The sequence below is a fragment of the Peromyscus californicus genome, unplaced genomic scaffold (assembly GCF_007827085.1).
Source record: "Peromyscus californicus insignis strain IS unplaced genomic scaffold, ASM782708v3 Scaffold_8__1_contigs__length_139910024, whole genome shotgun sequence".
Lineage (NCBI taxonomy): Eukaryota > Metazoa > Chordata > Mammalia > Rodentia > Cricetidae > Peromyscus > Peromyscus californicus.
Window position 1 is genome coordinate 90,078,690 of NW_026294606.1, and position 68,936 is coordinate 90,147,625.

General features: G+C 51.9%; 4 protein-coding genes and 1 long non-coding RNA gene across 6 annotated transcripts in view; 2 read left to right on the forward strand and 3 right to left on the reverse strand.

Annotated features, from left to right (window-relative positions):
- The first annotated feature begins 2,797 nt into the window (after positions 1-2,797).
- On the forward strand, positions 2,798-31,815 carry CUNH16orf74 (chromosome unknown C16orf74 homolog). Of its 2 annotated transcripts, none has more exons than XM_052727095.1 (4): positions 2,798-2,986; positions 6,652-6,697; positions 29,024-29,176; positions 31,367-31,815. In XM_052727095.1, the coding sequence occupies exons 1-4, from the start codon at positions 2,813-2,815 to the stop codon at positions 31,423-31,425; spliced, it is 432 nt and encodes a 143-aa protein (XP_052583055.1). In that variant the 5' UTR covers positions 2,798-2,812; the 3' UTR covers positions 31,426-31,815. The 2 variants fall into 2 exon arrangements, with proteins under 2 accessions (XP_052583055.1, XP_052583056.1); XM_052727096.1 differs by lacking the exon at positions 2,798-2,986 and adding an exon at positions 3,083-3,241.
- Positions 12,597-20,545, reverse strand: LOC128103037 (uncharacterized). The gene is made up of 2 exons (XR_008215620.1): positions 20,010-20,545; positions 12,597-13,514 (listed from the first exon to the last, which is right to left on the reverse strand). It is a non-coding gene; the product is annotated as an uncharacterized LOC128103037 (long non-coding RNA).
- An 8,477-nt stretch (positions 31,816-40,292) lies between the features above and the next one.
- Positions 40,293-43,242, reverse strand: LOC128103032 (cofilin-1-like). The gene has a single exon (XM_052727094.1). It carries the CDS (start codon positions 41,965-41,967, stop codon positions 41,524-41,526), a length of 444 nt encoding a protein of 147 aa, XP_052583054.1. The 5' UTR covers positions 41,968-43,242; the 3' UTR covers positions 40,293-41,523.
- A 3,159-nt stretch (positions 43,243-46,401) lies between these two features.
- Gins2 (GINS complex subunit 2) lies at positions 46,402-55,894 on the forward strand. The gene is made up of 5 exons (XM_052727090.1): positions 46,402-46,865; positions 46,952-47,066; positions 51,104-51,203; positions 54,985-55,111; positions 55,405-55,894. Exons 1-5 carry the CDS (start codon positions 46,776-46,778, stop codon positions 55,528-55,530), a joined length of 558 nt encoding a protein of 185 aa, XP_052583050.1. The 5' UTR covers positions 46,402-46,775; the 3' UTR covers positions 55,531-55,894.
- Position 55,895: 1 nt separating this feature from the next.
- Gse1 (Gse1 coiled-coil protein) overlaps positions 55,896-68,936 on the reverse strand; it is a 380,520-nt gene continuing 367,479 nt past the window's right edge. The window contains 8 exon segments of the mRNA XM_052727088.1: positions 55,896-58,882; positions 59,324-59,427; positions 61,243-61,521; positions 62,517-62,888; positions 63,573-63,686; positions 65,008-65,278; positions 65,500-65,612; positions 66,559-67,169. Of these exon segments, the coding sequence (XP_052583048.1) occupies positions 58,748-58,882; positions 59,324-59,427; positions 61,243-61,521; positions 62,517-62,888; positions 63,573-63,686; positions 65,008-65,278; positions 65,500-65,612; positions 66,559-67,169 (1,999 nt within the window). The 3' untranslated portion in view covers positions 55,896-58,747.

Consider the following 68,936-nt stretch of genomic DNA (forward strand, 5'->3'; position numbering starts at 1 on the left):
CAGGGAACCAAACAGGGAGGAGCAGAGGGATGAAGAGGAGCAGCCAGGGAGGCAGGCATGCCTCCACTCCCATCTGCATCTTTCCTGGCCACACCCAGAACTTTCTCAGCCTTTTTCTAGTCTGCCTCCCCTACCAGGCCAGCCCCACCCCAGTCTGTAGAGCTTCCTGATGCCTGTTTCTGGCTCTCCTTGGTCCTCAGAGTCTAATGCCAAGAAGGGCAGATGCACCCGACGCAGGAAGTACTTGGATTGTGTAGAATGGCACACAGAAACTGCTCCTGAGGCTGATAATCCCTGGGGCTGAGAAGGGAGTGGGGAACCAACTGTCCCACTGCCCACACAGATAGAAGGGGTCCCAGAGCTCAAAGGGGACCTGACTTCACAGTCACCCACCCAGGCCAATACCTAGGATGCCCAACCTGGCCACTGCCCTGCCCTAAAGCTCCAGATGATTCAGAGAGGGCTTCCCAGGTATGACCTGGTCATCAATGTCTCTGCAGCTGTTTACCACTGGAGGTTAAGGTGACCCTCCTCCTCCAGAACTCAGTGTCCCAGAAGCTTCCAACAGCATCCTGCCAAAAAATCAGCCATGTACCTCAGCACAAGGCCCAGCCTGCCTGCCAGATGGGCTCTTGACACTAAATTTTCAGGTCTCTATTGTGGCCAGCTGTCACTGGGTGATGATTACTCCTTCCCAGCCTTGCTTGGTCCAGCTAAGTCAGACTCCAAGCTGGACAAAGGTGGGGACAATGACCACATCTGTTTTCACTTACTTTTTCTGAGACTTTTCTTGTAGCCTAGGCTGGTCTTGAACTTGTTATGTGGCCGAGGATGGCCTTGATGATCCCCTTGCCTCCACCTCCGGAGTGCTGGAGTCTCGGTTGTATTGGGTTCTGGTGCCTGCCATGCTAGGCAAGCACTACCAGATGAGCCACACCCACTTTTTCTCATTTTGAGCTCCCTAGGTGACTCCTGCAGGTTGTTGGCTCAGAGAGCAACTGGGAAATACTCCAGGGCTCTCATCTCCGAGCTGTGGCGCCCTAGGGACAGGGGTAGTTTTGGTACTCCTAACATCAGAGGACAGTGCTACTGGTGGAGGTTCGGGGAGCAGCTCAGCCACACCTGGGGGAGGGGGTGGGTGGTGGAGAGAGAAGCCGTAGTCCAGAGGACTCAGACCCAAGTTCTCAGAGGCCATGTGGAGGAGCCCCCATCTCCATCACCCTGTATCCTCTCTGTCACCGCCTCCCCCCCTACACACACACACACACACACACACACACACACACACACACCAGAATGACTGGTTTTCCCTCCCTAAGGACAACTCAGATGTTCAGTCCAGAAGCTCTATTTGCTGGGTGGCCTGTGACTTCCCTAAGCCAAGGTTCCCACATTGAGGATAAGTGACATCTACCCTGGAGGGGTGTCACAGGCATGTGGTGATATCAAGGCCTCTTGACTTGTTGGCACCGGATCAGTACCAGTAGGAAAGAACAAACCCAAATTCTGGGGAAATTTGGAAGCTGGGAGACAGGCTGACCTCCACCAGAACCTGAATTTGGCCAACCCAGGTCCTTTACCATCCAGAACAGGAATTCAAGGACTCTTGCTGCTATCCCCAGGGGGCTCCCATATGTCCTTTGCTACCATGAGAGGAGATAGTTTGGAGTAACCCTGCCACATTGCTGCAGAGGGCAAAACCTGAACATAGAGCCATTGGCAGCTCAGGAAGTAGCCTGTTGGGAGGGGACATAACCTTGGCTCTTGGGAGGTACCAGGGATCCCTTGAGAAAGTTGGGGATGGAGGAGGCAAATGTTCATCAAATACTCGCACACATGTGAAAGCATCCCCTCCCTGCCCTGGGTGAAGGAACAGGGTCGGGGGACTGATGTGAGATGCTGTGCTTTGAAGTTGGGGACCAGAGCAAATGCCCTGCCCCAGGTGCTAAGCACTTTCTGCTCGTCCTGGTTCATGCCTGCAGACGGGCATGGCAGGCAGGAGCATAATGCTTGCCCAGGAATGCCCAGCTCACACCAAGACCTCCTGGGGGTTCAAGCTGGGGCAGCTCCCATCTTGTCCGAGGAAGGTGGGCGGTGACTATCCTGCCCACCCGCCCACTTCTGTTGGAATTCTGAAGAATGTATGATCCATTTCCTATCACTTTGGCTCGAACAAAGCCAGGGCCTGAAACTTCACTACATTCTTTTTTAGTGATATATCAAAGTAGGAAGATGAATACTTGTGTAGCCACCACAGGGATTCCACTCTCCTGTCCTGGACTCAGTCTCCCCTTGTAATCCCTGGGAAAATAGCACCGGGTGTTGGAGACCTGGAGCTTGTAGAGTGGGCATGGCACGCGACAGGCTTGTGACAAAGAATTGAGCTAGGCAGCTGAGTGGGGCTTTGAGGAGGGCCTCCTGAGAAAGCCATTAAGAGACAGGCCTGGAAGCCACGCCTGGGGTTGGAAGTGTGTGGGTGTGTGACTCAGTAGTGCACATTTGCTGGGCTTGTGGAGGAGGGGAAATGGGGAAGCCATGTCGTATCTCTGGCACCGAAAACATAAAAACAAAGAAGACTGGGCATTGGCCCATGTTTGTGATCCCAACACTTGGGAGACAGAGGCCAGAGGGTCAGGGGTTCAAGGGCAGACTGGGTGGGCTGCCAGAGACCCTATCTCAAAGCATACAAAGAAAACATGATGCTAGCTAGCCTTAGGGGTAGGGAGTCGGGAGGCGGCAGCCCGAGTCCTCTTAGCCTGCACCTTCAGGTCCTCTGCCAGCTGTGGCGGACGGAGGCACGTGGCCAGTCAAAATGCCAGAACCCAGCAGCGGGGAAGCCCGCGGGTCACCATGCCACCTGAACCTCCCAACCGCAGCGACGAGCTGGGGGGCGTTACTTCTACGTCTCTGCAAGAGAGGAGGAGCCCGGTGCCCCTTTCCCTCTACAGCACCGGGGACAGCCAGCCGGGTGCCCAAACTTTCCCGGGTACAGGGAGCGCGGCGGGGGTGGGGGAGGCGGGCTGGGAGGCGCGGCGGCCGGGGTTGTGACAGCTCCCAGGGCGGGCTGCGGGGCGGAGCGGCCTGGGCGGCGCCGCCCTCCAGGTGCCGGGCGGGGGCCGAGGCCAGCGCCGCTGCGGGGAGAGCAGGCCGGGCCATGACCCCCGCGGCCCGCGGCTGCAGGCGTGTCGCCTGGTGTCCCGCAAGGCCGCCAGCGTCCGCGCCCAGCGCGCCCCAGAAAGAGGTGAGTGCGCGCGCGCCGTGCGCGCCACGGCGGACGCACCGGGACATGGGAGGGACCCAGGACAGGGGACCCCAGGGCCGTGGAGACCAGGACCGTGGGGATCCCGAGGTGGGGTGGGAAGCCGGGACGGTGGAGAGATTAGGGTTGCAGAACCCGGGAGGGTAGGTATCCCAGGGTGGGGTGGAGACGCCGGGGGAGGGGCTGTGGAGACCCCCAGGTGGTGGGGACTCGAGAGTGATTGGGGGACCCTTTGGCCCCAGGCGTCCCACAACTTCCCGCAGACTTCGCTGCCCAGCTCGGCTCCTTTTGGCCGCGTGCCTGGCATTGGGCGGGGGCGTGTCCCGCGCGTGGCAGCCTCAGGCCCCTCTATGCACCGGGCTTGGCTGTCAAGTTGCCAAGCAGTCGGGCGAGGTGGGGGCAGGAGGCCTCGGGAGGAACCGCTTCCCTCCACCAAGTGTTTCGAATGCATTATTGATGAGCTGCCTCGCTTAGGGGCGCCCAGCACATCAAAGCAGCTCCGTGAGACCGCAAAGGGCGACCCGCGCAAAGCAGGCACTTCTCCTGGCAGGGCTGGCCTGGGCAGATCTGGGGAGGTGCTTATTTAAAAGAGGACCCGCAGCTTCCCTGGGGGACCCTGAAGGCAGGAGGGACTTCTGGCCTTTGCCAAGAGAACAGTGTAGCAGCATTGTAGAAGTCATTCCCGAGAGAGTATAGAAATGCCAGAACACACCCTGTTTTACAGATGAGGAAACTGAGTCCCAGGGGGCTTCTCCCGAGTGGCAAACTCTGATGTCTCTCTCCAGCCTGAGACACTTCCAGGAGGCCCTGTCTTGGGTTGTGTTACCAGCTAAGAGAACCCCTTACCTGTCCAGACCCCTTTCCTACCCAGGCCACAATGTAGACTGGTGCTGCCTAGGCCATACCCACCTCCGGTCCTGTCCTGGTCCCCTCCCCTGGGTCCAGGTCCTCTGCACAGGAGAGAGGCGGTGTATTTATGGAAAGACTTAATCCCTCCACCAGCCCCAAGGCCTGGAAAGCTGTGTCTAATCTGTCCCTGGAAGGCCTCAGCTGGTGGGCACGCACCAGGCAGGAGTGTGCGTCCCTTAGGGAGGTGTAGGTCACTCGGGAGACTCCTCGTCCTCCTCCTGGGCGGAGGACGCTGAGATGTCAGTGCTTAGCCAGCAGTCGGCCTGTGCCAGATCTGTGCTGGCTGTTTTCACCCTCACACCAGCCCTCTAACCAAAGCCTCTTCTTGTCCCCATTTTAAAGGCAGGAAACTGAGGCAAGGAGGTAGATAAGACCAAGTGTTAGCCCTGAGGCAGCAGGGAACGGCTCTCATCCTGGGGTGGGAAAGCTAGGCCAGACCTGTAGAATCATGGGAAATAAACCCACCATAGAGACTGATGGAGGATAGCCCACTCAAAAGAAACCCATCATTCTCCAGGCCCCACACAGCCTTGGTTTCCTGATAGTAGCCACTAAGGTCATAGTACCCATCTCTCCTATGTCCCTGTGTTCAATCTTTCAGAAAAAAAAATTTTTTTTTCAATTTATTTTCATGTGTACGAATGTTTTGCTTGCACGTCTGTCTGCCCCATATACATGCCTAGTGCCCTTGGAGGGCACTGGATCCCGTAGAGCTGGAGTTACAGATGGTTGTGAGCTACCATGGGATGCTGGGAACAGAATCCAGGTCCTTTGCAAGAAAAATAAATGCTCCTAACCACACCCCATCCCACCCTCCATGTTCAATCTTGACTGCTACAGAAACCGTGAGGACACTCTCTTGCACTGTAGGCTTTATTGTTTAGCAGATGTTTTTAATGGTATGAAGAGAGAGTAGGGCATTAAGTACCACAAAGTGGCCCAGAGCAGGCAGCAGGCTGGTGAGAAGCTGGGGCTAGCCCTAGGTGGGGTCTTGGTGGCTTTTGGCCTCTCTAGTTTCCTTGAGACTTTCAGGTTGGCAGGCTGGCCTTGGCGGGGAGGTACCTCAGCCAGCATCTGTTCTCAGCATGGTGCCTGGGCTGGAATTGAAAGAATTCTAATCCTGTCACACAAAGTGACCTTCCTAAGCAAGGAAGAAACCCAGATGTGAGTGTGCCCATGGTGCTTGAAGCAGGAAACTGCTCTGCTGTGTGTGGGAGCTTGGGAAACAGCTGAGGGACCAGGTTGCCCTGCCCAGCCTCCTCCAGCCTCTCAGGTAGCCAATGGTCTGACTGCTCCTGCACAGCCTGGTCCTTAAAGGAGGGCTTTGTTAAGGAGGTGAGGCACAGTGCCACTCAGGCTGTCTTGGCAGGGTAATTCTCATCTCATGTGGGAGGTGACTGGGCAGAGACCATGGCCAGGGGGGCTCCCAGTCCGACTGCCCACTTACTATTCATTCTTCCACTCAAGACAGCTGATGTCGGAATCAGGGCTATGGCTAAAGTAGCCAAGGTTCCAAAGGAGAAAGTGAAGAGGCCCAGCTCCGGCCAGTTGCTGGTCCCCACTGAACCACATGGGGGACCCAGGCATCCTGCCTTCAGCCTGGGGCCTGTCACTCCATCCCTCAGCAGCTCTAGGTTTGTGTTGCCCCGGCGGAGCCCAGTCCCCCCAGACGCAGGCTGGAGCCTGCCTTCTGGGAGCAGGTGCACACCACAATGACTTCTTTTTCCTGGGTTGCAAGCCTGTGAAAGCCAGGTGGCGAAGTCACTCCTGATGGACACTGGTCCACGGAAGACCTCATTGCCCACTTTGTGTCTCTTCCCCCGCCTCCTGCTTGTATTGATCAATTGAGTTCTAAGGAAGGAGTGGCAGGAAGGTCAGGAGAACATGGGTGGGAGCTGTTCTGATTCTTCACGGACTAGGGACACACGGACTAGCCTGTTAGAGTTCAATCCATTCCAGTAATCTGTACTGAGAAGACAGGGGGCTGGACTGTGGCTCAGTGGTACAGTGGACATGCCTGCTGTGCACGAGGTCCTGGGTTCTATCCCCAGCACCACAATGAATGAATGAAGTAGACAATGAAGTAGAATGTGGGCACTGACTAGAACACTTGAGAAGTCAGCAGAGAAGGTTACAGATGGGAGATTATGTGCCGTGGTGGGTTTCATCTGCCCCACAGCCTGCGGGTCCTCTATCCCTGAGGCCGACCACTGTCCTGTGGCCCCTGAAAGGAGAGACTGGAGTGTTGCTTCCACACCCTCAATCCTGACCAACCTCACCTGAACTTTCCTGGACAGCAACCCTCTGCCCCTGGCACACACTGTGCCCAGATGTGGTCAGCAGGCACTGTGACCTCGTAGCTGGCTTGTTCCATCACTGCTTCCTGTTGTGTGCCCGCCCAGCTGGCCAAGTGGGGGCCTGGCTACATATGGCCGGGACAGTGACATCCTCGTCCTTCTCTGAGTGTTCCCCTCTCTTCACAGGCCTGCGGAGGCGACGCCATGGGGCTGAAGCCCTCCTGTCTGAAAGGTAAGACAGAGTGGGGGTGCTGGGGCAAGGGGACTGGGGGAGCAGGGAAGGAGGAGCTGGGCTGGAGATAGTGTGGGATGACCCAGAGGCCTGGGATGCTGGTCCAGACTGATGGGTCCCCGTCTGTAAAGGCAAACCATATATACAGTAGGTACTCTATAAATGTTTACTCTGCCTCTGTGAGCCCCCTCCAGACCTTCCTTCACCAGAGGTTGGTACCCAAAGGCTTCAACTTTCTCCTCAGAGGGGAAGTCCCAGAAAAAGAGGGTATCTGGGAAAGGGGAAGGAAGCCTGAGTAAGAAGCCAGGCATAGCTTGGGGAATTGCTTCCCAGGACACCCTGGATACCTGCCCTCACCCAGGCAAGAGGTCAGCTTGGCTAGTACTGAGAGAGAGAAAAAGGCCATCAAAAAGTTCTAGAAGGTGGGGGGCTGGAGAGATGGCTCAGCAGTTAAGAGCACAGACTGCTCTTCCAGAGGACCCGGGTTCAATTCCCAGCACCCACGTGGCAGCTAAAAACTGTCTCTAACTCCAAGATCTGACACCCTCACGTAGATATATCTGGAGGCAAAACACAAATGCAAATAAAATAAAAATAAATAATTTTTTTTTAAAAAAGTTCTAGAAGGGTGCAGAATTAGTGAGTGGTATTGGTGGAGGCAGCACAGACCTCTTCTGATATCCAGAGGGAACCTGAGGCATTATGGCCCCTGTGGGAGACACCTGAAACCTTCTGATGTCCCCCTGTGACACAGGCGTGGTCCCCACCCTCATCTTCCAGCCTTGAGGTCCAGACCTGCCCTGGACAGCCCTGCAAGGTAACAGAGGCCCACCCCCAACTGCTTGTCGGCATCCAGCTTGCTGTGACTCCATCCGTCTCCACAGCTCTCCCAGGCTGCAGGAGCCATTCCAGTCTTAGTTCTCACTGCCTAGGGTGTTTCCTTTCCTTTTCTTTTCTTCTTTGTTGCTGTTGTTTTTTTGAGACAGGGTTTTCTGTGTAACAGTCCTGGCTGTCCTGGAACTCACTCTGTAGACCAGGCTGGCCTCGAACTCACAGAGATCCACCTGCCTCTGCCTTCCAAGTGCTGGGATTAAAGGCGTGCACCACAACACCCAGCCCAGTGTGTTTTTCTTGATGGCCACTGCCAAACACGTACTCACTACCCCACATGCTGAACCACTAGCCTGAACTCTGCTCCCTGCCCACCCCAGGCTCCCCTCCTCAGCCTTCTCATGCACTTCTGCCCTCCAAGATCAGCCTGCTCAGAGTCTCGTGTTCCCCAACCTGCTCAAAGCTCTGGAGACCTGAACAACGGCCTTGATTTCCTTGTTCATAAAGTGGGGTCATGACATGGCATGGCTGTGGTGGTCAGGAGTGCCAGGCTCCCAGGGCTCAGGCTGCCCCTGGAGTGCTACTCCTGTGATTATCTCATCCCCATACCCTTCTGTTTCCTGGGCTTTCCAGCCCCTACTCCGAGGTCTTAGGAGACTTGAGGTCTCTGGGTACAGCTAAGGCATTGATTGCAGTTCACATGAACAAGATGAACTTCCAGGAAGACAGATAGAACCTTCCCCCCAGGAGAAATGGAAAGGCTGGGAAGGAGTGGGTGGATGTCTCCTGAGCTGCTTCTTACTTTTTGTGGGGGATGGAGGGGGAGCAGATATAGGACAGCATCTGATTGGCCCAACTGAGGTCTTGCACCTTGGCCTGGGAGGGTGGGGCATCTTGACTGTCGGCTCCACCAGAACTTCTAGCAAGGGGGGCACTGTGCAGCTTGCAGGATGGCCCAGATGTTGGAGGAGCAGAGTCAGCCCTCACCACACTCCAGAGCTGGCTCTCTCTAAGACCCCAGGCTCCCAGGAGCAGGTGAATGAGTGCCCATGTGTGGGAGTGGCTGAACGTGGGGCAGCTGGTGGCAGGGTGGTTAAAGCCTGAGTGGGCCCTTCTCTTGCTGTGGCCATGAGTCTTAGCCTCATCGTGGCTGTGGCTCCTCTGTCTCTGTAGCTGTGAATTCACGTGTCTCTACTGTGTCTGTGGGTCCTCCTAGTGGCCCGCACAAAGCATCTCTGTGATGTCACTTTTCTGTAACCATGTAGAATGGACAGTTTACCTGGTGAGTAGTGAGTGCACAGTTTGGGGATATACCAGTGAGTGCACAGTTTATGGATATACCAGTGAGTGCACAGTTTGGGGATATGCCAGTGAGTGCACAGTTTGGGGATATACCAGTGAGTGCACAGTTTGGGGATATACCAGTGAGTGCACAGTTTATGGATATACCAGTGAGTGCACAGTTTGGGAATATACCAGTGAGTGCACAGTTTATGGATATACCAGTGAGTGCACAGTTTGGGGATATACCAGTGAGTGCACAGTTTGGGGATATACCAGTGAGTGCACAGTTTGGGGATATACCAGTGAGTGCACAGTTTATGGATATACCAGTGAGTGCACAGTTTATGGATATACCAGTGAGTGCACAGTTTGGGGATATACCAGTGAGTGCACAGTTTATGGATATACCAGTGAGTGCACAGTTTGGGGATATACCAGTGAGTGCACAGTTTGGGGATATACCAGTGAGTGCACAGTTTGGGAATATACCAGTGAGTGCACAGTTTATGGATATACCAGTGAGTGCACAGTTTATGGATATACCAGTGAGTTCACAGTTTGGGGATATGCCAGTGAGTGCACAGTTTATGGATATACCAGTGAGTGCACAGTTTGGGGATATACCAGTGAGTGCACAGTTTGGGGATATACCAGTGAGTGCACAGTTTATGGATATACCAGTGAGTGCACAGTTTGGGAATATACCAGTGAGTGCACAGTTTATGGATATACCAGTGAGTGCACAGTTTGGGGATATACCAGTGAGTGCACAGTTTGGGGATATACCAGTGAGTGCACAGTTTGGGGATATACCAGTGAGTGCACAGTTTGGGGATATACCAGTGAGTGCACAGTTTATGGATATACCAGTGAGTGCACAGTTTGGGGATATACCAGTGAGTGCACAGTTTGGGGATATACCAGTGAGTGCACAGTTTGGGGATATACCAGTGAGTGCACAGTTTGGGGATATACCAGTGAGTGCACAGTTTGGGGATATACCAGTGAGTGCACAGTTTATGGATATACCAGTGAGTGCACAGTTTGGGGATATACCAGTGAGTGCACAGTTTGGGGATATACCAGTGAGTGCACAGTTTGGGGATATACCAGTGAGTGCACAGTTTGGGGATATACCAGTGAGTGCACAGTTTGGGGATATACCAGTGAGTGCACAGTTTATGGATATACCAGTGAGTGCACAGTTTATGGATATACCAGTGAGTGCACAGTTTGGGGATATACCAGTGAGTGCACAGTTTATGGATATACCAGTGAGTGCACAGTTTGGGGATATACCAGTGAGTGCACAGTTTGGGGATATACCAGTGAGTGCACAGTTTGGGAATATACCAGTGAGTGCACAGTTTATGGATATACCAGTGAGTGCACAGTTTATGGATATACCAGTGAGTGCACAGTTTGGGGATATGCCAGTGAGTGCACAGTTTATGGATATACCAGTGAGTGCACAGTTTGGGGATATACCAGTGAGTGCACAGTTTGGGGATATACCAGTGAGTGCACAGTTTATGGATATACTAGTGAGTGCACAGTTTGGGAATATACCAGTGAGTGCACAGTTTATGGATATACCAGTGAGTGCACAGTTTGGGGATATACCAGTGAGTGCACAGTTTGGGGATATACCAGTGAGTGCACAGTTTGGGGATATACCAGTGAGTGCACAGTTTGGGGATATACCAGTGAGTGCACAGTTTGGGGATATACCAGTGAGTGCACACTTTGGGGATATACCAGTGAGTGCACACTTTGGGGATATGCCAGTGAGTGCACAGTTTAGTGCCACTGTGGGGTCAGTGCCCCTGACATCCTGTACTTACTTCTCTACAGTATCAACAGCTCTAAGGTCTTGTATATGTGGGCCCCAGGGTTCTTAGAGATTCCAGTGCTCAAATGCAGGGTATAGTCGGACTTTTCTTTGGGCCTCCAGTTCACAAATAACAACATGAAGACTTATTATTAATTATGAAAGCTTGGCCTTAGCTCAGGCTTTTTCCCAACCAGCTCTTATAACTTAACCTGTTTTTATTGATCTATGTTCTGCCACATGGCTCGGTTACCTCTCCTCTGTCTGACTTCTTCAGTGTCTTGCTGGTGCCTCTTGCACACTAGATTGATCCTGAGTTCCTCTTCCTCCCCGGAAGTCCCACCTATTCTATCCTGCCTAGCTATTGACCATTCAGCTCTTTATTAAACCAATCACAGTAACACATCTTTACACAGTGTAAACAAAAATTCCACAACAGCATGGACCAGGGTTTTTTTTCTGGCTTTATTCACTGAGCATCGTATTTTCCAGGCTCTGTTGTGGCAAGTGTCTGTATGTCATAGGACTGAGGAGTGTTGAGAATGAGGTGCCGGGGCTGGAGAGATGGCTCAGTGGTTAAGAGCACTGTCTGTTCCTCCAGAGGACCTGGGTTCAATTCCCAGCACCTACATGGCAGCTCACAACTATCCCTAACTCCAATTCCAGGATACCCAGCACCCTCATACATCCATATAGGCAAAACACCAATGCACATAACTTAAAAAAAAAAAAGAAAGAAAGAATGAGATGCCAATCTATGACAGCTAGGAAGATAGAAAGGGTTGGGACAGAGGCCAGGGTCCTAATATACACCTCAAAGACATGTCCCCAATGATCTAACTTCCTATTGGGCTTGTTTTTTACAACTATTCCCATGGTCTAGGGACCAGGACTATGACACATGGGCCTTTTAGGGACATTTAAGATCAAACTAGGTGGGGCTGGAGAGATGGCTCAGAGGTTAAGAGTACTGACTGCTCTTCCAGAGGTCCTGAGTTCAATTCCCAGCACCCACATGGTGGCTCACAACCATCTGTAATAAGATCTGGTGCCCTCTTCTGACCTATAGTCATACATGCTGTATACATAATAAATAAATCTTTATTTAAAAAAAAGAGATCAAACTAGGCATGTACCTGTAATCTCATCATTCATGAGGCTTAGGCAGGAGGATTTCTGCAAGTTTGAAGCCAGCCTGGGCAACATAGTGAGTCCCAGACCAGTCTGGGCTACACTGTCACCCTATCTCAACAAAAAAGCAGTAGACCTGTGGTCCAGCAGGATGGGACATGTTTTCTTTTTCTCCCAGCCATCAGTGGAGTCTTGCCTAGTTAGATCAGGATGTCCAAGATGGTTCAACCTGGGACATGGACTAATTCCCCCAACAGGATACACCTCTATCCTGCCCCCACCACAAGCCAAAAAGCCACACTGGTTGCCAAGGGCCCCTTCAAAGCATTACCTCTTGCAGTTTTTCTTGTATGCTTTGGGTGTGTCGGACCTTGGTCTGCCTCAGCCACCCAGCCTTGGTCCCTGGAGGTAATGAAGCCAAGAATGACCCACCAGCTCAGACCTTCCTCCACAGTAGAGCCTAGTTACACACACACACACACACACACACACACACACACACACACACACACACACACACACACAATGAGTGATGTTGTCCCATTGGCCTAGTCATGACTCAGTTTCCTGTGTGGCCTGCTCCAGCACAGCCACAGGATTGGCTCTTTGTGGTACTGTATGTTGTCTGTTTTGTTTCCATGAGATACTGTCTCATGCAGCCCAGGCTAGCCTCAAGCTCTATGTAGCCAAGGATGACTTTGAGTTCTATACTGTTGCTTTAATAGGTAAGCCATTGGATATTTGGGCATTATGGTGATGATGTGATGATGATGATGATGATGATGATGATGATTTGTTTGGAATAAATCTCAGGAATCAGAATGATCAAATGGCTGTTTTATTTGGGGGCTTAGCCTGGGAAAGGCTCTTTTCTGTGAATTCTACATGGACTAAATCATTTGTCTCCAAGACAAGGAGACTGAAGCCCAGAGAGGACGTCCGGCTTCCCTGGGGTCACACAGCTTTGGCCCAGGCAGTGTTTGCATTCTTCCAGAAGCCTTGCTCTAGCCACTCCATCATCCGCCTCCATCCTCACGCAGTCCTCTTCTGTCTCCTATGTGCTCAGGCAGCTCCCCTCTCATCGTCTGTTCCTCTTCGCTTCTGAGTGCGCAGTTGCTGGGCTCAGTCACCCGGTTCCAGGATGCTGTCTCTGTGAGGTTCTCAGCCTGATTAAACCTTCAAACACCTCGTTCTAACAAGGCTGGATTCACCCTGGAGCCAGTTCACCCCTGGAGGTGGGGGAGTGCTGCTGTCACTCATGGGGCAACAGGCAAGGGACCCAGCCGGGACCTCCCTAGATCCTCTGTCCCTCCATCCCCAAGACTGCCCCTGGGACTCAGCTGTTTCTAGTTTATCTTCCTTGTAACATTCCCAGCTCCAGGCTATGTCGGGGCTCCAGATCAGCTCTGCTCCTTATCCAGAGCGTGCACACAGCACAGAGCAGCTAACTCTCCAGTGCATAGCACAACATCCGGCCACCCCAGAGCCTGGCTCAGCTTAGCACTCCAAACTCATTTCCCATGAATCCCCATGACAGGACGCCCCTGTGTGTGTCTCTGGGCTTAGAATTTTCAGGGAAAAGTGAGACATCCTCCACCCAGCCACACCATGGCTTGAGAATCATCTAGAGAATTCTACTGAGTTGCACATGTGGATTCTCCTGAGGGTTCACCAGCTGAGAGCACCGTCCCCTTAGAGGCCAGGACACTCAGAAATGTGTAGCTGTCATGGTGGCAGATCCTGGAGGCAGAAGGATGGTGAGCTAGAGGTTAGCCTGGCCTACACAGTGAACCCTTGTTTTTAAAAATATAAATTTTGGGGCCTGAAAAGATGGCTCAGTGGTTAAGGGCACTGACTGCTCTCCCAAAGGACGCAGGTTCAAATCCCAGCACCCACATGGCAGCTCACAACTATCTGTAACTCAAAGATCTGACCTGTAGGCAAAACACCAATGCACATAAAATAAAAAAGTAAACAAATTAAAAAAATTTTTAAAGAAAAAAAGTATTAATTTTGGGCTGGCAAGATGGCTCAGCAGTTAAGAGCACCTGTTCTTGCCAAGGGCTCGGGTTTGATTCCCAGTACTCCCACGGTGGCTCACAATTGTCCATAACTTCAGTCCCGGGGGTCCAACATTGTCTTCTGCTGTGTGTCAACACAGACCTATGTGCAAGCAAAACACTCACACACATAAAATATATAAATATTCTTTGAAAAGATAATATATTTCTTTTTTTTTTTTTTTTTTTTTGCTTTTTCGAGACAGGGTTTCTCTGTGTAGCTTTGCGCCTTTCCTGGAACTCACTTGGTAGTCCAGGCTGGCCTCGAACTCACAGAGATCCGCCTGGCTCTGCCTCCCGAGTGCTGGGATTAAAGGCGTGCGCCACCACCGCCCGGCAATATATTTCTTTTTTAAAGACTTTTGTTTGTTTGTTTGTCCAGACAGGGTTTCTCTATGGAACAGCTGTGGCTGTCCTGGAACTGGCTTTATAGACCAGGCTGACCTTGAACTTAAAGAGATCCACCTGTCTCTGCCTCCCCAGTGCTGAGACTCAAGGTGTACGCTACCACCTCCTGGCTAAGACTCATTCATTTTTAAGTATGTGTATGTGTGTGAGTATGCACACGTGAGTTCAGGTGAGGCTGGAAGAGGATGTCAGAGTCCCCAGAACTAGAACTACAGGTGGTTGTGAGCTGCCTGATGTGGGTGCCGGGAACCACACTCAGGTCTCAGGCCCTCTGCAAGAGCAGCAAATGCTTCTGACCACTGTGCTATCTCCCCAGCCTCCATCCCCAAATATTAATTTCTCAGTGGCACAGTTTGGACCGTACAGTGCTGCCTGCCTCAGTGACCCCTGCTTCCCACACCTGTTCTTCCCCACGGTCTGATTCCCGCCACTTTGTCTCCTTCTGCCTCAGGGCCGTTGCACCGGCTGCTCCCTCTGCCTGAGATACAACTCTCCATACTCAGGGTGGCTCCAGTCCAGTCCAAACGAATGTTGGGGTCACTCATGGCTCCTCAGCTTCTTTCCTGTACCCCCTTACTGTGCCAGCCTAGGCTGTATGTTCACATAGCTGTCCATGGTTGTCTCCGCTCAGGGTCCCCGCACAGTGATGGTACATAGTGGATACTCAGTATGCTTGTTGGTAAAAGAAACCCTGCCCCTTTACCACCCTGGTCTGGTCTCTACTCCCAGAGCAGGCATTCAGCCTCCTGGAGTCCCATGTGTATCTAGCTTCTTTGGGGACTCAGATACACCCGATCCCTACCCCATGGTAGTGGCATTGCCAGGCATTGAGGTTGGGGACTCCCCTTGAAAGCTGGAGCCCATTTTATAGATGGGGAGATTAAAAGCCAGGAGATGAAGGACATAGTACAGCAGAGATGGGAGGTGACTTAGGAGGGCTGAACAGGGTCCCCCTCAGGTAAGCATCACAGACTGTAGGGTCCTTGCTTTTTTGGACGAGGTCTGTGTATTAGCTGAGGATCTTTGATGAGCTCACACTTGATTTGAGGGACTCTATCTAAACTCTAAACCCATTGATTGGCGTCTTCATGGGCAGAGAGACATGGGCAGATGGCCATGAGAAGCGTCAGCAGAGCCTGTGGACATGGGAGCTACTTGGAACCAGGAGAGGCAGGAAAGAGTCACTCTTGGGGCCTCCCTAGGGCTCCTGGCCCCAAACACCACCTCCATGGCAGGCTACTGATCTCCAGAGCTGTGGGGCATAAAGTCCCACTGTCTCAAGTCACACAGTTTGTGGTCATTTGTTAAGCAAGCCCCAGGACACTTGCCCATGCTGGAGGAGATAGACAGAGGTTGGCCCAAGTGGCTGATGGAGCCCAATCCATCAACACAAAGTTGGTCGGCCAGTCTCTGTGTCCTCCTGGGAGCTTAGAAAGAAGGGGGCGAGGAGGGCTGTACCTCCATTGTCACAACTCCTAAGGTAGTGGTTCTCAACCTGTGGGTCACAGGGGTCCCCAAAGATAGTCAGAAAATACAGATATTTATATTATGATGCATAACAGTAGCAAAAATACAGTTAGGAAGTAACAACAAAAAGAATTTTATGGGGGCAGTCACCGCAACATGAATAGGTGTATTAAAGGATCACAGCATTAGGAAGGTTGAGAATCACTGTCCTAAGGGAGCAGGAGAGTAGAATGGTCTCCAGAGAGAGTCAGATTCAGCTTTTGGAAATGCGTGCCTTTTAGCTCTGAAAGCCAACTCTAAGACTCCAAAAGAGGAAGGGAAGAGGGAGGGCCAACACCAGCCCCACTATCACCCACCCCTAACTCTGGCCTGCTCATTAAAGTCCCCTCTAGACCACCAGCTAACAGGAGCCCCCTAGGCTAGCAATTAGACCCCAAGACCTGACAACTAGGCCAGCATACTGACCTGTGGGTCAGTAGAATAAATAAAGTACCTTCATTTCTTCTAGCCCCCCCTTTTTTTTTGCTCAAGGGATCCCCAGATGGTTGGGTACCCCACTCAGAACTTTCTAGCCCAGGGATGCAAAGTTTTGACACATATGAGAGCCATCCAGAGTGTCTCAGGGGGTCTGCGGCAATATGGCCTCCAGGATGGGTCAGGTGTTGTGTGCTGGGTCCCAACTATCCCCATTATAAACAATAATTTATTAGTTTCCATAATCAGATCTATGTAGATTTGACCTTACAGGCTTAGTACAGTGTGCTACTCTGTACAAACAGGAAAAATATTCAGTGGTCCAAAAAGCCTATTGATTTTTCCACAGTGGTAAACTGGGGTACTTGTTTTCCAAAGCTGACAGCATAGCCAAAGTCTTCAAAATACAAATTACATGTGTATGTATGTCTTTATATGTATATGGCCAGGCATGGGGGCACACACCTTTAAGCCCAGAACTCGGGAGGCAGAGGCAGGCAGATCTCTGTGAGTTTGAGGCCAGCCTGGTGTGTGTATATATGTACTTACATGTATATATATATTTCTATAAAAAGGCTGGTACCGGGCCTGTAGTTCAGTTGGCAATCACAGCATTCAGCAGGTGGAGGCAGGAGGATCAGAAGTTCAAGATCATCTTCAGCTATATAGAAAGTTCTAGGCCACCCAGGGCGGTCAACACAGGGACCTAAAGACTGATCCAGATCTCCTTCTGGAACCTTCTGTACAGAGCCTGCCTGGGCAGCTCCAGGCTGAGCTCTGAGTGTGCTGATCTTGAAAGCCTGTTTGAAATTCGGGGGTGTGTGATGATTGATCCAGCCCCATTCTGTGCCCCAGGCATGTCCAGCTCCCTGCCACACTCTAGGACTTAGCCCTCTTGTGTCCCTTGTCACTAGTGCTTAGGCTAAGCCTCAGCGGCACCTGATGTCCTCAGGAATTAGGGCAGCAGCCCCAGTAGGTGGGATCAGATGCCCTCCCTAATCGCCTGTGCCACCCCCCGCCCCTGCGCTGCCGGAGCCACTTAATGAGGACCCCCGACTTGAAGCCACGCACTCAGGACTCAGAAGTCAGCACTCCACTGCCTGCTTACCTGCTCAGACACAACCAGGGTCAGGAGGCTGGCCAGCCTGCTCCTCCCATTTTTAAAGAATATGTTTGGCCAAGCGTGGTGGCACAGGCCTTTAATGCCAGCACTCTGAGGCAGAGCTGGTAGTTGGACAGGGGTAGTTTGAGACCAGCGGGAGCCACACAGAGAAACACTGTCTCGAAAAGAATATTCTCTCTGTATCCCTTAACAGTTCGATGCGTGTACACATTGTGTCACGGATCTATCCAGGGCTCTGCGCTGCCACTCCCCCAGCATGCCCCTAACACCTTAGCGTTCTGTTAAAGCACACTGGGTCCTTGATATTTTCAGGGCTTTGACAAGGGACCCCTGGCAGTGGTCCCTGGTGCCCCCTGCCCCCATCCACCACACGGCATATGGAAGTGCCGACAGGCACATTTTTTTGTCCCTCATTTTGCCGATCTGCTGGTGGAGAAAGCCTTCTTCCGGGAAACTCGGCTTCATTTTCTTTTTTGATGAGAGTTGAGTCCAGGCAGGCCTCCAGCTCACAATCCTCCTGCCTCAGTTTCTTGAGTGCTCTGAGTCTGTTCCCTGCTCAAAGAGGGAAGCAGGACGCTTCCTCAAAACACAGAGCCAGTGGAGGGCACTCTGGGGGAATGGGGCCCCCTGTGTGGGAGGTGCTGTGCCCCTCGTGTGGCCCCATCCTTCCAGGTGTGTGATAGGCTGTGGGGGAAGGGACTAGCAGGAAACCAGCAACCACCAGGTTCCAGGCCATGAACACATTCTGGGCCATTACCAAGAACAACACACACACACACACATGAAATTTTCTTGAGACATAGCTGAATATACAACTTATTTTGTAGCCCAGGATAGCCTCAAATTCAACAGTCATCCCCCTGCCTCAGCCTCCCAAATACTGGGATTATACAGATCACACCTGTGATCCTCAACTAACGTTGATTGTGTGTGCCTGTGCCTCTGTGTGTGCGTGTGCCCAGGTTCAGAGACAAACCCCACAGAATGGAGTATGGTGATTCATGCTGTCTTCTCAGCATGCAGGAGGCAGAGGCAGGAAATTCAAGAGTTCAAGGTCTGCACGACAGAGCAAGACCTTACCTCAAGAAATAAACAAGCTGGGCGATGGTAGTGCACGCCTTTAATCCCAGCACTCAGGAGGCAGAGGCAGGTGGATCTCAGTGAGTTCAAGGCCATCCTGGGCTACAGAGTGAGTTCCAGGACAGCCAGGGCTACACAGAGAGAGACCCTGTCTCAAAAAAAAAAAAAAAAAAAGAAAAGAAAGACAAACAAATGAAATGAAACAGAACAATTCTCCTGCCTCACCCTCCCAAGTACTAGGAAGACAAGTGCTGTTCATCTAGGAATAACAGATGTGTGCCATGAGTCTGGCTTTGTTTGTTTCCTGTGGCTTCTTATGGTCACCCCCAGAGGGCGGCTTCCTATGTTCATTTTAGGGTTGGCAGGCTGAGGGCCAGCGCTGACCAGTGACCAGTCCAGGCTGGACCCTGTTTTCTGCACTGAACCCTTGCTCTCCACAGCTGAGACCCCAGCAGCCTTCCGTGGGGGCCTGCAAGGTGGCAGGGACTGGCTGCTGGATGTGCAGGGTGCCCTCAGCCTGAACTGCCTGGCAGCCTCTTCACAGGCTCCTCTCAGTGCGAGCTCCAGCTGCAAGTCCCTGACGCAAGCAGGAGCTTTTCCCTTAATTGAAAAGAGATTTAAAACCATCTCTGTTGGGCCCAGGCTGCCGTGAAAAAGGTAAAAACCACGAGCGCCATCGGCCATCACCGACTCTGCAGTAACACTAGGCTTTCCCTATGGCTGGAATTATAAACAGAGGGCGAAGGGAAATGAAGACAACATGTCTGGATCCCTGGCAGGCCTTTGCCCTTGTGTTGTGAACGATTCTCAGCATTCCCTGCCCCTGCTCAGCCCCTGCACCCTGCCCCAGTGCCCTCTTCTCTGTCCCCCGTGAAGCTTTGATTGTCTTCCCCCCAACCCCCCCACCCCGCCGCCCCAGCAGCCTCCTGAGCTCTCACCATCCCCCCCCCCCCTCCAGCCACTAATGGCCTGTTGTTTGTCCTTGTCCCTCTGTGACCAGACTCTGAGTTTCTGTGCCTTCTGTGTCTTCAGGACCCAACATCAGATCCGTGTCACTTCCCTGTATCTTAGCATGGTGGACCCCACCTAGTGAAGTATTCAACTACCCGGGTCAGGCCCTTCTCTCCCCAAGCAGACCCTGTAATCCTTGAGGCCCACTGGCTGGGAAGAGAGGTCCCTTGGCAGTGGCGTTTTTTTTTTTTTTTTTTTTTTTTTTTGTTGTTGTTGTTGTTTTTGTTTTTTTGTTTTTCGAGGCAGGGTTTCTCTGTAGCTTTGCGCCTTTCCTGGGACTCACTTGGTAGCCCAGGCTGGCCTCGAACTCACAGAGATCCGCCTGGCTCTGCCTCCCGAGTGCTGGGATTAAAGGCTTGCGCCACCACCGCCCGGCTGGCAGTGGCGTTTTGTAAAAAGGGGGTGAAGTGAGCACATAGATCAGGAGGCTCGCTGGCTTTTATTCTGACGTAGGCAGGGGCTGTGGCTCACCCCATCCGTGGGAGCTCTCCTCATACTCGGACTAATTGGCACAAAGGGGAAGCATGTGATGGAGAGCTTCAGGAATGGCCAGGGTTTGGGAAACAAGCATAAGGTGGGGGAGGGGGGGTTATGGAAATATTGGCTAGCTACCTTTGATAGAAAAACATTTCCCACTCCGTTTCTGTTGCTGGAACCTGGCATCGGAGGCAGGGAAGGCTCTGTGGGCAAGCAGAGCAACATCTGCGGGGTCATTTTGATCCCAGTTGTGTGCCCAGCACGTGGAGCACTACCTGGTACACACACACACACAGTGGGTGCACAGACAGTGCCTGCTGTCAGGGCCTGAGCTCCTCCAGGGCCAGGGCTGGGCTCGGCCCTTTATTCAGAAGTGGGTCACAGAAGCCTGGCGCAACAAGTGGCCAGCCCTGGCCAAGAGAGGCCTCTTTCCCAAGTCCATGGCTATCCAACGAGAGAGGAAAAGGTGACCCCTGGGTGCCATGCGGAGACTGAGCCCCGTTCCTCCTGCCTCCACCTCCTGAGTACTGGACTGCAGGTGTGCACCACACCACGTGGTGCTGGGGCTAGGCTCAGGCTTTGTGCATGCTGGGCGAGCCCGCTACCTGCTAGGCCACATTGCCAGCTCCTAGAACCAGGAACATCCTGTCTAGCACCCACCCCAGCTGTATCCAGAGAATGGCAGAGCCCCTACACGTCGGTGGCGCTGCATACCAAGTGTCTGATATTGGTTGGTTTGGATTGAGTGCTAAGGAATAAACTGCCTGGCGTGAGTAACAGCTGGTGTTCCTGGAAGGTGCATTAGGAGGCCAGCTCTGGGGCTACTCACTTGAGTGGCCTGGGATAGTGTTAATGGCTGACAGTCTAGCTCAGTGGTTTCTCAGCGTCCCTGATGCTGTGGCCCTTTAATACAGTTCCTCATGTTGCAGTGACCCCCGACCAGAAAACTGTTTTCGTTGCTACTTCATGACTGTAATTTTCCTACATATTGTTATGAATTGTAATATAAATATCTGTTTTTCGATGGTTTTAGGCAACTCCTGTGAAAGGGTCATTTGACCTGGGGTCTCTACCTACAAGTTGAGAACCGCTGGTCTAGCCTGTCTGTGGGGTCATTATGTACTCCCAGCAGGGGAGAGGACAGAGGCTGAAACAGGTGGGGCCTTTGCCCGGTAGACTGAGGCCCAGCTGTCAGTCTGGCTCGCTGTACTGGGTTCAGCAGATTGGTTGGGGCTCCTTGTGTGTGAAAGTTGCTTTTTCGGTGGAAAGGCTATTTGGCAGGCTCCTAACAGAGGCAGATTGCTGTTTTACAATGAGCCAGTAGAGGGCACCTGTGAGCCATAATGCCTGCTCAGGGCCAGAACTTGCCTTTGGCGGCAGCCTGAGTCTGTTAAGGCCTTGGGAGGACTGGGGAATACTGAGGGTGAGTAGGGAACCTTGCCCTGCACCTAGGATCCTGGGGTGTCCTAGGTAGAGGCTAGATGTGGGGTCATGGGCATGAGCTCACCTGACCCCGAGCTTTAAAAGAACGAGAAATGGGGGCTGAGGCAGGAATGGTTAGAGCCACAAGAGGCCATGGCCTCTCTAGACAGGCTATGACCCTAGCTCCCTCTGTGGTGTGAGGATGGAGACGGTGGGAATTCAGGCTCTGCTCACCTCGGCTGGGGAGGCTGCACCAGGAGGCTGGCCAGCTTGGTGGGGAGATAGCTTAGTGTCCCCCAGGTCCTTGCCAGGGGGATTGCTGCAGGCCATGTCATCCGCGTGTGTATGAGTTCTATGAGCTCCATTTTACAGCCAGGGAGATCAAGGCTCAGAGAGCCAAGCCATGCATTTCCACAGTCACTCTAGTTCAAGGGTTCCCAACCCTGACTGTGAATCTCCAGGAAGCTTTATAAACAGTCAGTGCCCAGCTCAGAGCAGAGATGCAGCCCCTTTGTGTGTGGGTGGGCAGGGGGGGGGGGCTTGGGGGTGGGGAGACATGAGGAAGAAAGCTGGGTGTGGTGGACACCTGCAATCCTAGCACTTGAGAGCTGGAGGCAGTAGAATCAGGAGTTCAAGGCCAGCCTTGGCTATGGGAAGCCCTGGCTCAAAATCAAAAGAAACCTCTCAGAGAATCCCCACAGGCCGCCCTGGGTGTCGGCACAGCCACAGCCAGCAGAGGGCAGGGCTAGCGCTCAGCCCATCCTTGCCGGGCTGTGTGTCACCGTGTCTGAGTTCTGCTTCTCTGAAGGCGGCTTAGGCTGGGTCTGTGGAGACTGAGGTGGTGCACAGAAGGATGCTCAGGATGGGGGACCCCAACACTTGGCACAGCCCATGAAGGCCTCCTTCCCAGACGCCAGGCCTAGGCCACGCCTGGATCCCTGGTCGGTGCCCTGCCTCACCTGTTCCTCTGGAAACAGGCTTCTAATCGCCCGCCCGAGGCAGTCACGGAACTGACAGATGACAGCTCTGGCCCCCAGGGTGGCTGGCATTTGTTTAATCTTCACCGCTGCCTAATCCTCCTGAGAGCTTTTGCGCCTGCCCAGAGGCCGCAAGGCGGCACCAGAGCTGAGGGGCCAGGGACCTGCCGCTCCCCTCTCCCTTCTTCCTTCCCTCCTCCCTCTCCTCCCTCCTCCCAGGCTCCCTCCCTCTTCCCCCGTTTACTCCCCCTCTTCTCCTCCTCCCTCCTCCCTGCCTCCAGCATCTCTCCTGGGCTCACTGAACCCCAGATACTTCCCGCTTAAGCTGTGGGCTCTGCCCTCACGTTCCAGACCCTGCTGGCCGAGTGTGACCCGACACTTCTGTGGGGGTGAGAAAGGGGTTCCAGTGTGAGTGGGAGGCTCCTCCATCACTGTGGGGTGACCAGCACCTCCTTTGGTTGAGGTTTCTGGGAGCAGCAGGGTCAGGACTGACAGGACAGAGCCCGACCCCCCAGCCCCTGGCTGTTCCAAGTCCCTCCCTTCAGTCACATGCAAATGGCCCCGGTGCACACGCTGCCCGCATGGCCAGGCTGTGTTTTCAGATTTGAGGTTGGTATGAACATGCCCAGGCTGGGAGACTCTGTTGGCCCACTGGGACATCAGACTCATCCTAGACCCACTTCCCGGGGATTATCCTGGGTGTGAGGCTGCAGGGACTGGCCAGCCACAAGCACCCATCCGGGACCTGTTGGCTGCCTATAAATAGAACTGTATCAGGATGGGCTCACGCCCTGTCATCCCTGTAGGTTCTTGGCGGCCAACATACCACAGGGCCAGAGAGCCGTAGGTGGCGGCTTGCTGCAGAGGTAGTTCTGCAGGGCTCTGCAGGGAGCTGTGTGCTCCATAATTCATGATCGCCAGGACAGAAAGCATCGGCGCTGGGAGTCATCCTGTCTCTGGCTTAGTGACCCTGGCTGCCTCTTACCAACTGGTCCACCATTGCTCTCTCTGGTCCTTAGCTTCCACATCTGTGTAATGGGCAAGTAGCGCTTGGCAGAGAGAGCTGTGAACTGAGGGGAAAGACCATGTCAGCCCCAGGAACAGGGTTTGGACCCTAGAACACCCCTCCCACCCCACCCCACCCCTGTCCTTAGCTGTTTTCCATGCTGGCTTCTGTGTGACACCACTGTGCTAGAATGTCTCCACAGGGAAGTCGACAGGTCAGGGGAAGGGCCTGAGGCACTGCCTCAGGTCCTAGGATGAGATGGGGTGAAAGTAGGGGTGTGTGCAAGGAGAGGGAGGTGCTGGTCATGCACCAGTCACCATGGTGACTGTTTTCCAACAGACACGGTTGGGTTTGGCTTCTGATTTTGTCAGTATAAAAAGAATGCTGTGAGGAGTCAAAGCTAAAACCAAGGGTTACATAGAGTGAGGCCTCACTCCGCCTCCTGCAGAGAGAAAGCGTCACCGAGCAGGCAGAGGAAGCCTGGAGCACCAGCTGGGAGGTCGTCTGCCCCTGGGCTTCTGCTTGGAGGCCAGTGGGGAAGAGCGACCTGAATTTGGATCACGTGAGAGGCAGAGCTTCTCCACAGGGGTTTGTATCCTGCGGGGATTTGGAGCTGTGACTTCACTGGTGGTGGCTTCTGTTCACTGCCTTCCACACTGTCAGAATCCTCAGACAATGTTCTGAAGGCTTCTCCTGGGACTTAAGAAGTTGTTACTTAAGGTACCGGTGGCTCCGTGTCCAGCAGGCTGTGCCCTCCTGTGTGACGAGGCCAGGTGCTAATTCCAGCCCTGCCCCCATGTATGAGGCCACACACCCTGCCGTGCCAGCTGCTCCCATCCCCATCCCCACCCCACCCCTACCCACCATGTGACTGAGTTGCTAGAGGGACCAATGGGCCTCACCAAGACATGTCACCTTGGTCACAGGCATGCACATCTGACCATCCCATCTGTGGAGTCACAGATGGTGCTGACCCCTCCCTGACCCTGCCATGTGACGACACTCAGTGTCCTTACCAGGGAAGCACCTTGAGTCTCTTGTGTCCTGTTCCGTTGTGGGTTGGATTGTATCACCTCAAGATTCGTATGTTGAGAGGCTGTGGGAGCTCATGCCTGAAACCCCAGCACTGAGGAGGCTGAGGCAGGATGATTGAGTGTTTGGAAATAGCCTGGGATACACAGGAAGACCCTGTCTTAAACCAAAAGGAGAAGACAGGGCAGGGTTTTTTTGTTTTGTTTTGTTTTTCAAGACAGGGTTTCTCTGTGTAGCTTTGGAGCCTGTCCTGGAACTCGCTCTGTAGACCAGGCTGGCCTCAAACTCACAGAGATCCACTTGCCTCCGCCTCCCGAGTGCTGGGATTAAAGAAAGGCATGTGCCACCATTGCCCAGCCAGGACAGGGTTTTAATCAAAATAGCCCTTTGGGGTTATGGTTCATCAGCCAGGGTCAAGGTGACTCTTGACTGATTATTATCTTGTTCAGTTCTCTAGCGTGACTTGGACAAGTACTTACTGCCAAGGTGACAGGTCGGTACCCATGAGACAACTGTTGGGCTTGGGCCTGGCCTTACCATGCAGTGGCATGTTTACAGACTCTGCCCTTCCTGAAGTCCTGGACCACTGTAGGTTGAGGGCGGTGATATGGAGACTGCCTGGTGCCTTTTCCGGGGACCAGAACACTGTGGAGGCCAACAGGTGTCTCAGGGACTCTTTGCTTTCGGCCTTGAAGGGAGGTGTACATCTGGGCTTGTCAGTCACCAGGTTAGACAGACATTGGGGTGTTCCCAGGTCTGCAGGCAGAGCTCGCTGAGAGACAGAGCCAGACAAGGCCGGTTGCCTGCTTCCAGCCTGCCACACACCCCGGTGCCCCTGACCTGCTGGGGTCAGAGCTTCCAACAACAATTTTTTTTAGTTTTCGTTTGTTTGGTTTTTTGTTTTGTTTTTGGGTTTTTTTTTTTTTTTTTTTTTTTTTTTTTTTTTTTTTTGGTTTTTCGAGACAGGGTTTCTCTGTGTAGCTTTGCGACTTTTCCTGGAACTCACTTGGTAGCCCAGGCTGGCCTCGAACTCACAGAGATCCGCCTGGCTCTGCCTCCCGAGTGCTGGGATTAAAGGCGTGCGCCACCACCGCCCGGCTTGTTTTGTTTTTTAAGACAGGGCTAAAATTGTGTGTGTATGTTGTTCTTTTTTTTTTTTTGGTTTTTCGAGACAGGGTTTCTCTGTGTAGCTTTGCGCCTTTCCTGGAACTCACTTGGTAGTCCAGGCTGGCCTCGAACTCACAGAGATCCGCCTGGCTCTGCCTCCCGAGTGCTGGGATTAAAGGCGTGCGCCACCACCGCCCGGCGTTCTTTTTTTTTAAATTATTTATTTATTATATGTACATTGGTGTTTTGTCTGCATGTATATCTGTGTGAGGGTATCAGATCCCTTGGAACTAGAGTTACAAACAATTGTGAGCTGCCATGTGAGTCCTGGGAATTGAACCCAGGTCCTCTGGAAAAGCAGCCAGCCAGTGTTCAACCCCTTATCCATCTCTCTTGCCCTCTTTTTTTTTTTTTTTTTTTCAAGACAGAGTCTTAGCTGTAGCCCTGGCTGTCCTAGAACTCACAGAGATCCATCTGCCTTTGCCTCCTGATTGCTGAGATTAAAGGCGTGTACCACCACCACCACCACCACCACCACCCAGCTAGCTTTTGTTTTCTTTCTTTCTTTTTCTTTACTTTTTTTGTTTTGTTTTGTTTTTGTTTTTTCGAGACAGGGTTTCTTAGTGTAGTTTTGATGTCTGTCCTGGATCTCGCTCAATAGACCAGGCTGGCCTTGAACTCACAGAGATCTGCCTCCCAAGTGTTGGGATTAAAGGTATGCGCCACCACCGCCCAGCTTAGCTTTTGTTTTTTGAAGCAGTCTTACTGTGCCTCCTGGCTAGCCTCGGACTCCTGATCCTCCTGCCTCAGCCTCTGAGTGCTGGGATCATAGGTGTGCTCCACCACATCTGGCTATAGGAAACATGGTCTCCAGGCTCTGGTGCACTTGGTGTCTTCCTGGGCCAGTGTCTGACCTCCCATACAGCCAGTGGCCCAAGGCAGGACAAGGACTGTCACTTCTGTCCATTCTGTTCTTTAGAACGAGTCCCTGGGTCCCCTTCCCGCTAGGACTGAAGCACCACAGCTTGGGGTCCTGATAGTGGCCAGGGCACTGGAATGTGGTAGAGACAGTCACTCAGGACTCGGTGATTTTTTTTTTAAACTAATTATTCCCTGTCTCATCCTACATGGCCTGGTACTTCAAAGCTGCCTGGGGCTAAGTGGGAATGAGGAGAGGACAGACACACAGACAGAAAAGCTAGAATCAGGTGGGCCGGGCTTGCTCTGATGGGGGGCAGCTACTCTAACTGCGGCAGGGAAACTGGGTGTGTTTATTAGGTACATCTCAAGGAAGAGGGATCAGCTAGTCTCTGTGTGAGGTCTCTGTAGGAGAGCAACATCTGAACTGCAAACATCTGGGAGAAGGAAGCTGACATCAACATTCCTCCTCAGACCCAGGAAGGCTTTGCCATTCCTGTGGACCTGAGGTACTGGGGTCCTTGATGTGGCTGTGCCCATATCAACAATACACATTCACTCAGGGCTTCCTTCATTCCCTGCAGCCCCCAAGTCTGGTGTTCTCTGGAGTAAGACAGGACCCCACGTCCAAAGGTTTCTGAAGGTCTTGATTATTTAATGTAAATTTTAAAACTCTGTCACTTACTCTGCTCCAGACTCTGCTAGGCTCAGGGGACCAATAAGGAAATGGTGGCTACTCCAGGTGCCCTCAGCCAAAGCAGAGGTAAGAACTGTTCTCTCAGTGCCCATGAATAAGTGAGCACAGACAGGTCAAAGAGGTCGTGAGGGCACAGCCTGAGCCACCTTCCCCAAAGAAGAGCATGCTATGCTAGACTGAGGGATGGACAGAAGCTCACTCCCCTGGCAAAGGAAGAGAGTGCATTTCAGGCAGGGGGACCAGCATATGAAAAGGTGTGAAGGGGCTGAAGGACTTCCTGACTCTTAGTTCTAGATGGGAACAGGTGTCCCTCTAGATGGGACTGTAAGGTCATCGTAAGTTTGGGAAGCCTTGGGTTAGGTCAAATTAAAACCCTTTCCACTAGGGCTGGAGAGATGGCTCAGGGGTTAAGAGCATTTGTGGCTCTTTCAGAGGACCCGGGTTTGGTGCCCAGCACTCACATGGCAGCTCACAACCATCTGTACCTCCAGTTTCAAGGGATCCAGTACCTTCTTCTGGTCTCCATAGGCACCAGGCACTTGGTTTACAGACACTTATTTCAAACATATAAAATAGAATAAATAAGCCTAAAACCTAAAAGAAGAAAGCCTTTTCGTGCGGTCTGTGATGGCTTGTGCCTGCAGTCCCAGCACCGGGAAGGCTGGGGGAAAGGATCACCTAGCAATTGTGCACAGCCTGACTGCTGAGAGAGCTCCTGGTTAGCCTTAACCTGGGCTATCATGTGGTTTGTTTTAGCTGTTTTTGGGGGCCCTCCACCCAGCTCCCAGATAAATCTCACATGGAGGCCTATTCTTAATTATAAATGCCCGGCCTTAGTTTGGCTTGTTTTTTTGCTAGCTTTTCCTAACTTTAAATTATCCCTTCTACCTTTTGCCTCTGGGCTTTTACCTTTTTCTAAGATTTATTTATTTATTTTATGTATATTAGTGCTCTATCTGCTTATACAACTTTATGCCAGAAGAGGGTATCAGATCCCACTATAGATGGTTGTGAGCCACCATGTGGTTGCTGGGAATTGAACTCGTGACCTCTGGAAGAGCAGCTCTCCACCCTTACCTTTCTCTTACTTCTGTAACCTTACCTTCACCCTTACTCCATGGCTGGCAGTGTGGCTGTGTGGCTGTGTGGCTGTGTGGCTGTGTGGCTGTGTGGCTGTGTGGCTGTGTGGCAGTGTGGCTGTGTGGCTGTGTGGCTGTGTGGCTGTGTGGCTGTGTGGCTGGCCCCTGATGACCTCCTCTGGCTACTTCTTTCCTTTCTTTCCCCCAGATTTCTCCTTCTATATATTCTCTCTGCCTGCCAGCCCTGCCTAGCCTTTCCCCTGCCTTGCTCGCTATTGGCCGTTCAGTTCTTTATTAGACCATCAGGTGTTTTAGACAGACACAGGAACACAGCTTCACAGAGTTAAACAAATGCAGCATAAACAAAAGTAACACACCTTAAAATCGTATTCTACAACAGGCCTAGAATGAGATCTTGCCTCAAAAATGAAAAACAAAACAACAAAAAAAAAAAAAACCCACAACCTAAATCTTTTCCTCATGCAGGACTTCTCAAAGCCTTTGACTGGCAGAGTTGGGAGTGCCCAGCAGGAGGATAAAGTAGATGGGATTCAGTCACAAATATGTCCGATTCCCAAACTCATTATGAGGTCCCTTCCTGGAGTATCACAGAAGGCCAGGGGACAGACCTTGGGAAACGCTGCTCATACCCCAGAAGATGCCACTCAAAGGCCACCACGCCCATGCATATCTCTGGGGACAGACCGAGCTCAGCCCTTGTGGAACTGTGCAAGGTTGGGGATGCATTTCCTTTTCCTGAGTCTCAGCTTCCCCATCTGTGCACTGAGACTGGCAGTGTCCCTTTGTGGAGCATGGGCACGCTGAGAGTGTGGCCAAGGGACTGAGTGACTTCGGCAGGCACTGCCTAGAGGGCCTGATGCTCTCTTTCTGTCATGTCCTGTATCCCTCAGGCTTTAAGATGTGTGTCAGCAGCAGCAGCAGCAGCAACAACAACCATGACGAGGCCCCTGTGCTGAACGACAAACACCTGAGTGTCCCCAACATCATCATTACACCCCCAACCCCGACGGGCACGGGGCTTTCCAGAGACTCCAAGCAGCCAGGTGAGGTGACACCACTATGCAGGAGGCTCCCAGGACCCCTTCTGTGCCATGCATGGCCTGACCTGGTTCCCATCTCCCCCGAGCTTGTTAATGTATGGGCAACTCTGTGGCCACTCCACTCTGGGCCCTTTGTGACGATGCCAGCCCTAGCTAGATGTAGCTGGATGAGCAATTGTCTGAGCGGTCCTGGCTGGCAGCAGGGAGGATGATGGATTGGTCTGGGCTGGCCCCCATGCCATGTCTTAACCACTCACTAGAATTGAAAGATGCTCCATCCCTGCCAACATCAGGGCCTACCACCTTCCATGGTGCTGGCTGCAGCAGCTTGGACAACAGGATAGACTGGGAAACAGCCCCACGACAGGCTGCAGCTGTCCTTGGGTTTTCCAGATGTGAGGCAAGGGCAGATATGAAATGTTCCTGGTCAGACAGCGTGCAGGGTGGGGTGCAGATTGGTGTCTCCTGCAGACGCCCTCAGAGCTGGCAGGAGAGACTGCTCTCTTGTGCACTGAATGGAGATGCACTGAGCTAGGCCTGTGGGGCGGGTTCACAGTCCTAGTTATTCGGGGAAGCTACGGCAGAAGGATCACAAGTTCAAGGCCGCCTGAGCTCCAAAGAAAGCTCAAGGCCAGCCTGGGCAGCTTAGCCAGACCCTGTCTCAAAATAAATATTGAAAAAAGGGTTGCCTCTGCTCAGTGGTGGAGCTCTTGAGGCCCTGGGTTCTGTCCGTCTCCAACACCAAAAGGGGTAAAGAAGGCTGGGGGGGGGGGGGTGGTTGTGGCTGGTAGCCCATACTGAGAAAATAGGTCATTTTCTCACAGGTGCTCAGGAATGGACTTAGTATAGATCTCACCCCCTCAGCTATAGACAGACAAACTGAGGCTCACAGAGGCTGATGGACAAGTGATGGAGAAACTCCATTGAGTCCCATAGGGGTGGGTGGCATCATGGCTGAGCAGGCCGGAAAGGAGTCGGTGCCCGGTAGGAATCAGCAGGAGGGCAGAACCACCTTTGTTCCCTTCAACTCTCAAGAGAACCAGCTCAGATCCCAGAGGACCACCCTGGATTCCTGCAGAGGGCAGCCGCACCCGGTACCTCATCGGTTACCTCATCAGTCCATCGGGCTGCTCTCTTACACAAACTGCCAGCTCTCAGCATCACCGTACTGAGGGCCAAGCTTCCGGCGCGTAAGGCCCAGCCAAACCACAGTCCTCATCCTCTTTTGTGGCTATTCCCAGAGCCCCTCACCAGGCTACATGAAGGATGCACACCTCATTTACTCCTCACTCCAACACTGTGGGCTGTAGGTACTATGTGTAGCTCTGTTTTAGAGAAGGGGAAAGGAAAGGGTCCAGGGAAGGACAGTGACTCACCTGAGGGCCTACAGCAAGGTGGAAGAGAGCCAGGCTCCCGCCCATTGCTTCTCTGCCTCCCAGCTAGTGTCCAGGCAGACCCAGAGGACATCAGAGATGCAAGTCCTCAGCTTTGCCCCGAGGACACTTCTCTCTCTAGACACAGCATCCTCTTCGGAAAGTTCCCAAGGTCGGTGGTTACCCCACAAAATTGTGAGGTGACATTTCAGGCTAAAGCTGAGTGCTTAGGAGGCTCCTGAACCTTGGAAGAAGTTCATTTTTAAGTTTGGACAACTGTAGAGTACATGGGGCCGGAGGGGTGGCCCACAAAGTCTCTCAAACCCACACTTTGGTTCCACCATGCTTCCAGAATTCCACCTGCCCCTTAGATGTGCTGCTGGGAATCTCCTAAGCCTCAGTGTCGTCCTCTGTGCAGGGAAGACAAGAAGAGAGAGACAGAGGTCTCTTGAGGACCTCGGGCCCTGCACATGACTGTGCTGTTGATGTTACTAAGAGAAATGTCACTAGACTGGACCAGGCCCCTGCATGCTGGGAGCACTTGTTACATACTCCAGGGGTCCTGAGGAAGCACCCCAGCTCTGACACATCCCCCAGATCTATAAACCCAAGGAGATTCTGATCTCCCTAGTTCCCAGGAGGGCCTAGGTGGTGGGGGATCTGAGGCACTGGGGATCCTTCTCAGCTTTTAGTGACTCATGCCAGGTTGTGGGGTCCTGGGGTGGTGGCCTGAGGTGAAGAATGTTAGGCCTAGGGAGGAAGCTGACAGAAGACCTGCTAAGGTGAGCCCTTCCTGATGCTGATCCCCTCTTTCTCCTAGTCTGGATGGATGAGTTGGGGTGTTATCAAGATGATGGAGAGTTGGACCCTGAAGCCTGAGAAGTCACCAAGTGGTGGGACCTGTGTGGCAGCTTCTTGCCTCACTGCCCCTTGCCCCAGGTGTTGGGGACATGGCTACCTGAGCAGCTGGATGAGGACTGAGAATTGGGCCCTGGATCAAGACAGGAGTGGCCAACGGAACACAGCAGGGCTCTGGCCCCGGCAGAGCAGACATCTGTCACCTCCATGTCCTTGCCAAGCCAGACCCCAGCTTGGTGAGGAGGAAGTGACCCTGCCCTATGGCCACTGTGGCCACAGACCCTGGCCCTCAAGGTCACAGCACACAAGGACTTCTTGCCAGAGCAGGGCCTCTGTTTTTTATAAGTTGTTTTACAGGTACAGAACCCACGTCCTGAGTGAGATTTATAAATAAAGCACCTTTGTGACTTGTGGGGTTCTGCTTCTTGGGCTTGGTGGGGGGTGTCTGCCTTGCCAGGGTGAGAGACAGGACATGACAGGCAGTCAAGGCTGGGAGTGCAGTGTGTCCACACTCTTGGCCTTTTCTCAAGGAGGGGAAATAAAAAGCCCACAGAGACGGCAAAGCAGCCGGGAATGTCATTTAAAGGAAGTGATAGATAAGACAAGGACACACTGTAAGGCCTGCCCACCGTCGATGAAGATACCCACAAGGGACTCAGGTACTGTTTGGGGGCTTCCTTTCTCAGAGCGTGACAGAATGAGCTTCAGGGTTACTTGATGAGGGCCATTATGAGGATGGTTTCTGTTTTCATTTTAATACTTATTTTATGGGTATGTGTGTATGTCTGAGTGTGTGTCTCAGCACCACATGCAGGTAGTACCCACAGAGGCCAGAAGGGGGCGCTGGATCCCCTGGAACTGGAGTTACCGGTGGTTGTGAGCCACTGTGTGGGTCCTGAACCTAACCAGAGTCCTCTGCAAGAGCAGTCAGGGCTCTTAATCATTGAGCCGTCTCCCCAGCCCTAGATTTCTGTTTTGTTTGGCAGTTTAGGTCATATAATCATTTTTCTACTATGCAATGTTCATTTCTCATAATGCATCTGATTTTAATCATGTGCATGCTTAATTATGTATAAACATAAAATGGCAAGCAGAGATTTTCTCTCAAAGCTCACTTTTTTTTTTTTTTTTTTGCACATGTACTCAAAACTAGTTCAGGCTGGATTGGCCCTCTACCCTAGGACCAAGATGTATTGGGAATGAGTCTGAATAGGAAATGTCTAAGCTTGGTGATCACTGAGGGAAAGGTAAACCCATTGTTCAGAGAGGGGTATAGGTGTAGCCTGATGCAGTGGGGTCTGAGGTTGGTAGGTGTATTGTTTGAAGAGGGGTGTGTGCCTAGGACATGCAGGTAAGGGAGCAAGGCTTCCTAGGTATTACTACAAGAGGGTGTACATGTAGCTCAACCTGAGTGAGTCCCAGGTCACTCGGAGACCGAGCCAACCTTCCCTTAACTTGTGTCAGGTACTGGGCATAGCCATGCAATAGTGATGACTACTGCTGAGTCCCGCCATGCTGAATATTTAGGCTCCAACATGGTTTTGAAGGGACTCCAACATTCAGACTACAGAAATAACACCAATGGCCTGAGTTAAAATTGCTTGTGGGCTGATGAAATGCTCAGCTGGTGAAGGCATTTGCCACCCCACCCATCCCAGTGTCCTGAGTTAGATTTCCAGGACCCATAGTAGAAGGAGAGAACTGATGCTAGCCTGCACAGGCGTGCACATGCTCACACACACACACACACACACACACACACACACACACACACACAAAATAAGTAAATGAGCTGAGGGTGGTGGCACATGCCTTTTAATCCCAGCACTTGGGGGAATGGGGCAGAGGCTAGTTTGGTCTACATAGCAAGTTCCAGGCTAGCCAAGGATACACAGTAAGACTGTCTCAAAATAAAGTAGTAAAGTAATAAAAAATAAAATAAAAATTGTACGTTTAGCCGGGCGGTGGTGGCGCACGCCTTTAATCCCAGCACTCGGGAGGCAGAGCCAGGCGGATCTTGTGAGTTCGAGGCCAGCCTGGGCTACCAAGTGAGTTCCAGGAAAAGGCGCAAAGCTACACAGAGAAACCCTGTCTCGAAAAATCCAAAAAAAAAAAAAAAAAAAAAAAAAAAAAAATTGTACGTTTGTTTACTAATTTTGAAAAGTCCAGAAAATAAAGTCTGACTTAATGCTTGATGGCAATAACGTTGGTTTTAACAAAACACCAAGTATTGTTATCCAGAAATTATCCAAGATTGTTATCCAGAAAGATCATACATTTGCAAGCACGTGTAGACTGGGGGATGATGAGCCAGAGCCACACTGCACTCTGGACATGCATCCTCCAGCAGGGACGACCTTACCACCACACTGTCTCCCTTCCGGCCCCAGCTCAAACTCCAGTGCCTCTGTCATGGATGCCTGTGCGGTGTATCGATTTGTGTTGATTTCTTCTCTCGTCATGCCTTGCCCCTTTTCACCAGGCTCCAGGCCAGCCTGGTCTGCCCAGGCTCTGCTCAGTCTGCCATGATGGCAAGAGGCTAGGATGCTGGGTCTGGCTTCCCTGTGGCCCTGCCCTTCATTCTGCTGCCAGTTTACTCTCTGATCGGCCTCCACCCTGCTTAGCAAGCTCCACAGGCTTCCTGCTTCCCCCAGAGAGCAGAGCTCAGCCTCCCTCCATCCCAACCTAGCCCCGTGGCCAGCTTTCCCCTTCCTGTGTGCCTTCTGTTCCGATTATTGCTGCTGCTATGGAATAGCCCCAGTTTTGTGACAGAACAACATCTGTTGTGGTCACCATTCACAACCTGGGCAGAGCTCAAAGAGACAGCTCATCCCTGCTTCATGAGACTACAACTGAGATGTCACATGAGGCTGAAAGGTTGACATCCAAGGTGGCCCACCCAGGTGACCCATCTACCCACCGCAAGGCTGGTGAGTTGGTCCCTGGCTCTTGGTTTCTCTCCACAGATGGCTTGGGCTTCCTCACAGTATGGTGGCCTGGTTTCTGGTGCTCTGCAAGGACCTTGTCTCCAAAGCCACGTGCTGTCACTTTAGCAGTGACATGGGGCTATGGGGTATTCCTGACCTGAAGGGAGGGAACAGCAACCCTGGTTTCTCATGGGAACCACGTCAAAGGTTCAGTGGCAGAAGCACATGGGGAGAGAGGAGAGGTGTGGCCATGCTATCTGTGAGGCAGGACTCTCAGAGGAGCAGGGCCAATAGAATATATATATATATATGTATATATATATATATATGAATGTGAATATGAATATAATATGTATTCATCTATTCTAGGAGGGGTTTATTAGATTGCCTTATAGGATCCCAGCTGCGTGCTAATGTAGGTGCTAAGGACCAGGACTCCTCAGCAATCCCACTCTGGACCGCAGGCATGGGAGTCCCTAGAACAAAGAAGTGGGTCCTGATGTCACGGTGTGTGTGTGTGTGTGTGTGTGTGTGTGTGTGTGTGTGTGTGTGTGTGTGTGTGTGTGGTGGAGGGGATGGGCTCCTTCAGGGAAAACAGGAAGTGAAGGGAGGCACAGGTTTCCTCTTGACTTCTTCAGATCTGGGTTGCCCTTTGGAGGGGGAAACCCACATTAAGGGTGGTTCTGTACCGCCTCTGCCCACAGCATCCTCTGTGGAAACACCTCACAAACAGGTACCATTTATGGGTACTAGATGGCTCTTTAAAAACAAACAAAGTTTTTTTTTTTATTACTATACCTTTATGTGTTTGTTTGGGGGTAGGGTGTGTGCACGCGTGCCATGGTGCCCATGTGGAGGCAGGGACAACTTGAGGGAGCTGGGAGCTGGTTCCCTGGGGATGAAGGATGGCCAGAGCACAGCAAACAGGGCAGGGGAGCCTCCCACCACGTGTATCCCCAGGATCAAAGTCCTCATTAGCCTTGGTGACAAGCACCCTTACCTACTGACTCTCTCTCCTTTTCCAAATCTGTTTTTTGGTTGTTTTTTTTTTTTTTTTTTGGTTTTTCGAGACAAGGTTTCTCTGTGTAGCTTTTTGCGACTTTCCTGGGACTCACTTGGTAGCCCAGGCTGGCCTCGAACTCACAGAGATCCGCCTGGCTCTGCCTCCCGAGTGCTGGGATTAAAGGCGTGCGCCACCACCGCCCGGCTGGTTTTGGTTTTTTTTTTTTTTTTTTTTTTTTAATACATGATATCTTTGGCTTCCCTGAAACTCACTCTGTAGACCAGGCTGGCCTTGAACTCAGAGATTTATCTGCCTTTGCCTCCTGAGTGCTGAGATTAAAGGTATGCACCATCATACCTGGCTCTTTAAAAAAAATATTGGACATTTATTAATATCATTCTCTTATGTGTATGAGTGTTTTGCCTGCATGTGTGGCTGTGTGTCATGTGCATGCCTGGGGCCCAAGGAGGCTATTAAAGGACATCAGATCCCTTGAAACTGGAGTTACAGATGGTTGTGAGTCACCGTGTGGGTCCTGGGGATTGAACCTAGGTCCTCTGGAAGAGCAGTCAGTGTTCTTACTCATTGAGTTGCCTCTCCAGCCCTGATACTGAGCCATCTTCTTGGCCTAAAACGTATGAGGCCCAGGGTTCAATTCCCAGTACCAAAAAATAAATAGATAGAGCTGGGGTATAACTCAGTGGTAGAGCATTTGCCTAGCCTTCATAAGGTTATAGGTTCAAACTCATAGTACCAGCCAAAGTGGGAAAAGAATCAACAAGTGAGTGGAGGTGTGATGGGTTGGGGCCAGGCTCTCTGCAGGCTGTGTTCTTATTGCTGGTCCAGGCTCCCCTGCCCTGTTTGCTGTGCTCTGGCCATCCTTCATCCCCAGGGAACCAGGCCTGATACCTTTCCTTCCTGATCCCTCTGCAATGCAAGGGACCTTGGAGCTCAGGGCTGGGGCTGAGTCCACAGGCTGAGGGTCCCCCATCTGCCTGCTCTGCTGAGTCCTCCAGCCTGCTCAGCCACTAGCCCAGGTTAATAGCTCTCCTCATCCAGCCGCTTAGTGCCATGGCAACAGGCCTGGGAACAGGGGAGTGGGTGGGAGGGCTAGACAGGGCCAGCTGCCTGGAGCTCCTACAGGGCGATCCTGGGCCTGGGAATCCAATCTAGAACTGATGCTCTTGCAGCAGCCTGAGGCCTCCTCCCTGGGCAGCGCATCCCTAGAGAAGTCAGTTTTGGAGGCTGCTACCCTGGTGGTGCCCGCTGAGAGAGGTCAAAGACCCTCCCTACTGGCCACTTCCAATACAGCTATGTAGCCCAATCCCCGCTGCCTCTGCCCCTGTTTCTGCCTTCTGAGTGCTGGGATCATAGGCAGGTACCACTACACTTGGCTTTTGTTTTGTTTTTCAGACAGAGTCTCATGTTGCCCAGGCTGCCCTTGAACTTCTGATCCTCCAGTTTCAACCTCTGGGATTACAGCTGTGCTTCAACACTCCCAGATCTTCTCAATAGCTTCTAGGTGAGCCTTGAATCTATTATTAGTTGAAAATGCAGGGGCTGGTGGATAAAAGCTCTTGCCACAAAGCCTGATGACCTGAGTTCAATCCCTGGAACCCATGTAGAGGTGAAAGAGAGAATTGACTCCACGAAGTTATTCTTGAACCTCCGCATGTGAGCTGTGGTGTGTGTGTGTGTGTGTGTGTGTGTGTGTGTGTGTGTGTGTGTGTACAAAAATAATATTAACAGTATTGGTGGGGGGGGGGGGGCTAGAGAGATGGCTCAGAGGTTAAGAGCACTGGCTGCTCTTCCAGAGGTTCTGAGTTCAATTCCCAGCAACCACATGGTGACTCACAACCATCTATAATGAGATCTGGTGCCCTCTTCTGGCCTGCAGGCACACATGCAAGCAGAACACTGTATACACAATAAATAAATCAATCTTAAAAAAAAAAAAAAAACAAAAAAAAAAAAACAAGGCGGGCGGTGGTGGCGCACGCCTTTAATCCCAGCACTCGGGAGGCAGAGCCAAGTGGATCTCTGTGAGTTCGAGGCCAGCCTGGTCTACAAAGTGAGTTCCAGGAAAGGCACAAAGCTACACAGAGAAACCCTGTCTCGAAAAACCAAAAAAAAACCAAAAAACAAAAAGCAACCCAAAAAAAAACAGTATTGGCACTGGTTCAGAATGGGGGTTGTTTGTTTGTTTTCCAGACAGAGTCTATGTAGCCCTGGCCGTTCTGTAACTCTCCTGGCTGGCCTCGAACTCACAGAGATCCACCTGCCTCTGCCTCCTAAATGCTGAGATGAAAGGAATGAGCCACCACACCTTTTTTCCTTATTTTTTGTTTTTACCCTTCATTTTTAAACTTTTAATAATTTTTGTCGGCCATTTATTGAATGTGTGTGTGGATGTTTTGCCTGTATGTTTGTGCACCACATACATGCAATGCCAGCAGAGGCCAGAAGAGGGCATCAGATCCCCTGAGACTGGAGTTACAGCTGGCTGTGAGCCACCATTGTGGAATTGAAGCTGGGTCCCCTGCAAGAGCAGCCGCTGCTCTTAACTTTCTCAACTTAGGCCAATGCGGTAACTTCAGCTTTCCAGTCCCCACCCTACCCCCTTTTTGGGGACAGGATCTCACCGTGTATCTGAGTGAGTTCAAGACCAGCCTGGGCTATAGGGAGGCCCTGTCACATACAAACCGAAAAAGCAAAGCTCTGTGAGTCTAGCTCCTGAGGCCCTAGTTCAGGCCTGCACTCTCAGAGGCTGAGGCCGGAAGATGGAGAGTGCGAGGCCCGTGTGAGACTGTCTCAAATACCCTGGGGCTGGAGAGGTGGCTCAGAGGTTAAGAACACTGGCTGCTCTTCCAGACAGTTGGATTCCCAGCAGCCACATGGCAGTTCACAACTGCTTATAACTGCAGATCCAGAACAGCTGAAGCCTTCTTCCAGGCTCTGAGAATACCAGGACATACAAGGAAGCAAACACACATATATACCTATATATATACCCATATATACCTAAAACTTTTTTTTTTTTTGAGACAGGGTCTCTCTGTGTAGCCCTGACTGTCCTGGAACTTACTATGTAGACCAGGCTAGACTCAAATTCACAGCGATCCACCTGCCTCTGCATCTGAGCACTGAGATTAAAGGTGCGCACCATCACACCCAGCTTAAAATAGAAATTTTAAAGCATTGTGAACAGCTCCTGTGAGCTGAGATCATTACCAATGACTACTGAAGAGGAAACAGACAGACAGGTTCTGCTGCGTGCAGGCCACCAGCCCAACCCCTGTGTGCGTCCAGGGACGGTTTTCAGGCTCCAGGAGACAAGGACTGGTCTGGTCTCAACGCTTGGGATTCATGCCTTTTCCTGCAGGAAGGGAGGTGGGGAGGGGGAGTGTGAAAACAGATGGAAATGTAATTTTTTAATGACAGCAGCAGATGGTAAAAAGACACAAGAGTGTATTCACACCATGTCGGAGCCGTGTGAGAGCGCCTGGCCCAGCCAGAATGTGCACGGTGGGGCTGTCGTGATGGCTCCCCCGCCAAACCCAGAAGGCGGGCCAGCTGCAGGCGGGAACAGGCCGCAGGGAGGGAGGGGTAGGACACACTGCCAGGCTGTACACAGCCACAGGTGGATGGCAAATACCTGTGGCCACCTGGTGGGATCTGGAGACTGCGCGCTGGCTCCTCCAGACATGGCATTACTTGGAGCACCGGGCTCCAGGTGCCCACGGCTCCCAAAGGCTGGGCTCATGGTAGCTCATCTGCCCCGATGCCCAGTGCTGATGCAATATGTTGTACCCCTGACTCCATCCACGTCAAATTCCTGCAGGAGTGTAGAGAGCAGCTGGGTGGCATAGTGCAGCTGAGTGTAGGGGCATGGTGGCTCATGCCTCTAGTCCCCACACTTGGGAGGCAGAAGCTTCAAGTCTGAGGCAAGCCTGGGCTACATAGTTAGTGAGTTGCAGGCCAGTCTTGGTTACAGACTCTCTCTCAAAAAAAAAAAAATAAGTTAAGACTGGGCTTAGTGGCACATGCCTTTAAACTCCAGCAGAGGCAGGAGGATCTCTGTGAGTTTGAGGGCAGCCTGCTCTACAAAGCGAGTTCCAGGACAGACAGCCAGGGCTGTTACACAGAGGAAACCCTGTTTTTAAAAAGTAAATAAATGAATTAAATGTAGATAGAGAGTGTCATGCTGCATTTCCCATACTCCCGTAATCATTGCTCTTCCAAGGTCAGTTTCAAGTTTTGCTTTAATTAAAAACAGGCTTCTCTCCCGCCCCCTACATTTATTTACTCTGTGTGTGTATAGGGGGGTGGGGTGCCTGCTGTCCTCAGTGTGGAGAACAGAGGACAACTTTGTGGAGTGTGTCCTCTCTTTTCACCTTTAGGTAGGTACTGGGGTTTGGGTTCTGGCTGCCTGCCTTGCACAGCAACCCCTTTTTACCCACTAAGCCATCGGGATAAGCCAATGCCAAGTTTTATTTGTTTGTGTGTTTTTGAGACAGGGTCACATCTATTCCAGGCTAGCCTCCAACTTGCTATGTAGCTGAGGATGCCTTTGAACTTCTGACCCCCTGCCTCCACCTCCAGAGCACTGGGATCACAGGCGTGTGCCTCCCGTCTCAGGGAGGACTTGCCTGTTCTTCTTGAGATTAGGTTGGAGTTGTGGAAGTCGTGGATTGTGAGGGGAGGAAGGTCGGGAAGTAGAGCGTCCATTAAGGGTGACGTCAAAGACATCTGTCGCTGCTCACTGCTGGAGGTGACACTGCAGAGTGACAGCTTTCCCACCACTTTGATCTTTGGAGGGAAGCCCCCAAGAAGAGCCGCACTGACAGGGTGGGCATCAGGAGGTGGCTCCCAGAGGAGGGGGCCCTGTATGCCACTCAGAAGTATGATTGTCTTGACTCCTTCACTGTTCATCCTCCATGCTAGTGTGGTCCTTGGTATCTGAGACTTGGGCTTATTATCTGACAGCCATTGCTGTTTCCGCTCAAGTAGGTCTGGCTTTCCCGGGAGCAAATTCTGCTGAGTCCTGTGTCCCTGCAGCATGTGCCCAGCAGGGGACTTGTGTGGGTCTCATCTCACCCAGGGACCAGATTCTCATACTCTTCTCCCAACTGCCCAGACCTGTAATCTACCTTTTGTTTCCCTCTCCCTCTGATTTTCCCCTCCTTTCCTCTGTTCCCTTGGTCCCTTTCTCCTCTCCTTGGTTCCTTTGTTCTTAAGATAGTGGCTTACTGTGTGGCCTGAACTTTTAATCCTCCTGTCTCTGCCTCTTGAGTGCTGGGGTGATTGGCATTCACTACCTTACCTACCTTCATTCTCCAAGGAAGCCTAGTTCCACATCGTGGACAACAGTGGAGCCAAGCGCTGGTGTTCTTGGCCCTCTAGTGGACAGAGAGGGAACTGCATTGAAGAGTTGCCCCACCCCAGTTCACCCCATTCACAACTGCCAAGTCAAATACCTTGTGAGTATGTGCAATTCAGCAACTTCTAGTAAATTTACAGAGCTGTGTAACCATTACCATCCACCAATTCCAGAACAATTCTATCACAACCTCCAACAAAGAGTGAGTACCATTAACACCATCAACAGTCTTTTGTTGTTGTTGTTGTTGTTAATTAGCCTTTTTATTTATTTATTTATTTTTTTCAATTGAAGCTCCCTTACTGGTCCTGCTTCCATGAGCGGCCGAGAACAAGGGAAAGCTGGTGCAGGGAGGGTCATTTCCACATTTCATTTACACACAGAACTAAACAGACAAGCATAGAGTTAATATTGTGGTTAGAAGTTGACAGCATGAGATGGGATGGGGGAACATGAGGAGTAGGGGCGTCGTTAAAAAAAAAGCAGGCTCCCCCCAAACTGGGTGCCTGGGAAGGGACTTGGTCCGCTTCAACCCAAGAGGAATCAGAAGATAAAAGCAGTTTGGAAAGGCTAGAACTGTCAGGTGGCGGCAGCAGGATGGTCCAGTGGGTGGGGGTGGGGGGACATTTGGCAACTGGGGTGAAGGGATTACCCTCCCCCTGCTGGGATCCCCCCAGCCCCTCCAGTCTGGCAGGAAAGGGGCAGCCTGCAACACCCAAGAGCAGGTCTGGGGCTGCTAGACTCTCCAGGCAGGGGGCTGGAGGCGGCTCACAAAGGCTTGCCCTCCAGAGAGATCACAGCGCTGCCACCTAGTTTTTCTGCCAGGGTGCAGCGTCCTTGACCGCCTTGTAGCAGTCGGCTTGTGATTCATACTTGATTCCTGTCAGCTTCTTGATGGCATCCTTGGAGCTGACATAGATCATTTTGTTCTCTGCACTCTCAGAGGCCCAGAAGATGAACACCAGGTCCTCCTTGCTCTCCTTGGTCTGGTAGGTTGAATCGTAGAGAGCATAATGGCAGTCCTTGTCTGGCAGCATCTTGACAAAAGTGGTGTAGGGGTCGTCCACAGTCTGCCTCACATCTCCTACCAGGATCTCCTTGCCCTCCTCCAGGATGATGCTCTTGTCCTCACTCAGGCAGAAGAGCACTGCCTTCTTGCGTTTCTTCACTTCTTCTGGCGTTGAAGACTTGTGCACTTTCATATCATTGAACACCTTGACGACACCATCGGAGACAGCCACACCAGAGGCCATGTTTCCAGGAAGTGAAAGGGAGACAGGGAGAGCTCCAGAAGAACTGAGCCACTGAAGCTGCTGCCGGGATCCGACTGAACCCCCCAACAGTTTTATTTTCCCTTCCTCATTCCTGACAACTATGAATCTTTCTGTTGCTAGGGACCTGCCTGTTGTGGATGCATCGTTGAAGGAAATCACACTGCACAGACTTCTGTGTCTGGTTGCTGCTGCTTTTTATCATTTTATCTTCTGTGTAAGAGCATTTTGCCTGCCCATATGCCAGTGTACCACATGTGTGCCCAGTGCCCATGGAGGCCGGAAGAGGGCTTCAGTTCCCCCAGAACTGTAGTTACAGATGGCTGTCAATCACCATGTGGGTGCTGGAATCAAACCCAGGTCCTTGGGAAGAGCATAACCGCTGAGCTGTCTCTCCAGTCCTATGTGTGGATTTTTTTTTTCCCCTACTCAACATCTCAGGTTTTAGGCTTTTTTGTGTGTTGCTTGTTTTTGTGTGTAGTTATGTTTGTATGTGTGCAGGTGCATGTAAACATGTGCACACATGTGGAGACCAAAGAACAACCCCAGTGCCACTCCTCAAATGCTGCCCACCTTGTTTGCTTTTGAGAGAGGGTCTCTCATCACCCTGGAGCTTGCCTCAGTCATATAGGATGCCAGTCTAGTGAGAAACAGGGATCTACCTACCTCTGCCTTCCCAGAGCTGTGATTTCCAGTGTGTGCCATGCCTGGCTGTTGTTGTTGTTGTTTTGAGACAGTGTCTTACTATGTAGCCCTGGCTGTCCTGGAACTCACTATGTAGACTAGCCTGGCCTTGAACTCACAGAAATCTGCCTGCCTCTGCTTCCCAAGTGCCTGGATTAAAGATGTGCACCACCACACCTGGCTTCCTGGTCCCCATGATTGTATGGCAAACACGTTATCAACGGAGCCATTATGGAGACATCATAGAGGTTTTTGGTTTGTTTGTTTTATTTTTTAAAATTAATTTGTATTTTATGGATATTTTGCCTGCATATGTTATGTCTATGTACCACTCGGCAGCCTGGTTCTCACAGAGGTCAGAAGAGGGGCCCTCTGGTTCCCTGGAACTGGAGTTAGAAACAGTTGTGAGCCATTTGAGTGCTAGGAATCAAACCATGGTCAACTACAAAAACAAGTGCTCTTGCTGGGTTATGGTGGCACACACCTTTAATCCCAGCACTAGGGAGGCAGAGGCAGGAGGATCTCCCTGAGTTCAAGGCCAGCCTGGTCTACAGAGCGAGTTCCAGGACAGGCTCCAAAGCTACACAGAGAAACCCTGTCTCAAGAAACCAAATAAATAAATAAATAAATAAATAAATAAATAAATAAATAAGTACCATCTCTCCAGCCCCTGATTTTGGTGTTTGTTTGATTGTTGATTTTTTAATAATTTATTTTTTTATGTGCATTCATGTTTTGCCTGTGTGTATGTCTGGGTAAAGGTGTCAGATCCCCTGAAACTGGAGTTACAGGCAGTGATGAGCTGCCATGTGGATGCCGGGAATTGAACCCAGGTTCTCTGGGAGAACAGCCAGTGCTCTTAGCCGCTGAGTCGGCTCTCCAGGCCCTATCTGATTGTTTTTGCCAATCTCATGATGGATCCCTGGCTGGCCTGGAACTTTCTATGTAGATGAGGCTGGCCTTGAACTCAGAGAGGTCTGCTTGCCTCTGTCTCCCCAGCACTGGATTACCAAAGATGTGTACCACTGTGCCAGGCTTATTGTTTGTTTGTTTGTTTGTTTGTTTCTGATACAGGATCTTACTACATAACTCAGGCTGGTCTGGGACTGGCTATGTAACCTAGAGTGGCTTTCAGTTCACAGTCCTCCTGCCTCAGCCTCCGGTGTGCTGGGATTGCAGGCATGTGCTGAACCAGCATCGTGTTTGGGGGTTTATCTGTGCCCTGATGTGCAGTAGCTGCTTTGGGCTGAGTATAGTCCTCGTCATGGGTTAGCCACTCTTTCTCCCTCTGTGTATCTGCGGCCCTAAGTTGGTCGCACCTGCATTTTGGGTATTATGAAACTCACTGCGATAGAGAGACGAGTGAAGCATCCTGGCACCCCCACTCTGTAGCGCATAAAGTGCATGCAGTCTCATCCATGCCCCACTAGAAGCCCGGTGGCCACTCAGTAGCACTGCCTCTGTTTTACAGGAAAAGACACCCTATCTGTCTGCTCTCCGCCCCGCCCTCCCCTCCATCTCCCAGCTCCACTGCCTGCTCTCCGCCCCGCCCTCCCCTCCATCTCCCAGCTCCACTGCCTGCTCTCCGCCCCGCCCTCCTCTCCATCTCCCCCTCCTCTCCATCTCCCCCTCCTCTCCATCTCCCAGCTCCACCACTGTCTGCTCTCCGCTCCGGCCCTCCTCTCCATCTCCCAGCCCCTCTCTACAGTACTTTCTTTGCCTTTGCTCTTTTAGAGACTGTGCAAACCAGGAAGTGAAGCACAGCCAACTTGGGAACACAAATATTTGCCAGTCAAGAAAACACTCCTCTGTCAATCAAAACCCAGACAAGCTGGCACACAGACTCTGTAGGAGCGGGAGGCAGCTTCTGTTTTGGCATGGTCCAGGTGGCTGATGGCTTCTCCTCTGAATGCACCCCAAGCTTCTTCCATCCTCAAAAGAAGATGCGGGAACCGAGGCTCCGAGTAGTCACTCAGCATCCAGTGACCTTTATTTCTTTTGAGAATATTCGTGTGAATTCATAACCTCATGAAGGGGACAGAGGGTTTGCAAGTGACAACTTCCAACACAGAGAAGCAGCAGACAGGCTTCCAGGCCGTGGGGGTGGGCGGAGCTTAAGCATGGCTTTATTACAGCTTCCCAGGGTCCCTGCAGGGAGCAGGATACAGCCCAGTCAGGGGCCACAGCTGAGATGGAGCAAATTTTCTGCCTGGCTACAGAAACCCAGGCTGCACCTCCTTTATGCTGTGTGTGTATGTGTGTGTTTTGCTGGGATGGAATCCAGATGTCTTAGTTTTCTATTGCTGTGATAAGACACCATGAACAACTCAAATTATAAAAGCAAGTATTTAATTTGGGGTTCAGATGAGGGTTAGAGTCTGTGGCCATCACAGCGGAGAGCATGTCAGCAAGCAGGCAGGCAAGGCGCTGGAGCAGAAGCAGAGAGCTTCCATCCTCATCCACAAGCATAGGGCAGAGAGAGCACACTAGGGATGGTGGGGCTTTTGAAACCTTAAAGTCCACCCCAGTGTCACACCTCCTAATCCTTTCCAAACAGTTCCACCAAAGGGGGCGTGGGGATGGGTATAGAAGTTGGGGGGACTAAGGATTCAAGTCTATGAGCCTATGGGAGCCATTCTCATTCAAACCACTGCAGCAGGACCCTGCATGTGGGAGGTCACTGTTCTATCACAGAGGTACACCCCCACCCTTGGGTTTCTTTATTTTTGAGATAGTAAATGCTGCATGGCTCAGGCTGGCCCCAACTAAGACCCTCTGCTTCCACCTCTGAAATGCTGAGATAGATTACACCTCATATCTGGACCTCATGGTGAGGGTTTCAAACTCGGATCCAGCCCCTCGTGCCCTTACCAGTTGTAGACTAACCTCTCCCTGTGAGCTACCCTGGTCTGCTGCCACCCTGATGGAGTCACCCGGCTTATAGGGCTTATTATAGTTTCAGCTGTTCTCACCAGACTCCTGACTCAAAACTCCCCTTGCAGGGTCATATTAACATGGAGACTTTCAGGGATTTGAGTGTTGCTGGCTCACCTAGGTCCTCTGTACAGAAGGCTTGAGGGCATCAGGTTCTGGGGTGTAACTCAGTGGAAGAGGGTGTGATTAGCATTTTTGAGGACTAGGGTTCAGTTTTCACAACTGCAACGATAAAACGTTTGCGAACTTGTCCTTGCCGAGGTCTCACCTGATGTTTGGCTTGCTAAAGCTATGATTCTGGGTCCTGTCCCAATGGATCTGAATGGAACAGACAGGGAAGTCGCATTTTCATTGCTTATTAACCCATGTTCAGAAAGGGCAAAGACCGTAAAATTAAAGGGAAGACCCTTCCCTCATGATGGTGTCTGTGTGGACCTGTTAGCCATGTCCCAGCACCCGGAGCTGAGTTTGGGATGAATGTGTTTATTCCTGAATCTGCGCCTAGCGCAGGTGAAGACAAGGTCCCAAACATCTACCCTTTTAGCGGAGGCAGGCAAGTGACTTGAGTTTGCGGCCAGAGGCCGCAAAGGAGCGGGTTGCCGCAGGTGCACCGCCTCCTGCGGGCCGGTAGGGAAAGGGACGGGCACAGGAGGGGCGGGGCCATAGGAAGGAGAGGCGGGGCCAGAGGCGGGGCCGTGCTTCAGGGGCGGGGCCATGAGCGTGACAGGCGGGCAAGAGGAGGAGCCGTGTGCGGCCTGACGAGGGGGCAGGTCCGGAGACTAATAAAGAAGAGGGGACAGGGCTAGCGGCGGGGCCTGGAGAGGATAAAGACGCAGCAGGGGTGGGCTAGCGGGGGAGTAGTTGTAACTCACGAGACCGCTGAGCCAGGATTAAGCATGGAGCCCGCGGACAGGAAAGGGTATGGGTAATCCGTAGGAGGGCGTGGCCATATTATAATTCTGGGCAGGGCTTGAGTGCAGCCTCGCTCTGACCGACCAATCCACGGGCTCGTACCAGCTGCGGATTCCTCCCGAGGCTGCTAAGATTGCATCGTCTCTATAGGTCGCCGCAGGCCGTCTTCCGGCCGGGGGGCGGGCCCCGCGCAGTGGCGGGAAAGCCGCGGCCCAGGCGGGGCGTCTGAGACGCGGAGGGGTGGGAACGTACTCTTCATCATGGACGCAGCCGAGGTGGAGTTTTTGGCCGAGAAGGAGCTGGTGACCATCATCCCGAACTTCAGTCTGGACAAGATCTACCTGATCGGGGTGAGGCGGGCGGGACGGGGCTGCGGCCGTGGGGTCACGGACAGGTCACCGCTCCTTTCCACCTGGGGTCTGCGTTGTCCTTGCAGGGGGACCTGGGGCCCTTCAACCCCGGCTTACCCGTGGAAGTGCCCCTGTGGCTGGCCATTAACCTGAAACAGAGACAGAAGTGCCGTCTGCTACCTCCAGAGTGGATGGATGTGGGTGAGCATTCCCGGGCCCGGTGGGCGGGCTTGTCCCTGATCTGCCTCCTTCCTCGGTTCCTGGCTCCCGGACAGCCGACAGCAGTAGCTGTTCCAGTGGCTCGTTGGTGTGGAGTGTTTGTGATGCGTCTAGTTCCTATTTGGATTTTAGATATTTAGCTAGCCTTAAAATCAAAGATGTGGGCCCGGCGAGATGGCTCAATAGGTAAGGGCACTTACAAGCAAAGCCTAAGAATCTGAGTTCGATCCCTAAAATCCACCGCGGGAGGAGAGAACGGGAGGAGCCCCGCCGTTGTCCTCTGACTTTCCTATGCACTCGACTGCACACAATAATAATACATTTTAATTTAAAAATGGAGTAGAGATTCAACTTTTAAACAAGCATTTTAAAATTTTTCTTAGTGTTTTTTGTTTGTTTGTTTGTTTTGTTTCGAGACAGAGTTTCACTGTGTAGCCCCGGCTGTCCTAGAACTCATTCTGTAGACCAGGCTGGCCTCGAACTCACAGAGATACAACAAGTTTTGTTTTAATTAAGTATCGGCATGCTGGGAAATTCTGTTCCAAAGACTGTGAAAATAGTGTGTCACTGTGTGGTTAGTTTTGTCAAACTGATACAAACTCAGGTCACCTGGGAAGAAGGAACCTCAACTGAGAAATTACCTCCATCCTACCGGCCTGTGAGTATGTCTGTGGGGCGTTTCCTTGGTTAATGATTGAAATGGCAGGGCCCAGCCCACCATGGGTGTTGTCAACCTTGGGCAGGTGGTGCTGAGTTGTATAAGAAGACAGGCAAGGCAGTCAGCAGCCTTCCTCCGTGGTTCCTGTCTCTGTTCCTGTCCGTCACAGTGATGGACTGTGATCAGGCCAAATAAACTCCTTCCTCCCCAACTTGGGCAATGGTATTTATCATGGCAACAGAAAAGCAAATTAGGACAGTCACCCTACAATGGGATATTATCCAGCCATGTAAAGGAATGGGCTTCTGATCCATGCTACAGGATGGATGAACCTGGAAAATCGGATGTTGAATAAAGAAGCCAAGCACAAAAGACTTGGAGATTGTATGATTCTGTTTATGTGAACAGTCAGAACTAGGCAGAACTATAGGCACAGAATAGTGACTGCTTAGGTAATGGGGGCTTGGGAGGGAATGGAGGGGTTATGTTTTTTTTGGGGGGGGGATGGAAATCTGAAATTGAATTGATGGTTGCACAACTCTTTGTTAAAAACCCTTTGTACAGTTGGAGTCAGAAGTGTGTGGTAGATTAAAGATGCCTGTGAAGATGTTAGGGAAAAGAAGTCAACCATGAGCCTTCGCAGTCTTTTTAATTGGTGGGAGAGAGGTATATAGAGTTTGAAGATCCCCAGTGAGCTTGGCTGGAGTCACCTGAGAAGACCTAGAAGAAAAGGCTTAGTCATGGTTCGTTTTGTTATCAACTTGACAGACACACTTGGGAACAAGCACCCTCACTTGAGACATCATTTCCATTAGATTGGCCTGTGGGCATGTCTGTTGGGCAATTTCTTGTTGGATGTAGGAGGGTCCAGCCCACTGTGGGCGGTCCCACCCCTAGGCCGGTAGTCCTAGCCTGTATAAGCAAGCAACCTGAGCCAGCCAATAAACAGTCTTCCCTTGTAGTTCCTGTTGAGTCCCGACCCTGACTTCCCTCGTTGGTGGACTTTGATAAGTAAGCCAAATAAACCTTTTCATCCCCAGTTTGTTTTTGGTCATGGTGTTCATCATGGCAAAGGGAAGCCAACGGGGAGGCTATTTAAACCAGGCTAGTCAGAGAGAGGTGCTTGAACTTAACCTGTGTTAAGGAGTGGATGACTCTGATAGTCCTGAAACTGGGGACCCCAGTTCCTGTGCCTCAAGGGGCACCCTCTAGGCCTGAATCCATTAGAGACCCATTACTAGTTTCAGCTGGCCCAGGCCCAAGGTTAGAGAGACGTGCAGAGTTCTGTGCTTTTGTGGTCCAGGTGAGGAGCAGTTAGACGGTGCTGGTGCCGGGAGCCCATGCAGGAGGCCTGTCTGCTCTGGGACTTCATGTCCATAGAACGATGTCGTGTGCTATGCTGCTCTGGCTTCTCTGGTGGATGTGTGGTTTGCAGTTGACCTTCTGACCACATGGGTCATCACCTTGTTCTCCTGCCTAGGTGCTCCCTCTGTGAGTACTCTATGCCTCTGCTCACCTGTTCTGCAGGTATTTGGGTTACTTGCCATTTATAAATAATTTTTTTATATGTATGGGTCATGTGCATCACATGCATACAGTGCCTTTAGAGACTAAAAGACTCTATCTGATCCCCTGGAGCTGAGGTTGTGAGCTGCTGCATGAGTGCTGGAATCAAAACCCAGGTCCTCTGTAGGAGTAGCAAGTACTCTGAATTGCTGAGCCATCTCTCCAGCCCCCTCTTTCCTAGTTTTAAAAATCATCATTGTGGAATACCACAAGTGTAATTAATATCATGAGGGTAATTAAAAAAATAAATAAAATATAAAAAAATCATCATTGTGTCTGTGTGTCTGCACATGTGCCATGGCACACACGTGAGCAGAGGACAGCTTGTTAAGGAGTCAGTTCTGCCCCATGCTTGCTATGTAGTTAAGAATGGGCTTAAACTGCTAATCCTCCTGCCTCCATCTTCCATGTTGCTGAGTTATTTTTCTTGGGCAAATAGATACTGCCTGTTGGGGACTTGGGCCACAGGACAGATGATGCTTAAGTTTTAAGAAGCTGCCAGCCAGTCCTGCTGAGTGTTGAAACATTAGAATTCCAGAGTAATGTAGATGAGATCACATTGTCCCACATCCTGGCCAGAGGGTTGGCATTGCCAGTCTTCCTGATTGGTGAAGACATTGAACAGATGTGTTTTGTTATATGATTCAAGGGTAGAAAGTAAAGTAATCCCGTGCAGGGGTTCAGTTCAGTGGCGGACTGCCTGCCTGGCATGCATGAAGTGTGCAGGAAGAACCGAATCACTGCTTTCATGGAGGTGGGCTGAGGCTGCTTGCAGCTGGCCTGAGTGCTTTCTAGGGAGTGGTAGCAGGCTATCCTGAAGGTCTGTGTGGAGGAGAAAAAAGAAGAGATGGTGCTAAGGCATGCCCAGCTGTGGCTGGAGGCTCAGCTCTTAGATGGAATCACTGTTTTCTGAGGTTGGCAGAGCACAGGGCAGTGAGGAGGCCCAGGGTGTGGTCTGAGCCTGTCGTCTTGGGGATGCTGGATCGCTGTCCAGGTGCAAGTCATGTGAACAGTGGGACATAGAGGCAGGAGTTGGAGAAGTACTCCAGGTGTGCTAGGTCTCCACTTGGGCAGGATGAGATGGCTGGAGTTTGAGCCTAGGGTGTGGAGAGGACTCACCCACTGAGCTCTGGACCCCAGCACTGAGAGGTCACAGGGAATTGGCTATAGGCACTAATAGAGGGAAGTTAGGTCAGAAGAAGGTTCAGGGGTAGTGGTGACATCAGACGCAGCATCCGTCCCGAGAGGTGCTCGCAAGACATCTAGTCTAAGATATGAATACCCCACATTGTTTTTATGCACTGCACTTGCTTACTGGCCATGTAGGCAATACCAGTGCCTGGTCAGATTGTAAGATTAAAAATGTTTTCTTGGGGCTGGAGAGATGGCTCAGTGATTAAGAGTACTGACTGCTCTTCCAGAGGTCCTGAGTTCAATTCCCAGCAGCCACATGGTGGCTCATAACCATCTCTAATGGGACCTGGCGCCCTCTTCTGGCATGCAGGCATACATGCAGGCAGAACACACACACACACACACACACACACACACACACACATATACAAATTTCAAAACAAAAAACGCTTTCTCAGCTGGGAGGAGTGGCACACGCCTTTAATCCCAGCACTCTGGTGGCAGAAGCAGATGGATCTCTGAGTTCAAGGCCAGTCTGGTCTACAGAGCAAGTGTCAGGACAGCCAGGGCTACACAGAGAAACCCTGTCTTGAAAAACAAAACAAAATGTGTTTTCTCTCTGTTATGGTGATGGTGAAACGCACTAACCTCTATGTTTCAGAGAAATTGGAAGAGTTGCGAGATCAGGAGCGGAAGGAGGAGACATTCACCCCAGTGCCCAGCCCACACTACATGGAGATCACCAAGCTCTTGCTGAATCAGTGAGTCAGCCCACGAGGCAGTGCATGCCCTCATATAGGTGACCTGGAGGAGGTGTCTCCATGCAGGGGGACTAGGCTATCTCTCTGTTCTCTTCTGTTCCTTCTCTCCCCACCTTGGATTCTGTACATTCTAGGCCTGTCACTTGTCACTGGATTGCAATGTAGCCACTGTCGCTCCAGCAACAGTCGTTTCTGGAACTGCACATTAGTCCAACTGAGTGAAAGTGTATGGATCTGGGTTCCCTGTGTCTGTCACACGAGTGGCCAAGGGCCTCATGTGGGCCTTGGTCTTGAGCTATAGAGATGTGCCCTGGCAAGCTCTGGGTTTATGCACCCACATCTGCCCCAGCTCTCTGTCTTCTGGATCATTCCTCATGTGGTGGCCAGGTTGCTTGGTGCTGCCCTGTCTGCAGCTTCTAGCTTCAGTCTTAGGTCAGGTGCTCAGAGCAGTCACAGCTGGCAGGTGTTCCCGCCCCCTTCTTTCACAGCCCTCCTTTGCTCTGTCTGTAGGTTTATGATCCCCGGGGATCTGCAGACCAGGTTTTGTTTGTTTGCTATGGGATCGTGCTAGATTGCTTAAACTGGTTCTGAGCTCCGGGCTTTAGTGGTCCTCCTGCCCCAGCTCCTCCTGGCCTAGTAGTGTCTGCAGAGCTCTGCCCTGGCATTTGCTACAGTACAGTTTTGTAGTCTTCTGTCTGGCTGTGCCATTATGCAGCCTGTACTGGATGGGCAGGGACTGTCCCCACACAGGCCTCAGACAGGTTTGTTGACTGAAATCGGTAGGTGCTCAAACGTAACTCAGTGAGCATCCAGCTAGACTGTACCTCTCGGCTGGTTCGAGAGCAGAACTGTGCGGTCCTCTTAGAGCAGCTGGACAGTAAGGCTGTGTGTCACTGCTTTGTCTAAAGGTGAACTCAGGAGGGATGGGAGGCTGAGGCTCACTCATTCCTTCCTACAATATCCTTACTGTTCTGAACATAGTCACATGGGCCTGAGTTCCTATTTGGGTAGGGAAACAATGTGACCCTGTGAACTGGTCATGAAACTGCTGCACCATCAGTGCCTTTGGGAATCCTTGGGGCATAACAAGGCCTGGGGAGGCCAGAGAAGGCATTTAAGGAACGCCAACTTGAACAGAACAGCAGACCGTCCTGAGGAGCAGGGAGAGGGCAGCAGTGTGGGAGGAGCTGGAAGGTACTGTGGTTCCGTATGCTTGAGGGTATGGGGGTTGGGGGGGGTACACGATGGGCCGTGGAGACACAGATTCTGTGGTGATGGGGAGGCCAAGGGAGATGTGGTGTCTTCAGGGGTCTGAGAGAGACAGGTAGTCTAGGAAAGGAGAGAATCTTGATGCATGACTAGGAACCAGGCTGGTGCTACCAGTATAGAGGACTGTTTCTTGGCGTTCTGTGTATTATGCACTCTACCAAGAACCTTATTGTTGTCCGGGAAGGTGTGGTAGCACACTCTTAATTCCATCACTGGGTGGGGATGGAGGGTAGAGACAGATGAATATGAATTCTAGTTTGGTCTACTTTAGGAGTTCCAGGCCACCCAGAGCTATACAGTAAGATTGAGTCTTTTAAAACAACAACAAAAAACAAAACCTTACTGTGTAATTTATTTAGTTAAAGGAACCAAATTAAAATTTTTTTAGCTGGACGGTGGTGGTGCACATCTCAGTACTCAGAGCCAGAGGCAGTCAGATTTCTGAGTTCAAGGCCAGCCAGGGCTACATAGAGAAACTCAGGCTAGGGAGAAAAAAAAAAGCAACAAAACCCCCCACAAAACTAAATAAACTAAATAAAATATAATAGAATTAGAAATTTAAAAGGACATTCCTTTTGTGGATACATTCAGAGGACACTTTCAGGAATTGGTTCTCTCCTTCTATCATGTGGGTTCCAGAGATTGGATTCAGATTGTCAGGTTTAGCCGGATACCTTTACCTGCTGAGCCATCTCGATGGTCCAGGAACCCAGTTTTACTTTGCTCTGTAGTTCACTTGATAAGGATCTGGAGTTCTTTGTCTTCTTCTTCTGTTCAGAGCGGAAGATCTGAACGCTTGTGTTCATAATTCAGTTCATACACTCTGTACTGCAAACCCGCCTGCCTCTCCTGAGCTGACTGGCACAGGGAGAGCACCTAGTGATGGCTACATGAGTCCGTCTGCCTCTGTCTTGTGTGAACTTCTTTCTTCAAAGGCTGCCTTCAAGTATGTCGTAAAGGAAAGTTGTTACAACTGCTGACCTTAAACTCTCTGTGGACACCGGCTGCTTTGAGACTTTCCTCCGCTCTGTGAGTTTTGTAACCTGTGCTCCCCACAGCGGCAGTCCTGTCTCTCAGCCTTTTGTGAGGCTAGAGATGCACTTAAAGGGCTTAGCACAAAGCTTGCCCTCTTCTTCCCTGGTGGTGCTGGGTAGTGAGCCTACGTCACCGTAAAAACAGGGATCTGCTGAACTAGCCAGCTATGAGATAGTTACACAGCACAGGGTGGTGTTACCCTAAAGGGAGTGTCCCATCAGCACAATCTTCCACTATTCTTTTTTTTTTTTGGTTTTTCAAGACAGGGTTTCTCTGTGTAGCTTTGCGCCTGTCCTGGAACTCACTTGGTAGTCCAGGCTGGCCTCGAACTCATAGAGATCCGCCTGCCTCTGCCTCCCGAGTGCCGGGATTAAAGGCGTGCGCCACCACCGCCCGGCTTTCCACTATTCTTTTAAAGACATATGTTTGTTTTTAATTACATGTGTATGTCTGTGCGAGGGTATATGCATGTATGTGCCCAAGGAGACAAGAAGAGGGTATTGGAGCTCTTAGAGCTGGAATTACAGGGGATTATAGATCACCCCATGGAGGTTTCTGGGAACTGATTGGGTCCTTTGCAAGAGTATGTGCTCTTAACTGCTGAACCATCTCTAGCCCCCTCCAAAGTGTTATTGTTCTGAAGATTTATTTTTATTGTGTCTGTGTGTCGGTATGTGCATGTGAGTGCATGTGGGTGCCCTGAGAGGCCAGAGGTATGGGATTACCTTGGAGCTGGGGTTAGAGGTCATTTTGCCCCACCTGGCATGCATGCTAGGAACCAAATTGTGTCCCCCTGCAAGAGCACTGTGTGTGCTAACTTCTGAGCCACCTCTAGCCTGTGTTCTTGCTATGGAGTCTCACACCATACTCCATGTCCAGGTATCCTCCTATCTCAGCTTCCTAGGTGCTGGGAGTATAGTCACCACTCCTGACTTTCAGTATTGCTTCACTTTGTTAGATCTGTCATTCTGTGTAGCCACTGACCATGGACAATGAGCATGAATGAAAACACTGGGTGCCAAGCTTACCTGCCACATGCCAACCACCGAGGAAAGAACAGAGCCCAGTACTCTACCAAGTCTGTGCAAGGCTTTTTTCCCTTCCCTCTTTGAAACAGGTTCTAGCTGTGTATCTCAGCCTTGAACTTGTAGTTCTCCTGCCTCAACCTTCTGAATGCTAAGGTTACAGCCATGTGCTAGCACCCCTGGCTCATCAAGCTTTATCTTTAAAGATTTGTTTGTGTGCACGTTTGGATGGGTCTGTGTCTGCCGCAGGTGTTTGGGGGCCTAGGGTTTATAAGCAGCTGTGAGCTGCCTGATGGATGGCCGCAATGGAACTGGAATCCTTAGGAAGAGTGGCCGCACTAATTGCGGAGCTGTTTGGCCTGCCCCCAAGCTATGGTTTTGAAGCAGTGGCCACTTCTGCCTTGTCTTACCAAGTGCCTCTGTGTGTTTTGCCTTTGTCTGTGTATCTTCAGTGCTTCTGACAACATCCCCAAAGCAGACACCATCCGGACACTCATCAAAGATCTCTGGGACACACGCATGGCCAAGCTCCGGGTGTCTGCTGACAGCTTTGTTCGGCAGCAGGAGGCACATGCTAAGGTACGCATGGCCCTCCCGTCCCCACCCTGTGCCAGTGGGCACTGCCAGTCAGTGTGAATGCTTCCAGGGAGTTGTCAGGGCATCCTGCCTGCTCAGCCATGTAAGCAGGGATTTGAAGTTGTGCTTTGAATAATAGCTCATGGGGACCTGGGTAGAGCTTGCCTGGTGTGCCAGGGCACTGGGCTTCGTCCTCAGCGCCCAGGAACAAACAACTCATTGGTGTATAAGCTTCTGTTCAGTTGAGTTTGGCTTTAAGGTCAGAATTTCCTCTACCCATTTGCTTCTGGTTTCAGCTGGATAACTTAACCCTGATGGAGATCAACACGAGTGGGGCCTTCCTCACCCAGGCACTTAATCACATGTACAAACTCCGCACAAACCTCCAGCCCTCCGAGAGCACCCAATCCCAGGACTTCTAGCCACAGGCCTGTGGTGTGCAGACCCTTGCTGTCTGCTGCTGTCAAGCTCTGGACTTAATGGGCACTCAGCTCTGGAAGCATGTGACGGTGGAGAGGGGGGTGTGAACACTGGTGGAAGCCGTGCGTTTGCTACTCACTTCTGTCAGAACTCAGCGAGTTCAGCTTCCACCGAGTGTCGAAGTACCGGCTCTCCTCTCGTGAGGAATGACTTCTCTAAGGAGCACGGACTCCTCTGCATGCCATGCACAGCAACTGTTCAGGCCAGTGTAGTTCAGTGTCTTCAAGTTGGACCTGTGAAAGCTGTATGTAGTTGAGAATTGCGGGGAGGGGTGGTGGTGCTGATATAAAAAGATTTTCCTCTTAACGTGATTTAGAAGATTTTATTTTTTGGGATGTTGTCAGAAATTACAGCAATATATTCATAAATACCTAATTACTACATTCAACAAATAATATTACAATACAGTTAATTCAAACAAGTACACTTAGAACGGGTTTAATTTCACAGCATCTAAACTGCCCCCAGAGTGACCGAGGCACCGTCCTCCCTCCTGCCTGGGTCCACTGCCCGAGCGAGCAGCGAGGCGCAGGGCACACACAAGTACAGAACCAGTGAGATGCCTCCTCAGGTCAAGGCAGCCTCTAGGGTTAAGCACTGGATCAGACAGTGGGGACAGGCTACGGCAAGTAGTGAAGTCAAAGCTTGAGTACTTGAGAGAGTACAGACTGCTGCTAAGTGGCTAACCACACCTCGGAGGTGCGAGCCTGCTGTGCGGGCCATCTCCATGCTGGGTCCTGGATGTCGGGGGTGGGGGTGGGGTGGGGAGGCGTCTAGTTTGCAGTCCAGTTTAACTGAGATCTGGCAGTGCTGTGAGCATGGCTGATTTCCCCAGTTAGGGCAGGGCTCCTTGTAACCCTCTGGGTACCCCAGCAGTACAATCTAGTGTCATGGTACTAGTTGGAGGTCCTTAAGATACCATGCACTGAAGTGTTGACCGTCTTATCTTATCTTAGTCATATCAGTTTGGCTCTAATGATATGCAACCATTTTTTTTTTAAAGATCTGATCAAACATGGAGCCATGGGATCTAACACTGGACTGTCCATCATAAGCTTGGTGAATTCCCAGTCAGGACACAGGGCAGCTATCCCTTGGAGGCCAAGTGGGAAGGCACAGTCAAGGTCTGGGATTCTCATGTACATACTAATTTTACAGTCCATCCTGGAGCAGATCTGTAGTGGAAAGGTTGAAGAGACCTCCGGGGACTATGTGCGGTACCTGGAAGGGTATGCTACGTTTTCAGCTACATATATCAGTGTCTCAGACTATGTGGGATGGGAGAACTATGTGTGTGGTAGAAATGGCACTTGCCTGCCACTTTACTGGCTTGTACCTGGTTCTGATTGTCACTTTACTTGTGAGCACGGGAATATTCAGGGCTTCACAGGTAGGCAAGGGCGTTTGGAAGGGACATAGGCATTGCAGGTCAGTGGCTCAGCTTGTGCCCCAGGCCGACCTGGGAAGTTCTCTCTCGCGTTGGGTCACATACTCAGCCAGGGGAAGTCCTGTGAGATAATGGGAGGGGCTGTGTGCAGTTTTAAGTTATGGGGTCTACTTTTCCCAAAGCCATTACCAAGAAAGCAGATTAGCAAAAGCTTCCAGTCATCACTGTGGAGTTTAGCCTGGGATAGGAACACTAAGGTGTGAGCGCAAGCAGCATTTAATTGGGAACTTGGGTAACACTTTGTCCCAGGGCATGCAGCCTCTGCTCACCTGTAGACCATCCCCAACTGGTTGTAGGGCAGAGGCCTCGGGACCGCCTCTCTCCTGTTGCTCCCATGCCAAGGGAGGTACGTTTTGACTGCTGACAGTACTGGTGCTTGCGTGTCTGAGTTTGCTAATATCTACAAGATTCTCGGCAGGGGGACAGAGCAAACTGGGGGGGTGGGTAAGTGGGGGTGGCTGGTGGGGAGGACCTGCCAGCAAGCTGCTCTGTCCAGCCATTGAGCCTGGTAGGCAAGGGTAGGCTCAGCCTCTTATCCTCATGGAGTGACAGCCACAAGCTGACAGGAAGAGGTTCTCTTCAAGTTAGTTGGTCGACCCTGACTGAGGAGTTGAAACTGGAAAGGAGATTGCTCAGTACGGAGCTCTCTGCCACAGCTGTGCCTGTCACAGGAGCTCAGCTCCCACGGCTTTACCTCCAGTTCCTATTGCATGTGGGTCACTCACGATCTCAACAGCTGACCAGCCCCAGGTGCCCCTCAGCCCCGCTGTATGGGATGCCGCACAGGTGAGCTCTTCTACTTTCTAAAACTTTAGCATTTTAATGTCCTGACCAGCAGCAGCACAAACACTAAAAGCAGGTTGGTTTTTTTTTTCTTTAACCAGAAAAAAACAAAACCGAAAAAAAAAACAAAGGAAACCCCCAAACAGGAAAAACAAACAAAATTCCCCAAACCACATATTAAAAATGGCAGGCTTTTTATAACAATAATTAAAGTAATAAAAACATACAAAACTTTGTTTTTTTTTTTTAATATATACACAGTACAAGGCTGAAGCACCTTTGACTTTTCTCTCAAAACGTATGTTTGTATGAAAACGCCAAACACAGCGGTAGCAATCCAGTGGGTGGGCTATCTGTGGACAGCTCCACTCATCTTCCCCAAGGAAAACAAGGTACCTTCGGGTGTGGGTTTGCCTCTTTTCCCAAGAGCTGTTCCAGGGAGAAGCCTGGACTAGCTCGCGTGCTCCTCGGACGCTGGCTGGCGCAGGAAGGTGACTGATCTGAGCCCTTTGCTGTACACGCCCAGCCTTCTCGCGCAAGTTAGTCTTACTCCTGGGAGGAAGAGGCTAGCTCCCAGGGCCGCAGCAAGGGCGAGCTGGGCTCTTGTGGCACAGCAACACCAGAAACTACCAGCCGGCTCTCCTTCAGCCACATGCATGGTGGGCATCAGGGTAGGAGAAAGAGAACGTGGGGGAAGAAGGAGAAACACCGCCAATCAGAAAGAGAAACTGAGTCTAGCTGAGACAGGTGACTCGATTACACTGGAGTCAAGGTGACGTCCTTTCTGGAGCCTGGAATTCTTCGCTTCATGCATGGCACGTTCTCAATTTGTGAGCTTCAAACCTCCCAGTGAAAAATATTAAATATTCAAGGTAATAAAATAGATAATATTTCTATGCTATAGGTTCAGCCTAGAGCAAGGGAAACCGTCACCTCGGATATCCCTTAAAGTAGCCCCTAGGCCAGTGCATGGTGGGCAAGGCAAGGCACTTCCGTAAGTGGTCCAGCTCCGCCTGGAGCCGCTCCCGCTCCGAGACCATCTTCTGTTTCTGACTCCGAAGCTCCTGTGGAGAAGATGTGCATTAGAACACCACTGGTACGTACGCCAGTGAGTGACCTGGAGACTGCTAGAATGTTCTTCCAGCAACATGTACTCCTAAAGAACCAAACTCTGAATCCCAGGTCTGATCAGCCCTGCACATGTCCCCCTGTGTGGGGGTAGAGGGATACCTTAGTGCCACAAGAACTTTTGTGTGTGTATGTGTGGCCTTGGCTGGCCTTAAACTCTGATCCACCTGCCTCTGCCTCCCAAGTGCTGGGATTGAAGGCATGCACCACCACCCCGCAAAATCTTTTTATTTCTAAAACAGGATCTCACTATGTGGCCCAGACTGGCTTCACACTCGCAGATCTGCCTGCCTCCTGGGATTAAAGCATGTGCTCCCATGCCTGGCATTAAGTTCTGAATTCTGAAGAGCAGACTTCTCTGGGGGTGCCTGACTCACCGCCATGCTGAGAGAGAGCTGTTCCGCAGTCAGGCTGAGGCTGTAGTGCTGCGCCTCCAGCCGCCGGCACTGCGTCTGTAACACCTGCCGCTCCAGGTTTTGCTCTGAAAAGACAAGAGGTGGCCATGCATCATCTTTGTATGAGGCTGCGTGTCTTCAACTGTGCAGTGTGTTCTTAGCTGCGCCAACTGACGATCGAGATGTCTCCACCTCAGTGCAGTGGGGGAAACTAAGTGGATTAATGGCCTTCAGATGTTTTTTGTTTGTTTGTTTTTTTTGTTTGTTTGTTTTTTGTTTTCAAGACAGGGTTTCTCTGTAGTTTTGGTGCCTGTTCTGGAACTTGCTCTGTAGACTAGGCTGGCCTCGAATTCACAGAGATCCGCCTGGCTCTGCCTCCCGAGTACTGGGATTAAAGGTGAGAACCACCACCGCCCTGCTCAGGTGTGTTTTTTAAACCAAGTTGTTGGTGATGATGGTGGAGACAGTTTATGCTGTTAGGAAAGGGCTGGCCTTTTTAATTAGCGAATCTCTGCTTTACCAAGACACTCTACTATACAGAGTGCTCCCGTCAATGACAAATGACCACAACAGACTGACCTTACAAAGCCAGAACAACAAGACGGTCATCAATGACGCAGCAATCAAAGTATGAAAAAGTCACCTCAAGAGGGGAAGATAAACCTGGCAGAGGACAAGCTTAGGTTGTCTCAAGTTCACAACCGAGACAAGAGCCCCACCAGCCAGGTCCCGGGTGATGCAGTAACAGTGGCAGACATGCCTGTTACCTGGGTCAGGCTGTCAGTGCTGAGCACAGCTGGGCCTCCTGTCAAGTGCTGACACAAGCACTCGGCAAAGCTCAAGCCCCAAAGAGAGCCTCGCTTGTGTTGCCATGGAGACTGAACTGCTGAGTTTGAGGGCCAGTTCTCCCATCCCAGGGACAGAGTGAACACCCTAACAGGGTTATTGTCGGGGAGTCAGTTAACAAGATCCTGAGATTCACACAGCTAAGAACAAGCCAGGGTAGTACCACAGGGATACTTCTGCCAGATGCAGATGTATGCCCAGAATGACAAGGACAGCACAGGGAAGTGTCCCAGTGGCCTTCAAAAGACCTACAGTCTCCACACCCCGGATGGGAGCATTTCTCTCTCTACGCCAATTCAAAACTATCTGCGATGCTACTGGGTCCTGTTTCTGCATGCCTTAGAACAGAAACAGGTGCAGGAGCAGTGCACAGCAGACCCAACAATCCCAAAATGCAGGGCAGGAGGAAAAGGCAGCACTTGGGGAGGGGCTCAGGCTACCTGTGTGTCAGTTGGTATTTGCTTCCAAAACACCTTCCAAGGAGGTGTGGTAGCAGATGCAATATTTACAGCTCAGTCACGTGCCAAAACAATAAAGCTAAGGTATGGGAGGAGGTAACCGGCAGCTAGGTTAGGCCAAAGGCAGTGTGGCCCCAAAGGCAGTGCATTGGAGTCTCTGGATGCTGGGGAGACGGGCAAGGGAGTAGTATACATGAGCATGAGAGAGGTGCTGCCCCCACCCGCACTCCCACCCGACTGTGTGAAGGCAGCAGAGCGGGGGATATATGGGTGTGCTGGGGTATGTGACTCAGGCTGGTTTCCGGGAGAGCATCTAGAAACTTCCGAGGTAAGGTGAGCTGCAAAGAGTCCAAGCTCCTTCAGTGTGGGCTCATAAGCATGGTAATCAGGACCGGCCAGAGCTCAGCTACATATACAAACTAGGCAATATTCTGCCACCCTCCTTGAGCAGGGCCTCAGGGCTAGGGTATGAGCTATACCGTAGGCTTGCCCTGCAAGAACACCACTGTCTCAGCACCATGACTCAAGCAGCCCTCGACTAGCAAGGATCCGGTGGGGCCCAGACTTGCTGATTACCCCTCCCCCCAAGCCCCCTACCTTCTATGTGTTCCTGGTAAGCTTCAAAGATTGCCTCAATCCCTTGCCACGGGCGCCTGGGGGCTTCCTCAGCTTCCTCTTCACTGTCATCCTCGTCGTCCTCCTCAGAGTCCTGGTCCACCTCCTGCATCGGGGGGCCCTTCCTCCCAGCTAGGGGCTCCTGTTGTCCATTGTGCTGGGGCAAGGGGACCCGGCTAGAGGACTGCAGCTCAGGAATGTTGTAGTGGACTGCCGTGTCGACCTTGTGGTTCTGCTCTGCAGACAGCACAGCTGAGCTCCCTGGGGTGAGGAAATGAGGATCTTGAGGCACAGGCAGGGGCTGATCTGAAAGGCACCCATGGGCACGTCTATAACTGTAAGCATGGTCTCCTTCATGAGGGCAGAGGTATTCCATGAGCAGGGTCAGGGATTGTCCCTCTAAGGAGAGGTGGCTCAGCCCTGCTGGTGGCCTCACTTGAAGACTATTCAGTAATGTGCCCCTTAGATGCCACTCGAAAGAGCCCCTCCACCCTAAGGCGCAGGGAGCAATCTGCTGCTTCCAGCCAAGCCCCGTCTTTCTAATAAACTCACAGAGGCCCAGTTAACACGCCTCTCCTGGGGGCTTCTCCTCCTAGGAGAGGCGACATGAGGCCAGAGGTTTCCCTCCTCTATTGCTCTTAGTTTTGTTTAGTCTGGCTGGCCAGCAAGCTTCCGGAATGCTGTCTCTGCCTCCAGTCAGCCACCTGAGCTCCTGGCCTTTGCTTCCTGGGCCCCAGCAGCAGGGTCAGCTCAGTGACAGACACGGTCTGTGAGCTCAGCCTTCATAGCTCGGTGTGAAGCCCTTAAACACGGACTGGACATGATGACTGAATTCTTCCTGCTGGGTCTACAAACACTCATTTCCCCTGGGGGAGTGGGGCAGAAAACGGCTGTCCCTATAACCCCTGGGTCCGGGGCGGTGGGCACACAGAACCTTGGCAAAGGACCAGAGAGATATTTCCAAGTGAGTCTGCATGGGTGTTGGGAGGGCCCCTGCTGTGGACTGCACATGCAGAGGACATTTGCTTTTGGCTTTACTGAACTGTCATGTGCTAACTAAGGGATGTGGTTCTTGAGCAGGTACCTTAGGTCCTACTACAAGTCTGAAAGAGACCGAGGCTCCCCTCACCCACCCCATGCCCAGTGAGGACCTCTAAGTGTTTCACAGACATAAGGTTGAGAGGTACCATTACTATGTGATTGGCCTGTGTCACCCAGCACTACTAATGGGTGACAGGGGACATGTGGCCTGTTACCTTTATGCTTCTGGAGAGCCTTCTGTGTAGACTGTAGGACGGACTCGTGGAACTGGTGTGCAAACTCTTCAGCCATGAAGGGCTCCCAAGGCTTGCTCTTCCCGTTGATGCTGTGGGACAACGGCACAGGAATGTCCTTGGGCGCAGCGCCCCGGAGATAATGAAGCATGCTCAGGCTCTTCTTGCCCCCGGGGGCCTCACTCAGCCTGGCCTTCTCACCGCTGATAGGAGCTGGCTCCTGGACTCTCAAGAGCTCCTGGGGCCGGAGCGGTTCCAGTCTCCCAGTCTCCATGGCCTTCGGGACATCTGACAAGGAGGCAGGGACACCGGCAGGTTGATCGGTCTCCAGAGGAGCTGGCTGTGTGGCTGATTCTTTGAGAGACAGAAAATGAAGGAAACGTTATAAGCTGTGGACAAACAGGCACAAGGACCCTGCTGATCTCTAGAGCTTACATTTGCAGACAGACCGGTGTGTGCACCCCTATGTTAACACTATGCGTGAGGCTAGAGTCTGAAGAGGAGCGCGTTAGCACAAGTCCAACCGTGAACAGTTCCCGAGGGACAGGTAGAGAGAGAGCAGCAGGAAGCGCTGAGAAGGTGTGAGTAACTTCATCCAACTTAGGGAGAGCAGGTGAAGAGACAGCAAGAGATGGGACCCCAAGGCTTCAGCTTTCTTCAGCCAGGAGCAGCAGAGGAGAGTGAGAGAGCAGGTGCTGGAGTCTGGAGAGCCAGGCAGGGTCTGCAGTGCAGCCTCCTCTGGGGACAGCACTCCGGGGGCTTCAGGCCCATCCTCCGGGGGATGACAGCTCCCGCCCGCTGCTGATGGGCAGCTCCATGGAAGTCAGCGCCCTCCCATGAACTTCATGCCCACCTTCTAATTTGCATTGTGTCCTAAGGCCCTGCTCAACCAGGACTGTGGTGGACCACATAAGAAGGATGGAGAGAAGCCCAGCTTCCAGTAGGTCAAGTTCACCGTGAAGACGAGACTTTGAGTGCCACCTCTAACCCTGTGGCCCGAGCTACAGGTCGCTGGAAGGCGGGACGTCCTTCCCTTACCACTCAGGGAGATGGCAGGACTGTCCCTCGCAGAGTTTGTCACTGAGTCTGCCACTGCTGCGGACAGTGCCCTCTGCTTCATGGCACGGAGCATTTCAACAAGCCTCTCTTTGTCTGTGAGGAAAGCAGTCCGGGTTAGCGGTACTTCGGAGAGGGAGGAAAGGCGGGGTCTGGCCACCGTGATCGGCAAGTACAAGCCCTTTACACCAAGAGGCATCAAAAGCCAGCACCAGGCTGGCTGTGCAGACAGGAAGCAGCAGGTGACAGCGGCCGACTCTTTTTATTTTCCCTGCACGGCTCGCACACTCCAGGCAGCCACATCTACAGCCACGAGCAGCAGCTGCCTGGGGGCTTCCACGGTGACTTCCTTCTCAGCAGAGAATCTGATCTGAAGACTGGGGGGTGGCCCCAACACAAGGGCACCCCCAGAGACCAAGGAGGGAGCACGCTTCCTGCCCAGGCTCACAGCCATTTCCCGCGAAGGAGAGCGGACCCTACAGCATGCCTTGCCGCGGATCCCCGTTTAGGCGGCTCTTCCTGCCAACTCTGAAACTTAAGAGGCTTCAGTGCTGATGGCGTCCTTTAGACACGAAGCCAGGTGAAAAGTCGGGCTTGCAGACAACTAGGCATGTGTCCAAGGGCTTGTGCTGGCAGTCAGCCCGTCACTAACCCCTGCTGGGAAAGTGAGACCTCCACCACGCTTGTTAAAAACGGGAAAAGAAACTGCCACCTCCAATAAAGCAGCATGTCAAACCAACTGAAGACCTGGAGGCACTGTTTTCCCGGGACTCTCCTGGAAGAGGCCAGTGCCCTTAAGGGGCCTGAGGCATACAGAGGCATGGCTGTGTACACCAATGCCTCAGCCCAAGACGGTGTTGAGCTGCTCAAGGAAGCCTCAGCATGCTGTGAGTGACCACGCCATGTCTTCTATGCTGTGGATTCCAGTTCCAAGTCTCTTCTCCAACATGGCCCTAGGATACCAGACTGACCTAGAAGTGTCTTTCTGGGCAAGCTGTGTACTTACTATGAGGTGGCTAGGCTTGGTATCTACAGGCCACCCACATAGCTCACTCTCCAGGCCTCCAAGCATCAAAAACAGTGCTCCGCAGAGCTCACTGGTGTCCCCAAGGGGAAGGGCCTGTGGCATGCAGACTCTGAACATTCTACAACAGGAGGCAACACCTCTTAATCCCAGGGAAAGCCCTGGAAGCGCTCTGTTCAAAGAGTCCCCCTGATCAAGTTCAAGAGGATGGAGGCGGGACTTGACAGGCACTGGCTGTATAAACAGACATATCAGTGTTTACCTCCAAACAGGACATGTGCAGAGTATGACAGAAACACCATGGGATGGGCCTACCAGAGCAGAGGCCACTCATTAGCCCACGCTACCCAGGAGCCCCCTGGCCTATGTGTGCAGGCCAGAGCAAGGCCATACCTTTCCTCTTTTCTGCACTGATGTGCGTCAGGTTGAAGAAGGTCAGGAACTTCCTCTTCTCCTCGAAGTTAGGGCTGTTGTTCATCTCATCGGGGCTGTAGCGGGTGGACAGAGCCAGTCTGGGGGAAGGCGTCTGCCGCTTGCTCTGAATCGCAGGCGGCGATGGGCTTCTCTCCCTCAGCATCCGCCTCCGCTTCCGGCGCTTCTGTGCTACCAACTCCTCCTTCTGCTGTTGGGTGGTCAAGCCAAAAAGTTGCAAAAACTCTAGCTTCTAGATCGGGAAAGAAAACAAACAAGTATAAAGCCACTGTCTGCAGTATGCTTTTACTGCCCCAGGGGCCCCGTGGTCTACACAGTCTTGACTTGGAGCTAGGCCATAGAGGAACAGAAACAATGGCCTGCGGGGGTTGGAAGCCAAGAGGTAGGACCCAAAGTGGGGACCAAGAACCCAGCCAGCCCAGAGCACTGCGGAGTTGAGGAGGGCCTTGTTACCTCAGAGGATGTATCCAGTTTGAGGGGTGGCTGCTGAGCCACACAGCGGAGGTGTGCCCTGACTTCTTCCTCATCACTCTCGTCGTAAGAGTCGTCGAGGTCATAGTAGTACCCTGATGGCAGAAATGGGTGCAGTGAGCCAGGCTCAGAGCCCAGGATGCTCCGTGGGCATGTGCTCCTGGGGGCATGTGAGTGAGACCACGGGGCTTAGAGGGCCTGCTTTCCTCCAGTCTGCCTGGACACCTGCAGCGAGCTGGGGATGGCAAGTGCCCAGCTTCCTTGAGACTCACAGAGAATCGGGATGTTCCCTAGGCCCAAAGTGGAGCATTCCTGACAGAAGCCCAACGTCTATGGCTTTGTGAACAGGCTGCCCCTGGTGTGAGCCTCATGGGAAGGCAACTAAAAACTACAGAGCCCCCATTCCTTTTCACGGTAGACTGACAGAGGGCCCCAGCCAGGCCCTAAAGGAGCATGACCAGCACTCAGAAGATAGCCTATTTCATCCCCAGCTAAAAGGAGCTAGGTGCACTACCAGACAGGCCAATCAATTCCAGAGGAGACAAGACTGGCCTGGGGCAGTCGTCCCCATCAGGGGTGTGCTGTATCTACAGCCCCTGCTGGCTCTCCTGCCTTCTTGGGACCTCGGGAGCTGTCGCTTCCACTCGGGGGGGGGGGGGGGGGGGGGGGACAGTGCCAGCTGCTGTCCCTAATTCCCTAGTACACGTGCCCGCAACTGTCGCCAGCCAATGTGTAAAGCCCTGCTGGGCTATCCCTCTGTTAATGTCATACTGTTAATATTTAAAGACACCCGATCAGCCTCTACCCATCACTTAAATGTATATCCGCGGCACTGTCTTATCACAGGCTGTGACTTGCCATTGTGGGATAAAGTGCCTCACAGCAGACCAGGCAAGGGGTCCTGAAACTGCTACCTGCAACCAATTTTTCAAAACTACACTGAGGCCTGAATGGGAGAAAGGTGAGCAGCTGGCACTGGGGCCTCCCGTCCTGATGAACTCCCATTCCCAGACAGGCTGGGACCCACTCAGGAGGCCAGACCTTTCTCCTGAGCTTCACGCCGCCTGCGCTCCTCCAGGTCCAGCTTGCTGACCAGTTTCCGGCGTTGCTGAAGAAACTCATCATAGATGTATGCTGGGTCAGGGCCCCTCGGTGCGGGGTGGCAGAAGGAAGAGCCTGGCTTCAGAGGCCCGCTGAGCTCCCCGAAGGGGGCTGCCTGGGAAAGGGAGGGCCGTTGTTGGCCCAAGATGGTCTGTGTTGATTTCTCAAGTTCAGCAAGGAAAGGCCCAGGTCCATGGGGTTCCAGATTTCCTGCCTCCCGTGGTGGTGGCGGCGGCTGGTATTTGTCCAGTGGTGTGGCCTCACGCTTCCGGGGCTCCTCTGTCTTCTCCGTGCAGTAGACACGCTCCACTTTGACCAGCGGCACAGCAGCTGGACGGCTCGGCTCAAAAGCCGTCGTCGTCGTCGAGTGGCCGTGCAAGGAGTGACTCTCAGCCCGCCGCGTCTCCAGGGTATTGTCCATCAAAGACACTGGGTTCCAGAGGGCTGTGGGCACAGTATGGTGCTGGGGCTTGGGTGAGATGAGGGGTGGTGGCCCACCAAAGTGCTGTGGGGGTTCTCGGCTGCTCTGGTCATGACGGTTTGGTCCTGGCCTGGAGAGGACATACTGAGGTATCAGTGATGGGAGCAGACCTGCCTGCCAGCCTCCCACAGCACACCCAGGGAGGCTTGCTGGCCTCACAACGGACTCACAACGGAGTGTGAATTCCTAGGAGGAGAGTTCATCCCTCCTATCCCCAGGAGAGCCATCTCTCCCTGGAGGTGAGGCTCTGATATCACAGCCCTTCCTCCGGATCTATCAAGCATGGGCGGGAGGGCAGGCTAAGGATGAGCCAGGGACACTGGCTTTGAGTGTTCATCTAGCCCAGGACTTCCCACAGGAATGGCGGCCGTGCTGCTGCCCCCCTGTGGTCCCTGTCAGAAGTGCAGCAGCTTGGCCTAAAAGACCTTCTGGCAGTCCACAGCCAAGCAGCCTGCCTCAACAGGTGTGTGAAAGGCTTCCTCCAACCATACACTCTCTTGCCCAGTCTGCCCAGGACCCTCACCCCTTCACTATGCCATCCACGACACCTTCGAGGCCCAGATGGGAACTGCATCTGCAAGCTTCTTTTTGCAGAAAGCTACTACTATGATACAGAACTGGTCAAAATACAGAGAACAAGTGACTTTGGGGGACCCAGTCCTGCTTGGTAGTCTGCAATGCTACGCCCACACCTAAGACTCAGGGAACACTGTAAAAGGGTGGAAGACCGTAAGAGTCAAAGCACCAGGACTCCTCTGGTAGGCAGTGCCATCTAGACACAAGGAAGCTATCACCTCAACAAGACTCGCAGTACCGACAATACTAGCTGACATGCCAGTCTGGGGGAGCGCTCTCCTAAGGCCCTACCACTATCAGGAGAGCTACAGACGATCATCAGTGGCTGCTTTGAGAGGAAGAAATATCCAGGGACAAGCAACCTGGAAAGTTACCCAATCCCAAGTGGTCAGAGCCAAACACATGTACATAAGAGCAACACAAAATGGGTGTGTATGCCAGGCGGCGGTGGCGCATGCCTTTAACCCCAGCACCCAGGAGGCAGAGCCAGGCAGATCTCTGAGCTCAAGGTCGGCCTGGTCTACAGAGTGAGTTCCAGGACAGGCACCAAAACTACACAGAGAAGCCCTTACTCGAAAAAAAACAACAACAAAAAAACACCAAATGGGTGTGTATATATATGCTATATGTACACTGTAATAATAAAAATTATAGAAGAGGTCATGAACTTGTGGCACAGAAGAGTTGGGAGGGAGAAGAGAGATGGGAAAAAGAAGAGAGATGGGAAAATGTGAAAGCAGCACTCATGAATGAAATTGTCAAAAAATCTTTAAAAATTAAAAAAAAAAAGTCGTCTTTGATGCATCTTAACAGGAGACAACTTACAAAGAGCAGTTTTAGGTACTTTTCCAAAGCTTAACCCTTCTCTAAGGTTGACATGGGCTGTTTAGACCCGTGCTGCCCAATGACCAAGGGCAAGGTATCTGGAGGAGGGGCCCAATGGGCCACTGCGAGGCTCCTAGGGTCCTCCCTGGTTGGCGGGGAAACCAGTTAGCACAGCTGCCAAGGCTGCCCCTCACTCCTGCAGACTCAAGCCCGAGAGGCAGAGTGCGGCATTGGGTGCCCTCCCGGTTCAAAAGTAAAGGGACAAGCAAACACACCACAGGCCAGAGCCAAGCAACAAGCCCTAGCTAAGGGTACACGGCCCCGCCCCTTCTACCTCCCCGTAGCAGGGATGGCTGTATTTAAGACAGGTGTGCAAGGTGTGGAGGCCAGGGTTGGGCATCTTGGATACTTCCAGTTGCTACCCTTTTTCAACATG

Coding starts and splice junctions, on each gene's coding strand:
- Gins2 (XM_052727090.1), top strand. CDS start 46,776: ATGGACGCAGCCGAGGTGGAGTTTTTGGCCGAGAAGGAGCTGGTGACC. Junction 47,067..51,103: donor TCCAGAGTGGATGGATGTGG/GTGAGCATTCCC, acceptor TCTATGTTTCAG/AGAAATTGGAAGAGTTGCGA. Junction 55,112..55,404: donor AGCAGGAGGCACATGCTAAG/GTACGCATGGCC, acceptor TTCTGGTTTCAG/CTGGATAACTTAACCCTGAT.
- LOC128103032 (XM_052727094.1), bottom strand. CDS start 41,967: ATGGCCTCTGGTGTGGCTGTCTCCGATGGTGTCGTCAAGGTGTTCAAT.
- CUNH16orf74 (XM_052727095.1), top strand. CDS start 2,813: ATGCCAGAACCCAGCAGCGGGGAAGCCCGCGGGTCACCATGCCACCTG. Junction 2,987..6,651: donor GGGTGCCCAAACTTTCCCGG/GTACAGGGAGCG, acceptor CTCTCTTCACAG/GCCTGCGGAGGCGACGCCAT. Junction 6,698..29,023: donor GAAGCCCTCCTGTCTGAAAG/GTAAGACAGAGT, acceptor TGTATCCCTCAG/GCTTTAAGATGTGTGTCAGC.